The sequence below is a fragment of the Cornus florida genome, unplaced genomic scaffold (genome assembly GCF_030987335.1).
Source record: "Cornus florida cultivar Cherokee Brave unplaced genomic scaffold, ASM3098733v1 CherokeeBrave_3.0.0_Hap2_Chr11, whole genome shotgun sequence".
Classification (NCBI taxonomy): Eukaryota; Viridiplantae; Streptophyta; class Magnoliopsida; order Cornales; family Cornaceae; genus Cornus; species Cornus florida.
In genome coordinates this window covers 83,044,313-83,105,399 of record NW_026775581.1, presented here as the reverse complement: position 1 = coordinate 83,105,399, position 61,087 = coordinate 83,044,313, and the positions used below count along the sequence as shown (strand labels likewise).

The 61,087-nt window shown below is 34.1% G+C and overlaps 5 protein-coding genes across 6 annotated transcripts; all 5 read left to right on the top strand.

Moving 5' to 3' along the window:
• Positions 1-4,986: 4,986 nt before the first annotated feature.
• On the top strand, positions 4,987-10,575 carry LOC132282540 (casein kinase 1-like protein HD16). 2 transcript variants are annotated; one of them, XM_059784261.1, is made up of 16 exons: positions 4,987-5,671; positions 6,529-6,660; positions 7,049-7,122; positions 7,238-7,307; positions 7,409-7,464; positions 7,579-7,650; positions 7,925-8,019; positions 8,130-8,196; positions 8,299-8,428; positions 8,506-8,724; positions 8,875-9,005; positions 9,091-9,265; positions 9,414-9,504; positions 9,588-9,745; positions 9,842-10,030; positions 10,132-10,575. In XM_059784261.1, the coding sequence occupies exons 1-16, from the start codon at positions 5,306-5,308 to the stop codon at positions 10,189-10,191; spliced, it is 2,085 nt and encodes a 694-aa protein (XP_059640244.1). In that variant the 5' UTR covers positions 4,987-5,305; the 3' UTR covers positions 10,192-10,575. The 2 variants fall into 2 exon arrangements, with proteins under 2 accessions (XP_059640244.1, XP_059640243.1); XM_059784260.1 differs by having other exon boundaries at positions 4,988-5,671; positions 8,863-9,005.
• A 631-nt stretch (positions 10,576-11,206) lies between these two features.
• Positions 11,207-16,006, top strand: LOC132285805 (lachrymatory-factor synthase-like). The gene has a single exon (XM_059788031.1). The coding sequence runs from the start codon at positions 15,291-15,293 to the stop codon at positions 15,897-15,899; it is 609 nt and encodes a 202-aa protein (XP_059644014.1). The 5' UTR covers positions 11,207-15,290; the 3' UTR covers positions 15,900-16,006.
• Positions 16,007-18,329: 2,323 nt separating this feature from the next.
• LOC132285012 (lachrymatory-factor synthase-like) lies at positions 18,330-19,020 on the top strand. Its single transcript, XM_059787170.1, has one exon. It carries the CDS (start codon positions 18,396-18,398, stop codon positions 18,894-18,896), a length of 501 nt encoding a protein of 166 aa, XP_059643153.1. The 5' UTR covers positions 18,330-18,395; the 3' UTR covers positions 18,897-19,020.
• Positions 19,021-21,823: 2,803 nt separating this feature from the next.
• On the top strand, positions 21,824-26,996 carry LOC132281426 (uncharacterized). Its single transcript, XM_059783128.1, has 3 exons — positions 21,824-21,997; positions 23,186-23,289; positions 26,873-26,996. Exons 1-3 carry the CDS (start codon positions 21,824-21,826, stop codon positions 26,994-26,996), a joined length of 402 nt encoding a protein of 133 aa, XP_059639111.1.
• A 21,376-nt stretch (positions 26,997-48,372) lies between these two features.
• On the top strand, positions 48,373-49,751 carry LOC132284272 (uncharacterized). The gene has a single exon (XM_059786359.1). The coding sequence runs from the start codon at positions 49,173-49,175 to the stop codon at positions 49,671-49,673; it is 501 nt and encodes a 166-aa protein (XP_059642342.1). The 5' UTR covers positions 48,373-49,172; the 3' UTR covers positions 49,674-49,751.
• Positions 49,752-61,087: the final 11,336 nt, after the last annotated feature.

The window sequence follows — 61,087 nt, the reverse complement described above, 5'->3', positions numbered from 1 at the left end:
TGGACAAGTAAGTTGGAAGCAGATTATATGCATGATAGATTTGATAGCTACTCTAAAGACACTAAGATGGATTATTTTATGATCTCAATAATAAAAGTTGATTGTTTACATTCACTGTTTATCTACAGGATGATCATATTATAAATCACATACCTAGTAACATAATGTTAGAGAATATGGTATGAGTACCAGATGTGCCACATATGAACACACTTATTATAAAGATTAAGAATTATATATGAATTTCCTATTGGTGCGTCGACATCATTTAGTACACAGATTCCTGCATCGGTACATTGATGTAGTGGGAGGATAATCATCCAATCCGTCTGAATCATACTTTTAGGTGAGACTGTTATAAACATCCCTGTTAAACATGAGTTGGACCCAGTAAGCTACATGGAAGCGTGAACTGATATGGATACAGATCATTTTGGCAAGTTGCTATGAAACCATAATTGGAGTCTATGTATTCTAATAAAATTATGGGATCTTATAGAACTTTCTTGTAGAACTTTCCAGAAGATTTCTTAGTGAATGAACCATGTGTGTGTAAGGTAATGTCATTGTTTTTCTACTTCTATATTTTGATGACATCCTACTCATTTATAATGATATGGAGGCTTAGTCATCAATTATTAGATAGTTATTCAATTACTTTGAAATAAAGGATTTTTAAAATGTAAGTTATATTCCTAGGATCAAGCTTTTGCAAGATCAGGTTAAAAGGAAAATAGGCTTATTTTAATAATTCTTCATTGATAAGGTTTTTACCAGGTTTACTATGCAAAACTCAAAGAATGAGTTCTTGCTTTATTGATTTGGATTGCTCTCTCTAGTAAGTAGTTTTCCAAAACTAACAGAGGAGATTGAGTAAATGAGAGTGGAATAATATGCTTCGGCATATGGGATTCTCATATATGCCATGGTCTATACCAAACAGGACATCCGCTACATTATAGGGATAGTCAGTGGATATCAGTCTAATCTTGGACTTGATAACTGGTCTGTTGTAAAAAATATCATAAAGTACCTTAGAAGAACCAATAATCTCATACTCATTTATGGATGTGATGACATGATTATAGTTAGGTATGCTGATTCTGATTTTTAATCAGATGTAGATTCTACGAGGTTCATGACTTGGTGTATGTTCACTCAATGGAAGAGAAATCAGTTGGTAAAGTGTTAAACAGATTTCAACTGCTGACTCAAACCTGAATGTGGAGTACATTGCAGCCTTAAAAGGCAGCAAATGAAGGCTTTTGGTTTGATTTCACTGATTTAGAAGTTGTGGAACATATTAGCCTACCTATCAAACTATATTGCAACAATAGTGACTAATGATCCAAGGCTCTATAGAGGAACATGTTACATTAGAGGAAGTATCATATCCTATATGATATTGTCCGGCAAGAAAATATATTCGTGGCTAGAATATAGCATTAGAACATAACTTTGTTGATCCATTAACAAATGTGTCATCAATCAATAGTTTTGATCGTCACCTAGATGACATTGGAATTAGATGCAATTAGAATTGGCTACGAGGGCAGGTGGGAGCTGTTGGGATTTATATGCCCTAGCATAGCGAATTTCTAATTGGATTAAAGTGACATATATTCCTAAAAAATCTGAAATATTTATGCTTTATACCATTGATGAATTCAATGTGTTATGTTTCGATTCATTATAGAATTGATAGTGTTTACTTGATTACAAGAGATATTTATATATGTATGTGATGACGATCAATACATAAATATAAATAGTAATCATAAATAGTTCATAGTCGATAATTATGAACGGACTCATTATTAATTAAGACTTGAACTGGATCCGCGTTAAGTTGAAATAAATTGCGAGAGCCGCCGTATGCAATTGCTCCCTATCACCGTCATGGCATTTGACTCTTAAGCATGAGAGAAGTATAAACTCTTTTATTAATTAGTAATTACTTTGATTTATTTGGCGGAATCTTCGGAATCCATAAACCGACACTTTGGGTAATTGTGTAATTAATAGTTAGAGGGTTATATTTTTAATATTTGCATCATTGCTACTTGTATTTATTTTGTAATGATTATGGCTGATCACAAAGTAAATTCGAAGGCCTTCGTGTATTTTTAGACAAAATGATTAATTATATATTTATTTATTTAAATTATTATTTTTGCCAAACAAATATTTTATTGTGATTAAGCCGGAAATAATCAAAGGTACCAAAATAAATATATTAATTAAGTAGTTGGATTGATGGCTTTATTTATCCAATAACTAATTATGCATAGAGGCGTCAAAGTGCAACATCGACTTAGAGGTTATTTATTATTTAATTGGAATTCAATTAATTTTTTTTAGTGGAGTAGAAATTAATTTATGAATTTATTGAATTGGGTCCATGGAACGGGCCAATTATTTATTCATTGTAGTTAAGAAAATAATAAGCCCAAAGAATTTTTACTCATAGCTCAACTTGATATTGGAATCCTATTAGATTTGAGATATGTGAATTAGAAATTGAGAATGATTTATTATTTCCTTTCCTTATCTTTATGTGCCTATATATACATGGTCCATGTATATTTTGTGGGTGACTTTTGGAAGAAAAATGAATATATTTTTCTCTCTATAATTTTAGGGTTAGTGTTCTCATCTAATAGAAACTCCCACAAGTCTAGTTTTCCAAGGTCATTCATGGAGGCTTATGGGTGATTCCTAAAGGTAAGATTATTATCAAGAAGATGGAGATTTAAGAAAAAGACATACAACAAATGGATCTACAATAAGTGAGAACATTTACTTTAGAGGAGATATTTAAAGTTTACTCAAACCTTGATGTAAGCATTCAATCTATTAATTGAATAGTACATCATATTTTATTTTTCTATAAAATTTATCTTTATGTGATGAATCAAGATTTATGTATGAAAATCTCTCAAATTTTTTTTTTAAACTTGCACGTTTCCAAACACAGACTTTACTCCATTGATGCCATTTTTATTTGTTTATTTATTTTGCACTATTTTCAGCGCAAGTAATCATCATCATTCTTTGTCTCAATGTCACGGGAACTAATCGGCCACATAAATTATCTTTATCCAATCTTTTATATTATTTGCCATTTTGTCTACTATATTTAATTTATTAAAATTATTTTTAATAATCCAATTCCATGTTAATTTTGTCGGTTCTCTCAATCTCTCAAGGACAATTAGTTTTCGTCATTTGATCAATGTGGGTATGATACATCCAAACCATCAACATCTATTCTCTCCTTCATTTTTCTCATCAATGTGGAGTCACCCTTAAATTATTCTCTTGCATTTTATCTCTTCTTGTCATTCCACCCATTATTTTTTAACATTCTCACTTATGTAAAATTATGTTTTTTATTTTTATTTAGTGATGACCAACATAATAAGTTGCAATGTGTTGTTATATGGTAGTTTTGTTTATTTATTTATTTATTTTTTTCTTTCCTCCCCAAAGAAAAACTGAATCTAATTTTGTAGTTTGTGACCACCTTTTGTTTGATTTTATTATTTAAAAAAAATTTTTCAAGAAAAATCTCCCAAGGTTATAATTAATCTCTTATATTAAAATTTTAATGTAACAATTAATCACTTTTTATATTAGTTTTTTAATGTAACAATCTCTTGTATTATTTTTTCAAAATTTTTTTTTTTAATCACTTTTCAACATCAATAGTTTTGTTTTATTTTAGAGGTTACTTAAAGTGTACATTAATTTAATATGGAACACATGTACTTCATCTTCAAAGTCTTTTTTACATGATACACTCTTTATAATCTAAACCAGTAAAAAATGGTGTTACAAAGTTAGATAGAATACAATGAGAAAAGCTGAATCATTAGAAGATTTTACAACCATTTCTTTCCACAAACCTTTTTTTTTTTACCTTTGAATCAAACTTTACTCCATTGATGCCATTTTTATTTGTTTATTTATTTTGCACTACTTTTAACACAAGTAATCATCATCATTCTTTGTCTCAATGTAAATAAATTATCTTTATCCAATTTTTTATATTATTTGCCATTTTGTCTACTATATTTAATTTATTAAAATTATTTTTAATAATCTCATTCCATGTTAATTTTATCCGTTCTCTCAAACTCTTAAGGACAATTAGTTTTCATCATTTAATCAATGTGAGTTTGGTACCTCCGAACCATCAACATCTATTCTCTCCCTCATTTTTCTCACCAATGTGGAGCCACTCTCAAATTATTCTCGTGAATCTTATCTCTTCGAGTTATTCCACCCATTCCTTTTTAACATTTTCACTTATGTAAAATTCTATTTTTTTTTTAAGTGATGACCAACATAATATGTTGCAATGTGTTGTTAGTTACATGGTAGGTTTTTTTTTGCTTTTTTGCTTTTTTCCTCCCCAAAGAAAAACTGAATCTAATTTTGTAGTTTGTGAACACCTTTTGTTGAAATATTAAAAATTAAAATCCTGTTTGATTTTATTATTTAAAAACAATTTTTCAATAAAAACCACCCAAGGTTAAAATTAATCTCTTATATTAATTTTTTAATGTAACAATTAATCACTTGAAACTTAAAAGTCACTAGAGAACACCTCTTGTATATGTTCATAATTAAGATACTATGCTTTTAATCTAGCATAACTCGCGATTCACGTGTAAGAAATTTATATATATATTTCTTTCTATTTATTACAGTGCTATTTAATTTTCTCAATAACAAAATTATCACATGCATCACAGTATTAGGATTCTGTTGCTCCCTGCTGACTTGTCAACCTCTCATAAGATATCGTACAAGAACAAAAGCATCAATGAGACAACATCAAACCCTAAACCAAACTATTTAACGTAAAAAACAAACCCTAAACAAAAGAACTCCAGTCCATAAAACTCTATACTCGCTTTCACCCAATCAGAGACCACCACGTTTTTACATATACATACAAAGCATGCGAATATATTGAAATAGAAATAGCACAAAAGATATCACCAACAGAGGATACTGAGCATTGCTTCTCTCTCATCTCACACTTTGAACCCATTGTTCTCATTTCCCTCCACAGATCTCTGAAAATCACACAATCGAAACCCTAACTCTCTCTTTCTATCTATCTTTACGCACACAAACACACACAGACACACATTCGATCGGAGATTGTGTCTTCTTATCTATTTTCGATTTTCATTTTTTGCCAATCTCCAGCCTTTATCTGTTGATTCGGTTATTGATTTCTGGAACTATCATTCATGAAGGTTATTATAGGGATTTCGCATACGCTTGATGGATGAGCGATATGCCTCAACTGCGTAGCGGAGTGCGCAGAGGCCGACCGTCGAAGCAACCAGTTCCGATCGAAAAAGTCGCCGCCGACGACAATAATAAGGCGGCGAGAACTGTACGGGCTCGCCGGAGACAAACCAAGAAGAATGTTGTGAAAGTTTCGTGTCATAGAACAACGTTGTTGGAGGGTGAGGAGAAGGAGGAAGCTAGGGTCTTGGGAGTCGGTGGTGGTGGTGGTGCTGAGGTTGCGGCAGCAAAGGAAGAGGTTGGGGAGAAAGAGATGGATGAGTACGATAGCGGTGGCCGGAGTGGTGGCGATAAGGGTTTGCCAGCTGAAGATGAAGGCAGCACAGCTCCACTTCCCGAGAGGGTTAATTTCTCTACCTCTCTCCTTCATTATATATATATGTGTAGCAAGCAAGGTTTTTTTTTATTTTTTTTAGATGATTTTTGTAGTGTTTTAGTGGCTATGCTGGTAAGTCAGAAGATCATTTAACATTATTGGTTATGCCTTTTATCCCTTGGGTTTCAAAGATAAAAGGAGCATTTTGCTTCAAATTACTCAGATTGTTAATTCAGCTTTGGCTTTTTTAATTTTGTGGGGTTTAGACAATTTTAAAAGTTTAAGTTCCATTTATTTGTTTCTGAGTTTTGAAAATTGTTTTTAAGATGTTTGTGGTAGGGCTTGAATTGGACTTTTCCTTTGTGAATTGAAAGAATACACTTTTTGTTGAATTTGGTACTTCTTGTTTGGAGTTTGATGCATTGATTAGGCATTCCTTGTTCTATTTTGTGAAAATGCTTGCTTTGAAAACATTTTATTGCTTTTGAAAGTAAATTTATTTTGGTTGTTTAATATAAGAAATATGCTTCTGAAAATCTAACCATATATTAAGTTAGCTTCAGTGTTATATTAAATTATCTATTTCAGTTAAAGATACTAATTAACATGGTATAACTTGCACTGTCACGGTTTTTGAGGAAAATGGAGATTGTTGATACACAGTGGTTTGATGTAAGACTGGTATCAGTTAGATTATTGCAGTTGCATATACACAATTTTACTGTGCTTTGATAATTAATAATATGCTTTTTTAGATTTACCAAACGATCAGTGCTACTAATAATTTCTTGAAATAAAAGAATGATTGTTAATAAGAATATATCTGGGTTCCTAGAAATGATTTATGGACAATGTCTTTATATTCTCTGGTTTCCTTGTAACAGATTCAGGTTGGTGGTTCCCCAGCATACAAAACAGATAGGAAACTGGGAAAAGGAGGATTCGGACAAGTGTATGTTGGTCGTCGCATTAATCCTCCAGTTCCGCATGAAAGAACTGGCCCAGGAGCAGTAGAGGTAATATTTTTTATGTATACATGGTGTTACTGGTATGGTCAACTATTTTAGTATGTTCAACTATTTGGTTAGATGAAACGGCCGGGGCAATGGCTTAGAATTAATTATCTCAGGTTCAACCCTCTTCATGCGTATCTGCTGCTTGTGCTTTGCTGCTAATTGCTTGGGATCAGATATAACTAAAGAACTAGTTGTGGTCTGTGATAAGAAGGGTAGCGGATAAAGGGGGAAACCCTGGTGTAAAAACACCCAAACATCCTCCCTCCCCCCACCACACACACACACACACACACACACACACACACACCCACCCACACCCACCCACACACAATGGTCGATGCTGCATTTTATTTTGTTAAAGTGTTACCTGATCTGTTGAAATTATTAGGTTGCCTTGAAATTTGAGCATAGAAGCAGCAAAGGATGTAATTATGGACCACCTTATGAGTGGCAAGTTTACAAGTGAGTATTATTTTTGGTTTCTATACTACATGTTTGTTCGAGTATTTAGTTCTGATTGTTGGGCTTTTTCTAAAAGTATGTTCATTCTGATTTGCTTCCTCTGCTGTTTGCCCAGTGCGCTTGGTGGCAGTCACGGTGTGCCGCGAGTACATTATAAGGGCCGGCAAGGCGACTACTACATCATGGTGTGTCATTTGCTTTTTGTGCAGTTTGTTATACAATGACACTGCAGTTCTATCTCTCAACCCATCTGTTATTAGATGTAAAACTTTCATACATTTTGCAGGTTATGGACATGCTTGGACCTAGTTTATGGGACGTATGGAATAACAACTCTCACACGTAAGTTTCTTTTTCAAATTTGGTTCCTAAAGAATATGCATTTAGCAAAGTTTTTCATTTTGTTGATCCAATTTACACATAATCTGAAGCTTACTTCCTATTTGTCAACTTCAGGATGTCCATTGAAATGGTTGCATGCATTGCCATTGAAGCAATCTCCATATTAGAGAAAATGCACTCCAGAGGGTGACCTTTTTTACTTTGAACTTTGTTTAAGATGTTTTGTTTTATTCTTTTCTTTATATATATATCAATGTATATTTATATATGCATGGAGATAGGTTTTCTGTTGGACAGAACAACTTTTAGTTATTCATGGCATAAACGTATACTTGTCAATTTTAGGTCATCTTCTTTACTTGAGCAATAGTAAAGTCAATCTGGAACCACAGATGTTGTAGTGATTTCCTATTTTTGCATAACTGTATGGAGCTTTATAAGATTGCTGCAATTTTGGCAGATATGTGCATGGGGATGTAAAGCCGGAGAACTTTTTGCTTGGCCCACCAGGGACTCCTGAAGAGAAAAAACTATTTCTTGTTGACCTTGGATTAGGTAAATTATATTAAATATTGTTTCTGCTCTGCAGTTCAGATATTTATGCATGATACAATCAGAAGTTTGTGCAATATCTCATTATCTTATTGCTTCTTTTGACATGGCAGCGACCAGGTGGCGAGATAGTTCAACTGGCCTACATGTTGACTATGATCAACGACCAGATGTTTTTAGGTAAACTAATGATGGATAATTAATCGGATCTTCAACTAGTTCTGTTGTACTTTGGGGTTTGTATGAAGATAAGCTGAGTGTGTGATTATTTTGGTACTACAGGGGAACAGTTCGTTATGCAAGTGTGCATGCTCATCTCGGAAGAACTGGGAGCAGAAGAGATGATTTAGAATCTCTTGCTTATACACTCATTTTTCTTCTCCGTGGCCGACTGCCTTGGCAAGGATACCAGGTTGGTAGTTTCCAGACTTGGTATAGGGGTTTGTTTCTATGCTGTTTGAATATTTTTCTGACACTATGATTAATTAGGGAGAGAATAAAGGGTTCCTTGTTTGCAAGAAGAAAATGGCAACTTCTCCAGAATCGCTCTGTTGCTTTTGTCCTGCACCTTTCCGACAGTTTGTAGAGTATGTGGTGAATTTGAAGTTTGATGAGGAACCTAACTATGCTAAATACGTCTCCTTATTTGATGGGATAGTTGGTCCAAATCCAGACATTAGGCCAATTAACACTGATGGTGCACAGAAGGTACTCTATACGATCTTCTGTCTGTATTATGTTTTTATTTTGGAAAGTTCTGTCTATATTATGTTGCTGTCTGGTTGAGATTGAAATTTCTCTGAAATTCGATCTGAGTATTTCTAATATATATCACATATTGTGAAGCTTATATATCAGGTTGGTCATAAGAGAGGACGACTGACGATAGAAGAGGATGATGATGAACAACCAAAGAAGAAAGTCCGAATGGGAATGCCTGCAACACAATGGATTAGTGTTTACAATGCTCGCAGGCCTATGAAGCAAAGGTGTGTACTTTGGACTTACAACATTAAGTTCTCTCGAATTTAACCTACAGGACAGAGGGGTTATGTCTACATTTGGTGTTTGTAGATATCACTATAACGTGGCAGACTTGAGACTTCCTCAACACATTGAGAAAGGAAATGAAGATGGTTTATTTATCAGCAGCGTGGCATCATGTTCGAATTTGTGGGCGTTAATTATGGATGCAGGCACTGGCTTCACTGCTCAAGTCTATGAACTCTCCCCCTTTTTTCTTCACAAGGTTGGTTGTGGTCCTTATTGACCAAGGAATGCACTACATTATGTCAGATTTTATGTTAATACTGCATGTTGACACATTAATGCACTTAAGCATTCTAGCATGTAAATTAAGTGTATGAGCTAATTTTTTCTATTTCTCTTTTTTGAAGGAGTGGATTATGGAGCAATGGGAGAAGAATTATTACATTAGTGCAATAGCAGGGGCTAATAATGGAAGCTCGCTAGTAGTAATGTCTAAGGGTTAGTCTAGATATATGGAAGCTCAATATTTTTATATATGGTTAGTTTAATTCTTCTTAACTTATGTTACTTCAAAAATTTAGGTACCCAATACTTACAGCAGTCCTATAAAGTAAGCGAGTCTTTTCCATTTAAGTGGATCAATAAAAAATGGAGGGAGGGATTCTATGTCACTGCCATGGCCACTGCAGGAAGTAGATGGGCGATTGTCATGTCTCGTGGGGCTGGATTTTCTGATCAGGTTTTGTTGGGATATGGTCCTTTGCTCAATTAGAATGCATGCCATTTATGCTGCCGAGATAACATTGCTGATAGATTTTTCTATGTTTAATGTCAGGTTGTGGAATTAGACTTTCTATATCCTAGTGAAGGCATTCATCGGAGGTGGGATGGCGGTTATCGCATCACATCAACTGCAGCAACTTCGGATCAGGCTGCTCTTGTTCTGAGTGTTCCGAGAAGAAAACCTGCAGATGAAACACAAGAGACACTTCGGACTTCTGCATTTCCTAGCACACATGTCAAGGTTCTTTGTTTACATCTATCATTATGGGTTAGTTTGCTTTTTCCAGGTACTAAAAAACCCAATATTGAAGCTTAAATCTCTTGTTTGCTGGTTTCTTGCAGGAGAAATGGGCAAAAAATCTTTATATTGCATCTGTTTGCTATGGTCGAACTGTTTCATGAGCGCCAAAGTTTTGTTGGGGATGCTTACTGATGTTCTTTAGGCTGCCTGTTTGTGAGCCATGATTTAGTCCGTACCATGTACTCATGTGTTTAGGAAGCAAGTTTTACCTCATTTTTAGAAGGCTAGCCGACTCATCATGTGATTTCCGAGTTGATGTATGATGGTCAATCATCAAAGTTTCACTCGTGCGATCCTATTTCATAGTATTGATTACTGACACCTGTGCATTGTGTTCTAGCTGTGTTAAAATACTATTAAAGCCAATGCCCCTGATCTTTTTCGCTCAATGGGATGGGGATATTTTTACTTACTGTCAAAAGTTTGTATAGTCTTGAATAATAGTTCCTTGGTTGAATGCATATGCACGGGTCATGTTTTGATTATTGATGATAATTCAGGGAACATGCGAGTTAAGATTTTGCAATGCACTATAGATATTTAAAACTTATTCTGGTTTTGTGTCCCTGGTTTTGCATCCTTATGATATTTCGTCCTTTGGTGCTGGTATGCTTAAATTTATTCAGGGTGGGATATCGCTTATTACTCATATCAAAGAATTGGTGTTTAATGGCTCATCATGTTTTCCTTCTTGTTATTGTAATTCTTTTATTTCCTACAAAACCAGGAACGTCAAAAATTTGCGGTCTTGGTTTTTATCTCCTGATTTATATGTTACCTGGGAGATGGTCAAATTTTTTATTTTTATTGGGTGCACATTGCGTGGTTGAGACCATATCAATTTCAAAAAATATATTTTTTCTTGTGAATGAGTCTCTGCATAATTGAACTTCCGATACTTATATATCTTAACTCCAATATACTCTCCATGGAGGTTCTTTTTCCCAATTTTCATTTCATTGAATAGAATTTAGGGACTGAAGAATAGTAGAGAATCATTTTCAAATTCAATTTGAGTTGGTAGTGATCGAGTAAAATGGGTAGGAAAGATTGGTTTTTATTTTGTGTGAGTTGTTGTTGTTGGGGGGGGGGGGGGTGGGCGCGGCAATGTATCAATCCACATGTACTGTTCTATCGACCAAGGAATCAATCCACATGTACTGTTCTATTGAGGTATAAATGTGTTTTAGTTGTTTCAAATCTTCAAGTTAATTTTTCTGAAGTACATAGTTCCAGTTGGTTGCTAGCCACTGGTTGACTATGCGACTGGTGTGTCAGTTTTTATTGTTAACATACAGTTGGAGGTTTGGTATATAGTTTAGTGTCATAGTTGTGATCTTGAGAGCAAAAACCACTTGCTGAGTTCTTCTGGATTTGTGAAACGAAGATTCCCAGTGACTCTCGACTTGGTAAGTTACTTGCAAGTGTCATTGTAGAAGTTCACAGTTCTTTAAATTGCAGTTCTTGATTCATCCTCACCTTCGCATGTAAGTTTTTTTGTGCTGCAGGTTTTCTCTAATTAATCTTTTCAGGGACCCTTTCTGGCTCATTCGCTTGCAGAGTACACAAACTTGGGAATACCGGCAGTGGACGAGGATGGGTTAAGCATCCTTGCGGAGGGAACTTTGGTTTTTAGATGTGTTAAGCATCATTTTGGAGGGATCTTTGGTTTTATGAAGGCAACAGGAAAAAAGATTTTGCTGGGAGATCGATGAATCACGTTAGCATGGATGGAAACGGTAAGTGAAACAAATGCTTGCATTGTTGCTTCTGCCAAAGAGAAGGATTAATTCTGATTTTTTTTCTCTTCCCCTTGTGTTTTATTTGCTATTGATATGATTTGTTTTAGAGTTTCACAAGTTCCCCTGCTCCACCTCTTGCAGCAATTGCTCATTGTCCCCTCCTTCACAGGGCCTGGTCTTTTCCCTTTCTGCTCTTGTCAACACTTTTCCATATGTGCCTCACTTGTTAGTATTTTAATGGCTCTCACCCTTCACTAAATGCTTGCTCATGCACGTAAAGTGAGTTTGGTTTTCAAGAAAATTAGAGTTACTATGGGAAACACTAGGAGAAGACCACGTTGAGTACTTTTTGAGGGCTTGATTCCCTATTGAGGAGCTTGGATTGATGCAAATTACCTTTTAGCTACTACCTATTTAAGCAATGGCTAAGATCTAAACAAATCTATTAAGAAGATTAAGGGTCCAAAATTTCTTTGCCAGGTGACGCATGGGAACTTTTTACAGAGTATGGTGGATATTTAATTCAAAACTTAACACACTTCTGCATCTCCCTGTATACTGCATAGGATACTACTTTTGATGCAACTGACACAAATATGTCATATTTCCCTTCAGCACTTGTATAGCGCCTTTTTGGAACCTTCAATTTGACAGATTATGACATGTCACACTTGTTTTTACAGGCTAAGGAACCCCTTTCATTTGACGTGATAATTTTGCGGCATCTCAAATTTGTGAGTTCCTTATATCATCCGCGTGACTCCTGTCACCTCCTATATTCATATCAATGCTTTATAGCCCTTCCCTGCAATGTGCACCTCTGCCACCTTTTCTTGTCATGATTAGGCCTGCAACTTGGGCGGGCTAACCCAGCCCAGCCCAACCCCAACCCATAAATTTTGAAATTTGGACATACAATTCACAAATCGGGTTCATGTTCGGGTTGGGTTTTGTCAAAACCCAGACACATTCGGGTGGGCTCGGGCTCAACCCGAACCCAACCCAATTTTCCTTTCTCTCTCCTCTCTCTTCTTTCTCTTACTCTCTCTGCTGCCGTCGCCGCCGATCCGGGATTATCTAACTCCAAAAAAGAAACCCTCGGCCATCATTGTGCTCACTGTAACCTGAAGAGAAGCTCTCTCTTCTAAACGAAACCTCTGAAGAAGCCATTTCTATGATGACTCATAACAGGATCTGTGAGGATGTTCTGAACTTCTGGATTCTGCATTGCCTTGGCCTACAAATCGGAACCCACAACCATATCTCAAGTAGGCTTCAATCAAAGAGACGCAACAACCAACAAGAGTTCAAAGTGATCATACTGTCTCTCCTTCAGTTCATCAGCGCTAAAATCCCCACGACTTGCCTTGTTAATTTGATTATATATATATATTTTTAATGATAATATAATCAAATATATATATATATATATAATATAATATATATAAATTTCAGGAAAAAAAAAATTATATAAAAAAAAAAAACTCAACCCATCAACCCGACCCAACCTGTCCGAAAATATTCGGTCCGGGTTATGACCACAACCCAAGTTAACTACAATTCGGGTTGGCCCAACCCAATCCGATTCGGGTTGAGGTTGGGTTGGGCCAACCCAACTTGCAGCCCTAGTCATGATTGCCCTAGTGCTATCTGCATACATGTTGTCTTTGCTTTAGATTCTTCAAGAGGGTTGTCACGTGAGAATGACTACAATAAACTCCTACCTAAACCCTGTGCATCCATGAGCATTATGCCAAAGGCTTTTGCCTTGCCCTTGGAGTTCTATTCAGTGGCACCAACAGTTGGCTGGAACTGCCCATCCTCACCTGACAGTAGACTTCCTTGCATTGCACACCCCGTTTATTGGCACTTGTTTCTTCTCTTTGGACATCCTCAGACTCCTAGCTCCTCGGTGTACCCAAGCATGCTCCCCTTCCAGCATCATTAGGATCATCCTCTTTTATCACTTGACTTGAGGTTGATTTCTTTTGCCAGAAAGATTTTTCATTTGAAAATTTTGTTAGTTCGGGGAAAATACTACCTTTACAAGCTATTGAGCTGTTTTTTTTTTTTTTTTTCCCTTGCTACATGAAGCAGAAATTCAGCGGTTAATTATCTCCTGTCGTGGCCTTTGGAAAAGTTAAAGGTGCATTTGTAGCAAATTATAATACTCTTTAACATAAGATGAACAGGTGCTGGTATATTCTTTACCTTTGGGCAAGGTGGTATATTCTTTTCCCTTGGCAAATTCTTTAAATACTACAACTGATTGGATAAGATCAGACAAGATCCGTCCGAATCCGAGCACTGGTCTAATTGTGTAGTAGCTCTGCTGCTTAAATTTGTTTTTCATTTTCTCCTCCTACTTGTAGAAATCAAAGGTATAAATTATATCTTGAAGTCAACTTACCTCCCATATGATTATATATTGCCTTTCAGAATGACTGTCGAGAGGATTCAAGTTCAAGCATGGTACTGGTCTTTTAGAGGCTTTGTGTTAAAATGGTGGACAAAGGAAATCCCCTAGTAAATTACCAGTGGACCAGATTTCATGAGTTTATAAAGTTGCCCTGATTTCCAAGGATGGAATGCTTGTGTTGTGGTGTCACTCATAGAAATCTTACAGTAGTAGATAGCTGCTTCTTTTCCTAGGCCTCTTTTACACTTTGCTTAAAATGCAAAAAAAGAAAAAGAGAAAAAAAAAAAAAAGAGCACTTCGATCAAGCCATAACTAAAAGTAAGGATTAATAAATGAAATTTATGATTTAATGGTTGACAAGGACGGTTCTCTTGATGTCACTATATATATATATATATATATATATATATATATATATAGTGTGCATAACATAAATTTTTTTGTGAGAATACTTCAGTTATTATGGTCTTATCAAGTTTTATTTTATTTAATAAAACTAGACTTCTTCATCAATGGACTTAAGTTCTATCAGTTCCGTATTAGTATTGAAATTCAAGTGCATATGGTAAAGATAAAACTCGAACCAATAGGACTTTTTTCAATTCGTATGGTAAGATAAATCAACTAAAACCATTAAAAGTTTTTGTGACGTGTGTATGATGAAAAAAATTCATGTGAATTTCATTTTCCCTCGTTCTTCTTTTTATTATTATTATTATTATTATTTTTTTTTTCTGAGTGGATAAATTTTATCCTCTTCCAAAATTACCTCCTCCGTCATTCTATAGAAGACGGTATATAGAAAATGTGATATGGTTAACCTTCTATTTATTAGCTAGTGCTTTTGTTTTAATTAGGTATCGGTAAATGGTAATACATTATTAATGATTAATGATGATATGGATGAGTTGAGCTCATGGTGACAAGGACACGAGTGCACCCTCATGGCTTTAATCTCCTTTTGGATGCATACAAGGTATGGAAGAAAAAGGAAATTATGGTGTCATAAATTTTCAGATTACACTTTATACTTGTTGCCATGTGTAAGAACTTTTGCTTCTTTATAAACGATCCCTCTCTCAATAGTCTTTTGGATTCTCTCTCTCTAATGGAGCAAAAGTCACAACCACCCAAGTGGGAAGGCAGAGTTTCCACAAGGCTAACATATGTTAGTGCAGACCAAATATGGCCTCTTCTCAAAGACTTCTTCAATTTACACAAATGGTTTCCCAGCTTATCCACTTCTTATGGTGTCCATGGCACCAACGGCGAGCCTGGTTGTATCCGGTATTGTGCCGGCTCTTCAATCCCGTCTAGCGGCGGTGAAAAAGATGGTGACAAACCCGTTAGTTGGTGCACGGAGAGATTGATAGCCATTGATCCCATTGACCGGAGTTTGAGTTATGAGATTGTGGAGTGCAATATAGGGTTCAAGTCATACGTTTCTACGGTCAAGATTGGTCCAGGAGGTGGTGATGGTGGAGGGGGATGTGTGATGGAGTGGTGGTTTGAGGTGGATCCGGTGGAAGGGTTGACACTGGAAGATTTGACGAAGAAGTATGAGGTGGGGCTGCAGCGCATGGCTAAGAAAATGGAGGAGGATACCCTTGCAAGTTCAAATGACAAAACAAACAGTTTGGTTGGCTAGTGGAACCGCGGCTGTTGTGTTCGTCATTTTATTTGGAATCTCTGTTGTTTTATTGTTTGCTCATTTACTTTATATTAAAAAAACAAGAGAAAATTTCTCTTGAGTAATCTGTGTGTTGGCCACCCATGCGTATATGTCAAATTTCTTCCCCTTTCATTTTATTTTATTTTTCTCATAAAATTCACACTCATTTGGTCCCATACAAAGTTGAACTCTCAAGTTTAGGGGATATCATTAAACTACGGTACTTCAAAATTCTCTTGTCTAGGCCATAAGTGTAGCTCAGCAGCTCATCTCTAGTTAGGGTTTATTACACTTACTTTCTTTCGTTGTTTTTGGATATAATTACATGCGTAACAAATTGATTCCTATCATTTGTTTCACTTTTGATAAAAAATTGATCTAACATTAATCTGACAAGTTTTTTTTTTAGCTTCATATGCCTTTTAAATTGTTGTGAAGACACTTTTGTCCAATGCTTTGTAAGAAAAGCCAATTATACCCCTAACCAAAGAAGATTAGATTGACAAAAATGTTTTGAGTTGGGAATATAAATATGATTGAAAACCTATGCTAATAGACTAGTATATATAAATATATAATTAACTCTATGTTGCTATGTTCATTTTACGGTCATTAATACATATATAAAAACCTAATTAACTCACAAATTCTTGATAGTTTGATAATTTTCTATTTTGATTTCACAAGAAGGAACTAAATGACGGGCTTCTTGGCAACAAAATGAGTGCTTTTAGTGACAATTTTCGGTTGTTGCAAAAGACCTGTTGAAATATAGATATTTTTATATGATGGTGGAGCAAAATCACATTTTGTTATAGTGGTAAAAATTATTAATTTTTTTAGTTTATATTAGTTAAAATTTAACTTTATTATCAATAATACTATATTGAACAATGTTCAATAATTCTTGTTTAATTTAAAATGTTGTAACTTTTTTTAAATTTAAAAATAAAATAAAAATTTATAGAAATTCTACATGCATATATAATAGGAATAGATAGGTATTCATAATACTCTACTAAATAACCAATAATATTCTGTAATTCCTGTTTGATTTAAAGATGTAACTTTGTTTTAAATTTAAAAATAACCTAAAAAATATTAAAAAGCCATCTGATAAAAAAAAAAAAGGGGTTAGTGTACGCTGCCCTTGTATCCACATGTGCAGAGGCTATTTTTTTTCTAAACCCTTGACTTCCATATTATGAAAAAAAATATCTTTATTAAATGGTTAAAACACTGATCAGTTATATTATGTAGAAATCAATTAATGGATTACATGAATAGAATAATCTTCAAGTTCGCGTTACATTAATTCACAAATTTGACAAAATTCTCGAGCCTCTCTTCAAAATCATGTAATCTAATTGATTTTTGGTAAAAGCCCTTTTAATTCAGTCAAAGTTATGTCCAGATTATTTGACAAATTTGACAAATTTCTCGAGCCTCCCTCAAAATCATGTAATCTAATTGATTTTTGGTAAAGTACTAAAGGCCCTTTTTATTCGATCAAAGTTATGTCCAGATTCATCGTCGTGACTGACATCCATGTGAGACCTTAGGCCCATAAATTCATACTCTTTATTCCACTTAATTTTATGCTTTTTATATCATGGAAGGCCCCAAAGTTGATGCCCACCGTACAATGTAATAAAAAATAAAAAACACACATATATATATATATATATATTTGAATAAAAAACACTTAAAGATCATTGATACTTGCATCTTATTTGTTACCGTGAATTATTTAATTTAATATTTTTAATTGATTATTTATGTACAATACAACAAGTAAGTGAAGGGTCTTATTTTTTTATTTGTAACATAAATGACCAATTAAAAGAAATAGGTCGGACAATTCACTGTAACAAATTGGTATAAGTATAATTTTTTATGGGTAAAATGTTTTAGTGTTAGAGGTGTCCCACATTAAATCTGAATAGAAAATGAAATGAGTATAAATGGATAAGTATTCAATAGCTTAAGTTTTTAAGTCAACACGCAAACGTCTATCGTTATAGTTGACATCAGAATCAGACCGAAATTTTGATATAGTGTCATGCAAAACGTTCAATTCGGAGGAATCCGAGATATCACTCCGGATAAATAATGTGATCTGACTGTAATAGCGAATTCAGATGAGAAAAATATTATTCAATAACTTAAACACTTTTTAGGCAATCTCCCGCACGTTACACCTACCATAATGGAACTTAGAATTGGACCACAAAGTCAACATCACATTTGCCAAGTTCAATTGAAAATTCAAAATTGCACTTTGCTGCACACATGATGACAATATTTTAAGGGGGCAATATTGCCCTTGCACATGGCAATGTCTTAATTACAATTGACAAACTTGGCATCTAATTAATTCCCCTGTATAATAAGGTTATCATGCTGATATTTCATATATACACACAGCATTGTAACATCTTCCACAACTCCCTCTCTCTCTCTCTCTCTCTCATGGCAGAAGAAACACAGCCAAAATGGGAAGGCAAATCCACAGTGAAGCTAAGAGGCCCAACACCAGATGAAGTGTGGCCACTCTTGGAGGACTTTTGCAGCATAAACAAATGGCTTCCTGGTATTGATACATCCTACCAAGTTGAGGGTGTCCACGGACAGCCCGGGCTTATCCGGTACTGTGCATCCACAGTAACATCATCATCCGACGGTGACGAGAAGACTGTCAGCTGGTGCAAAGAGAAGTTACTGTCAATTGATCCGATCAAACGGTGCTTTAGTTACGAGGTCCTGGAAAATAACGTGGGCTTTAACTCATATGTTGCGACGATGGATGTATTACCGATCAACGGTGATGATGAACTCGGGTGCCAAATCGAGTGGTCATACGTGGCTGATCCTTTGGATGGGTGGACACAGGAATTTTTGGATTCTTATATCAAGTCCTCTCTTCATGAGATGGCAGAGAAATTGGAGAAAGCTATCCTGGCCACAGAGTAATGATGACGGACACACTAATGTTGTTCATAGGCTCTCTACTATTATTGACTTTTGTTGTTGCTAAAGTTTATTTATATGATATTAAATCTTGTGGTGTTTATAAATTTTGGACTTTATTTCTAAACGTTTGTGGTTGTGCCATGTGATAATCTTGTGGTCCTCGGGCTTGGATGGGCATGTACCATGGATAAAGTGCCGAAATTAGAATCAATAGCACTATCAAAAATAAAATTTCAAATTTCAAATATAGATTTTTTACGTGTTTGTTATGATATGCAACATCATTACATTGAGAATGTAATCATTGCATCGATAATGTAATAATACAATACATCTATATATAAATAGAGAGGAGAAGGTACAAAATGAGTAGTATTACTGAGTAACTACCATTAAGTTTTTCTTTTTCTTTTATTTACTCCAAAATAATAAAAAAAGAAGATTGTTTGGGTTTAATTTCTTGGGAGGGAATTAAAATTGGCCAACAAGATTGTTAGAGTAACGGACTCGGTTCTTCTTTGATACAAGTTTTTGCACCATACTCTTTATTGAGTATGTATAACATCATTATATGAAGAATGCAATACTGTCGTCCTCCTTTAAGACCGACGGCTCACTGTCGTCTTCCCCCAAGACCGCCGGACAGATTTTCACTCAGTGGATGATCAATCATCATCCTCTGCTAGGGTTTCTCACCGGATCGAGCACCAACAACCTCATTTAACGACTAATTAGCCGTTAATTGCGGTTATTAGTTTAAATCACATGTCTGGGCAAATCCCGTGTTGGGCCACTCCTTGGCCTTGTTTTTCCTTTGTTTGGGTTGTATTAGGCTAAATGACCCACCTTTTGTAATTATCTTTATATTTATACGAGTTGCTTAAAATTTCAAAAAAAAAAGAAAAGAAAAGAAACGAAAAAAAGAATTCAACACAATTACATTGAGAATGCAACTTCAACGTAAATGTATTTTTGACCTAATAATATTGCATACTGATACAATGGTATTAAATATGCACTTGAACCAGTGTGTACCTAAGAGGACACAGTGAAAATGTTTTACATGACAGCTAAAAGCTAATTTACCCTAATAATTAAAATGCAACAAATTAGGCTGCTTTTCCTTTGAGATTTTTCATAATCACTGACCTCCTTATATTTTAAAAAATGATACAAGTCTATTTGATAGACAATTTTGTTGGATAATACTAGCAAAACATGTCATTTTTACATGTTTAACCTCAAATTATTTATTTATTTTATTTTATTTTATATTATTAATTGACAAGTCAACCTTTTGGGGGTAAAAATGGTATGAAAAACTTATATCAGTTTTTTGTAACGTCAACAATTGTATCAGTTGAGTTTAATCAAATATATATGCACCATTTTTGGTGACAGTAAACCATCTTTATTCCCTCCTTAGCTGTTACATAGTTGGTGGGCCTTGGGACGTAATGTGCAAATGTTAAAAAGTTGGGCCTCAATCTTTATTTATTTTTATTATCTGTAGGATTAGTTGGACAATTTATAGTGCTATGATGTTGTTGAAAGAAGGTTTAACACATTGTGATTGTCAGCCCATATGCTTCTTAACTCTTAGGACCGGGTTCCGAATAAACGTTTAATAAAGGGAGAGGTTTGATTGAAAATCGTGAATACTAGAACCAATCCACACATATATGGGTCATGTTAGCGGGGACACTCGGTCTAAGTTACGGGAGCAGGAGCGTGAAAGTAACAAAATTAAGTCAAAAATGGTGAGGATTTGAGCAAGAAAGCGACACCTGTTGAGAAAAATTGTGTGACTTCGCACTTGATCTCAGCCTCTCGGGTGAATGTGAAAGCTCCACGTTGCTTGAGGGAAAAAAATTTGCTATAAATGAACATCATTCAACTCTGTAGACGCGTTATACCCTTTAGCTATGTCCCCATGGATCTCACTTTATCCCATATTTTGAGATTGGGATGACTTCTACTGGTATTACATAATTTTGGTTGTAATGCTGGATGAATATACAATGTCGTCTGTGTCAATTCCTTTTCAAAACTCAACTGTACAAAATCTTTTTCTAACTTGGAGGTAGTTACTTGAATCCAATAAGGAATTAATCTAAATAATCAATATTTGTTGTGAACAGAATAAAAATAAGATTAATGAAATTTGAAGAGAATGATTAGGCATAATTATTATTGGTTAATGCATGCCAAATATAAGAAAGTGAACTCTCCACTTCTTTATTTCATATATTAATGACCAATCAAAATATAAATATAGTGTTTCTAACAATTCAATCTATGTCTAACTCTTTAGAACAAATATCATTACTCCAAATATTGTAATTAGTTTATTTAATTTATATGAGAGGGATGGTGAGTCTCATCACATAATATCACAATGACATCATATAATGTGGCCTACCAACACACTCACATGAATTAAACTCGAGTTTGTATAAAAAATTATTGGTCATATATATATATATATATATATTCTCTCCGTTCTAATATAGTTATTCATTTCGTAAATTGTAACTCACATATTTACAATTACGTGAGTCATAATTTATGAAGTGAACAATTATATTCGGACGGTCCAGAGGTAGCATATAATTATTTATTTTACCTATCAGAAGAAAGACAAAAGGCTAAGAAACAAAGGGAGGATCCCCAACAATGGCAACAGACAACCAAGGGAATTTTTATTTAGCAGCCCAATTGCTACTAGTTCAATTGAAAATTCAAATAATTCAAAATTGCACAGCTCATGACTATATTTTGAGGGGGACAATATTGACCTTGCACATGGTAATGTCTTTAAATTACAATTGATCAACTTAGCATCTAATTTATATCTCCTATATAATAATAAGGTCATTATGAAAATTTTTCATACCATATTGCAACACATTCCCAAAATCTCTCTCATGGCAGAAGAAACACAGCCAAAATGGGAAGGCAAAGCCACAGTGAAGCCAGGGGGGATAACACCAGATGAAGTGTGGCCACTCTTGGAGGACTTTTGCAGCCTAAACAAATGGCTTCCTGGTATTGACACATGCTACCAAGTTGAGGGGTCCAAGGACAGCCGGGCTTGTCCTGTACTGTGCCACCACACCAATGTCATCATCCGGCGACGATGAGAAGGTTATCCATTGGGCAAGAGAGAAGTTACTATTGATTGATTCGATCAAACGGTGCTTCAACTACGAGATCCTGAAAAATAATATGGGTTTTCATTCATATGTTGCGATGATCAATGTATGACCAATCAACAGTGATGATGAATGAGGGTGCTGGATCGAGTGATTGTACACCGTTGATCGTTTGGATGGGTGGACACATGAATTTCTGGATTCTTTTATTAAGTCCTCTCTGCAAGGGATGGCTGAGAGGTTTGGGAAAGCTATTTCACAGAGTGAATATGGACACTTCACTAGTACTGTTGTTCATAGGCTCTCTATTTGAATTTTTTTTTTTGGCTAAAGTTTATATGATAATAAATATTGTGGTGTTTATAGTGTTTGGACTAGTTACTTCTTAATGTTTGTCATAGTGCGATAGATAGCAGAATCTTGTGGTCCTTGGCTTATAAGGGCATGTACTGTGGGTGTAAAAAGGCTGACATTATAACCACAAGTACTCGAAGAAATATAAGTTAAATTTTCAAATATAGGTCTCATTTGGAATGAGTTTTTTATTTTTGGACTGTTATAGTATCGATTTTTGTAACAAAATCATATTTGATGCGGCTTTGTTTTATTCTACACAGTGCTAAAACACTTCGTGAGTAGTAGTCAAAAACCAAAACACCAAAAGATTATTTTTTCTTATTTTGACAATTGTTCATAATCCAAAACCATAACAGTTGCGCAACACGGCCCGACATTTTCACAACAAAATATAGTTTCCAAACGTGCTTTCGATTTTTTTTCAAAACATTCTTATATTAAAAATACTGTTTCTATTTTAACCAAAAAGAAAATGCCTAACACAAAGCGCATGCCAAACAGACTCATAAATTCTTTATCTGGTTTGCCATGACGATGCATTGGTATTTAATGGGTGCTTTGTAGGTAACAATATTATATCAAGAACAATATTTTATTAACATGTAACATTATTATATTGAGAATATCACAACAAGATTATATTGGGAATACAACTTTTTATTTTTTATTTTTTATTTTATATAAATGTGTTATATTTTTGAAATAAAGTTGTTAAAGTGTCACATCATAATGTAATATATTACGGGTGTTGCATCATTATTCGGCTCTTTTTTTTAGGGGCGTGCCAGAGTCTTTGACCCAAGGTGTTGGATAGCCAAACTATCCTTTGTGCTGACCGAATATGAAATCGGCCCTCTAGTGAATCAGGCAACTGCTGGAAGGTAAGTAAGACCCATTCCTTCGTGTTCTTCAACGCCTCAATACAGAGGATTTTCAGCATTATATGTAGAATGGATGAAGGGAGTAAAACAAATTACACAAGCATTCATATATTTCAAGAGACTTAAAAAATAAAAGTAAAAGGGACTGAAGTCAAGCGTGGACTTTTATTTTATAAGTAAAATTCTTCTACAGAGTAGAAAATGTAAATCTAACACTAGGTTACTCTTATGAATAGGTTACTCCTATGAACAGAAGTAAAGTACAAGTAAAAGACGGTATGAAATTACAGAAAATGAAAAACATCGATAAAATGAAGTTGCCGAAGTAGGAAATTGTTCTGGTCGGGCCCTGTTGCATAAGGCTTCATGGTGCTATTTATACATGTCTAGAGCAGCTGTTAGTAAAAGAAGTTTCCTTTTCAAATTCAAATATTATATTTGAATTAAAAAAACTTCTTTTGGAGTAGGAAATTGTTCTGGTCGGGCCCTGTTGCATAAGGCTTCATGGTGCTATTTATACATGTCTAGAGCAGCTGTTAGTAAAAGAAGTTTCCTTTTCAAATTCAAATATTATATTTGAATTAAAAAAACTTCTTTTGTCTCAATCTTATCCACCTTTTGTCTTTTGTCTTAAACTTATCCAATCGTGTTTGTAGAATAAAACTGACATTGGCAATTTATTGACTTTAGATTCCAATTTTATATAGGAGTCTTTTATGATAACAATATTAAATTATTATCACTAAAAGAACACTTCTCTTCTTCCAATCAACTAATGACATGTGACTGAATTAATATCTTTTTTTTCAATCAACCAATACTATGTGTCTAAATTGAAAATTAAATTTAGGGTACAAATAATCATAAAGAGGTTAGTGATGATAATAAACTTCAGAAAATGCTGTCACATTTTAATTAGTAGAGTAAATTATATTTGCTCCGTCCTAAAAAGAGTGATACTTTTTTTTCTTAAATATTGTGGTGTTTATAAATTTTGGACTAGCAAGATGTGACTTTATTTCTAAAATGTTTGTGGTTGTGCCATTTGATTCTAGAATCTTGTGGTCCTAGGGCTTGAACGGGCATGTACAATGGATAAAGTGCTGAAATTACAACCACAAGTACTATCAAAAATAAAATTTTAACTTCTAAACATTAATTCGTTACGCATTTGTCACTATATGCAATACCGTTATATTGAGAATGTAAAATCATTGTATCAAGAATGTAATAATAAAATACATTTATTTATAAAAAGAGGGAAGACAGTACAAAATGAGTAGAAACTACCATTAAGCGTCTCTCCTTTTATTTACTCCAAAAATGAAAAAAAAAAAAAGACTATTCGGGTTTAATTTCTTGGGAGGGAATTAAAATTGGCCAACAAGATTGTTTTAGAGTAGCAGACTCGGCTCTTCTTTGATATAAGTTTTTACACCATACCCTTTGTCGAATATGTATAACATCATTACACGAAGAATGCAACACAATTATATTGAGAATGCAACTTGAACTTAAATGTATTTTTGACCTAATGATATGCATACTTGATATAATGGTATTAAATATGCACTTGAAGCAGTGTGTACTAGAGAGGACACATTGAAATTTTTTTATATGACAGCTAAAAGATAATTTACCCTAAAAATTAAAAAGCAACAAATTAGGCTGCTTTTCCTTTTGAGATTTTTCATAATAGCTGACCTCCTATATTTTCAAAAATGATACAAATCTATTTGATAGACAATTTTGTTGGATAATACTGGGGTGGCAAAATATACCCAAATCCAAATTTTTTTCCAAATTTGTCCAATAATTATTGGGTGTAGAGTGATTAGTTTTGTTGAATATGTTATTAACGGGTAAATTATTAATGGGTAATATATTTAATGAATTGGTATTGGGTTAAAATTGGATACCCACTTAACCCATTACGCATGATATTTTTTAAAATTAAATTACTTTGTTTCATTTTCTCTCTCGTCTCTCTCGTTTTTTCTCTCCACTCTTTATCTCTCTCGTCTCTCTCTTCCCTCGTTTCTTTTTTCTCATTTATCTCGTCTCTCTCTCCTCGTTTATCTCTTTTTTTGGTGTCTCCCTCCTCTCGTTTTCTCCTTTTGTTTCTCTCTCCTCCCTTCTTTTTCCTATCCTTTTGCCTCTCTCACGGTAGCAATTGGGATTTATATATATATATAAACAGTCGATAAAGAATATATGATGTATGTATAGTTGATATATGTGGCCTGGTTTTTGGTTACTTGAGGCCTGTTTTGTTGGGCCTAATATTTTTGTACCTGCGTTTTAACTTTGCAACTCTGTGGTACTGGTTTTGTTGCCCAATTGATCAGGCTTGATTTTATTTTGTTTTGACCCGGGATATGCATGTATAGTTCTCCTATTTCTCTTTATTTTACTCACTTACTTATTGGAAAAAAAAATTGCCCTTTCAAAGAATGTAAAGAAATATATATATATATATATATATATAATATGTATTTTTATTTATAAGAACTGTTTTTGAAATAACAAAATTGTTATTATTAGTTGTTTTTTTAAAAGTACAAGGTTTTGATTTCAGTTTTGCAATTTAATATTTGAGGGGAAAAAAAAATTGAAAAAGGGTTGGAACGTTTTGAACCGCCCATTTGAGCCCTTTTGGGGAGTAAAAATGTTATGAAAAACTTATATAAGTTTTTTTTTAACGTCAAAACTTATATCAGTTGAGTTTAATCAAATATGTATGTACCATTTTTGGTGACAGTAAACCATATTTATTCCCTCCTTAGCTGTTACATAGTTGGTGGGCCTTGGACCAAATGTGCGAATGTTAAAAAGTTGGGCCTCAATCTTTATCTTTTTATTATCTGTAAGATTAGTTGGACAATTTATAGTTCTATGATGTTCTTGAGAGAAGGTTTACAACTTGTGATTGCCAGCCCATATGCTTCCGAATATAATGTCTCTCAGAGGTTTTGATTGAAAATCGTGAATACAGAGAGAGCCAATTCACACATATATGGGTCATGCTAGTAGGGGGTGAATGTGATGCTTCACATTGTAGGGAAACAAATTTGTTAACATTTAATAGGGGTAGCAATATGGGTCAGGAACTATCAACCAGCTCATATTCGTCCGCTTTTTAATATGGGTAAACCATATTTAATTAAGGGTCAAGATGAGTTGGGTAATTTTTAACTATTTAATTTGACGATCAAGATGGGTTGAATATGGTTAACTATATTTAACCCATATTTCACCCATCCCATAATAAACACACAACACACATCATTCTATATTGTACTCAACTCATTTCTCTCTTTAAAATTTTCTCTCTCACAATATTCTCTCTATAAATTTATCTGTCATCAATCCCCTCTTTCTAGAAATTTCTTCTAAAAAAAAATAAATAATTAAAAAATAATTTTAAAAATAAAAAATAAATTAAAAAAATAAAATTAAAAGAACAGTGAATGGCGGGAAGAGTTGAAGGCCGACGCCAAGCCTGCGGCTTCGGATGTGGATAGGAACGACGGCCGACGGTGGGTATTGCCGGTCCTCTGTGATTTGAGTTTGGCCAAGACAGATCCGGTGAAGAAGAGGAGGTGAAGGGAGGAGGAGAAGGTTGGGATTTGCAGGGAGAGTATGGGATTTGGTTGAGGGAAACTAAGGCGGCAGATCAGATCGGTGGTGGCAGAGATCGGCTTTGACACGGAGTCGCGATGGCAGAGATCTTATCTTTGTTGTTTGCTCAACTCAGTAGAGAAGATCGGCAGCGGCGGCTAGAGCAGCGGCGGTGATGGCAGAGATCGGCTTCGGCTAGGCAGATGAGATCGTTGATGACGGCGGCAGAGATCCGTGGTGGCACCGGCGATTTCGGCCTCTGACGGCGGCAGTGCTCGGAAGCTATTGGCTGTGATGGACGTTGTTTGGTGCAGCGGCGGTGACGACTATGAGATGGTGACGGGCAAGGCTGCAGAATTTGACGTGGCAATTCCAAATTAAAAAGAAAATTAAAAATTAAAGTTTAAAAATTAAAAATTAAAAATCCCTTACTACATCTTCCAAATAAAAATCTTCACAAATTTTAAATTTTTGTGTGTGTGTGCGCGTGTGGAAAATTTCTCTCCAAAATCATTATCATCCATTTGATCACATTGAATTTGGTTTTTAAAAATCTAATTATGAGAAGTAAATATTGTAGAGAGCAGAGAAAAGGAGCATCAGACATGCTCCGGTTTCGACTAGTTCTGCAACAACGGCAGAGGCACCATAAATGTTCCCATCAAGTTTAAATAAAAAAAAATTAAAAATATAAAAAATTAAAAATAATAATTAATGAGTTCACGGGTTATAACGGGTTGACCCTATCCGTTTTCAACCCGTCCATTTTTAACCATTTCTTAATGGGTTGAATATGAGTCTTTACCCATGTTAACCCGTCCATTTTCAACCTAATCCAAATCTGACCCAACCCGCCCATTTGCCACCCTTAGGGCCTGTTCGGAGGCCCATATCTGATATGGTTTTGGTATTTTGATTTTGGTTTTGGGCCAATATCATGTTTGGAGCGGGCTGATATGGTATTTAACAGTGCCAAAACATTATCATTTTTGGGCCAAAACCCATATCAACATTTTGGTGATATTAGATTGATATGGCACTATAGCGGTGAATTGATCTTAAACCAAAACCAAACCAACCCTCGTTTTTACTGTAGCGGTGATATCACGTATATAAGGTCGCATATAAGATTTTAGGGCATTTTTTAGCGTCGTTTCTCTCTCTTCGCGTAGCTCCCTGGAAGGCGACTTCAGTGGCGATCCAACCTCTTCCACCACCGATCTGGCAGAGCTCCTCCACCAGGTACCTCATTTTGTGTCTCTGTTTGTATCTATAGATCACATATATCTTCGCTTTTGAGATTTACATTTAGGAGGTCCTCGTGTTCACTTTCTCTCTTTAATATTGTGACAATCAGAATCTATATTGCGTTTCCAAGTTCTGATCTTTATTCCAATCATGTTGTGAGTGTTGTAATTTAGGGCATTTGCGTCCAGATCTCAAGTTTCATGAGGCTGTGACGGAGATCTAGGGTTTGATTTTAGTCCTTTTCTGGGTTGTTTCTTCTATCAACCATGGTTCTGATTTAAGGGTTTATGTGTCATCCATCAATTGTGTGTGTTGCAATGTGGAAGCAATTACAATGTTGACTGAGTTGATTATAGCTATCGATTTTAGCGATATTTCCAATATCTGTTCTTGGTCCAAATTACAATTTCGCAAAGGATCTGTATTATGTATAAATCAACCTAACAGGCTCTTAGATTATAAAAAGCTTGATCCTGCATTAAAAAGCAAAATGTTTGCCCAAAATTGAAATTCAACACCTTTTTGATAAACTATGGAAAATTTAACTACGGACCTGTGAAGAACATAAATGTTGAGTACATATACTAAATAATTCATTTTCTATTTATACTTATAGTAAAAATCTGAAACTTTTTTACAAAATTATTTGTTGTGTATAAAAATGAACAACAATATTTAGGATAATGTGTTGAAAATAGAAGCAGGAAAATAATAGTAATCTTAGTTAATATGAGATTGCAGAAAATATAACAAAACAAAACAAAAAATAAAAATTATATATATATATATAGGGGCTGCCTAAAGAAGGAAGGTTTTGTATTGTTTTGGTTAAAGTTCTGCCATCAAAACAGAAGCAAAAGGATTGTTTTTTAAGCTTATACTGCCACTGAAAACCCTATAATAAAATTGTTTGAATTTGTTGAGAAATTTCATAACTTTACTACTATTATTCTTCATCTCACAACAAAAGCAAAATGTTTGCCCAAAATTGAAATTCAACACCTTTTTGATAAACTATGAAAAATTTAACTATGGACTTGTGAAGAACATAAATGTTGAGTACATAAACTAAATGTTCTGCAAAAAACAATTTTAAAATGTTGAAAATTGTTTTATATCTTAATCTTTGCAGTGCTTCATGTCTACATGTATTATGTGTGGGATATAAATATATACATGAAACATTGTAAAATTGTATGAATATATACATACCAAAATCACAGCTTTGATGTTGTCAGTTGTGAGAGAGAAGTTGAGATCACTGCTCTTCTCAACCTTTAGGAGAACATCAACTACAAAATTGGAAACTTATCCAATTTGAATCACCTAACTTATATAGAAATTGACTGATTTTTAAGAAAATCATGTGGTTGATTTAATTGATTTTGACAAATAGAATTTGAACTGAAGAAAATGAAGAAAATTGTGAGAATTTGAATTGAAGAAAATGAAGAAAATGGAAGGAGACTGATTTTTATCACATTTTTACTTCATTTTTTCTTCTTTTTTGCCCCTTATTGAAGTGTTTTATAGACAGTACCTTCTTTACTTATCATTGACGTGTTGAATTATGAGTCAAAATACAATTCAATGTACTAAACTGTTCAATTACTTAATAATAATCAGATGGACATGAACAATGACAATGTTGAGCAATACCCATCAAGAGACATTCATTCTCTTGATGATGAGAATGGTGAGGATGTTGTAGTTATTGAACAGGACGATGCCGCTGTTTGGTGTGATGCCCATTAAGAGAAATTCATGTTCTTGATGGAGGAAGAGGTTGGAAAAGTAAATCGTACAGGCACGACTTTTAATCCAATTGGGTGGACACATATTGTGGACGCAATGTTATTGGAAACTGGAAAGAAGTACACGAAGGACCAATTTAGACAAAAATTCAATAATATAAGAGCACTGTACAAAGATTGCAAACAAAAATTATCTGAGACTGGTGTAGGGTACAACAGTGAAACTGGGATGATTGATTTGGAAGCTGAAAGATGGGTTTGATTGTGCAAGGTTAGTATTTCAATACGTGTCTATTTATTATACACACAATTAGTAATTAGTGATTTAATATTAAAAGGGTTTGATGAACAATAATTGTAAGCTAATAATGTGTAGGTTCTCAAGTATGGCAAAAAAATAAAAAAACAGGGGTGTAAGAATTATGAGTAGATGGTAAGGATTTTTGGGAATACACATGCTACTGGCAAGCATGTTCATCCTTCTACAAAGCCACCCAGACCTCACCAAGTGCTAACAATGCCTCAAGTGGCAACACATGAAGCTCAAATTCATAACACTGAGGGCAATGTGGGCATGATTGATGTAGAACGACCTAATGTAGAAGGACCTATTGAACTCAGTCCTACTCCCAAACCTGTAACTAAGAAACAGAAGAAAGAAACTTTTTCAGAAACAATGTCTTTAGTGATGGAATGTTTGACTAATATTGGGAACGTGAAAGCTGATAAAATTGCAAAAGCCATAGCAGAATCATCTTCTAGTTGTTAACCATCTCGATTTACCGAAATGCCTGAAGTGACATCTCCTAGTAAAAAAGAAAAAGAAATGGATCCCCAGCTTGAAGAGTGCGTTAAGATCGTCAACACATTAGTGGGGATTGATGATACCCATTATGCTAAGATCATAAGGATGTTTGGTGATGACAAGGTGTGGAGGGACATATTTATTCGCATTCCTGATGAAAGGAAGGTTGGGTGGGTGATGAATCAGCCTCTGTGATTTCTTCGGTATCCTACTTTTATGTGCTTTTGGATGACTGTTTTATAACTGCTTTTATATTACTGTTGGATGACTGTAATGAATTTTTTTTATCTACTGCTTTTACATTATTGTTGGAAGACTGTATTTAATTCCTCTATCTACTGCTTTTAAATTAATGCTGGAAAACTATTTATGTTCTATATTTATTGCTTTTACGTTATTGCTGGATAATTGTATGATTTGGTATGTCTTTTCCATTTTGCTTAATTTTGATTACAATAACTGCTTCTGTTTATTCTTAAATAGGATAGTAGCTATGGATATAAGGACAATATTAACCATTTATGATGATGATGATGAGGAGGAAATTCTTGTATTGATCGCAGCCGTGTATGAGTGCTATCATAAACATTTTGATAAGCAACGTTGTAGGGATTCCATGTTACAAGGGGAAGATTACATATTCGAGCTCTTAAATGGACATGAAGATAGGTGTTATGAAAATTTTCGGATGTACCCCAACACCTTTAGGGCATTGTGTCGTGAGTTGAAATTGTTAGGATTGAAAGATTCAACATTTCTAATGGTAGAAGGTGTTTGGCCCTTGGCCACACCTCATACATATTAAATGAATGTTAGATAATGAATTTTATATATAAAGCACACTCCGGTGCAAAATAACATACTAAAATGCTTGCCTTTTCACATATTCTCATTAAAGATAAAATACAACCATTATGAATAAACATGGACTTCAAATGAAATTTGGCCCTTAGCCTTATATCATATACATAAAATGAGAATCAAAAAGTGTGTTTAGGCACATATTTCAAGTTTAGAATCAAATATACACATTTGACAAATAAGGCTACAGATGGCATTTCAAGCCAACTTTACAAGAATGGAACCTTCAAGTCCACAAATGATCCGAGCATAATGAGAATCTCAACCTTGATTCCTGTACCTGAAATATGCCCCAGTAACTTTGGGGTGAGTAATTATGCTACTCGTAGGAAATGAGCATGCATCGACCTAGCATTTTACAATTTTATCACCTTAAGGTGAAACATGTCAAAGGGACTCATGCCACCTAACGTCTACGTCAAGATGAGACTCAGGGAGCATCCTAAGCTACCCTAGATCATTTCTAGCACAAATCGCATCATCCATGTAATTCAAACAACATAGGAGCATGCTATACAAAACAACATGATATAGATTCTCAAAGTTATCAACTTGAAATCTAATATACAAAAACGACAAAAGGTGGGTTATGCCACCTAACGTCTATGTTCCAAATGAATTTATAGGATCATTCCTAAGTCACATTTGAATAATAAAACACGAATCACAATATCCATGCAATTTAACTAACATAGAAACATGTTATACAAAGCAACAAGATTTAGATTCTCAAAGTTATCAACTTGAAATCTAAAAGTGCGAAATCAGCTAAATATAGCAATTTAGTATAATTAGAATTTCTAATACCACACATCAAGACATAGATTCTCTAGGTTATCAACTAGAAATTTAAAAGTGCGAAATCAAATAGTGGAATACTTGGACATCTAAGCTCGGAATTTTGCCGAGACCTCAACGGCTATTACGGGGCACTAACCCGCTGGTAATACCACCCCTAGTGCGTACTATCTTAACGGGGAGAACTCATACCTCCCGCACTAGAGCCAAACTCTAGCTGTATCGTAGTAATAATGTCCCAAGTGACTCCAAAATAAATAAGTTTACAACTTATATACGAAATATATATAAAGCACGAAACTACATTCCATGCACAAGTAGGTTGTAACCTCACAGCTCATGCTTTAAATCCACAACTACTATAGGATGACAAATGTCGAATCTTTAGAGCGCGATTTGTTACGCGCTATAATAACATCACATGTCGAATCTTCAGTGTGCGATTCGTTACACGCTATAACAATATAATTCAATATTGAAAACATAAACTGAAGAATCTAATACAAGTCCAAAATCATGATTTAAATATACTTCCAATGCCAAATTCCTGATTAAATCAATAATGCAATAGAAACGAAAATTATTCAAGTAAATTAATTAATTTCTTTAAGTTTCAAATCTCAACCAAATGGTCCCTAATTAACACATGTTAAACAACATAACATGGTCATTGCATATACCAATTCAAAAACTAAATTAGGCCATTAAAACAATAAGATGAAATTTAATTAAACCATGATAGTCAAATCCCTTAATTCTAAAGTAACATCAAATGGTCCCAAATTAACATATGCTAGTACACAAGCCATAGTCATCACAAATATCAAATTAAAAACTTAATTAAACCAATGGACCTTTAAAATATATTTTAATTAAAATCTCTAGATTTTCATACTCATCCAAATGCTCTCAAATTAAAGTATGTTAAAGAACATGCCAAGACTTAATTTAATAGCCTATCACAAGTTAATTCCATGCAAGGTACATCCATAATAATTAAACTTTCACAAAAGATAATTATTAAATAAAAAGTGCAATTCTTTATCAAATACTTCCAATTTAATATATGTTAACAAACATACCAAAACCTAATTTACTAGCATGCCACAATTTAATTCTAAGTTGAATATCATCATGAGAATTAAATCGTAAACATATAAATAATTAAATTAAATTCTAGATTATGAACAAAAGCACGCGTACAAGTTGTATAATCATGGGAAACACTCAACACAACACATATAGAATTCTAAAACATCCCCTACCTCAATTTGAGATAAAAATCTCAAAAGCCACTAAAATGAAACGACTCCGAATCCGACAATACTTCGGGGTTTTGTTGGGGACAACGCCGTGAACATTAAACTCCAAAGAGGACCTACCAAAATCCTAACTTGACCTCAAACCCGAACTCAAAATTTGGCCAAAAATGGGTTCTAATAAGGGTGAAAGAAGCGCGTAGTCAAGATAAACACATAACGTTAAGGCACAATGACTTTATAACAAATGGAAGGAGGTTTAAATGAGAGGAGAAGGGTGGCAGCCTCCCTTGGGCTGCCATGGAAGCTTCAGGTCGTGCATGAAGAGAGGAGAAAGTGATTTTCAATTTTATAACCCCCTATTATAGTAAAACCCTAAAAGTGCCCCGAAGGGGCCCCGCTGGGTCCGGAAAAGTGAAATTTGAGCAGACGCGTTCAAACGGCAAAATTCCATTAACGAAAAAGATTCAAAATGAGAAAACATGAACAACAGAAGAAACGACGTTGAAAACTAAATCCCAAGCAGAGAGATATGCCCCGAACAAGTTCGGCGGTAACCGGGGTCAAAAACAATGAAACTGGAGAAAAACAACTAGAACGGAATTCTAAGAGTACACAATTCGATGAACTGTGAAAATGAATCCCGTACGAGGATTCAGGCTCCAGACGAGGTATTTTTGTAATAACTTTCGTTAATTGCACAATGGCCCCTCCAAAAAGTGAAAACTGCACTAATTCCCAAGAATGAAAATATCTTCCAAAAATATTTTTTTAAAAACCCCTGAAATAAAATATCTTCAAAAGATATTTATGAAAAACACTCCAAGAAAAGAAAAAGATTCTGAAAAATTGTGCATCCATACCCCTACGGACACCGGGAGCAACCAGAGTACTTTCTTACAAAAGTAAAGATACGTATTTCGTGGAAACCACTTAGGATGAAGGTACGTGAAGTCGAAAACCAACTCCGAGGACGAAAAGTGAGGTTGTGCCAAAAAGTGACAAACGGGAAAAAAACAAAATAGGGAAAAAGACGAAATAGGGAAAATGACGAAAAGTGAATAGTGTCGAAAAACGAAAAAATGTGGGAATGACTTGGTATTCAAAGGAAGTTGTCTATTCAAGGAAAAGAGTCTCGGAAATAATTCCAGAGCACTCGAGACGACACTAAGTGATGAAAAACTGAACTCAGAAAGGAAAAGAACAATGAAAAAAAAATATCCGTGAAAATTTGAGAAAAGGGAAATGACCGGGTCATTACACAATCCTCATCTAAATTATCTAATAATATATAACGGGAAACTTTTGCTTATTAGAAGATATTTTATTTTTTTAAAACACTCAAATTAAGTGGTTTTGGAGTTTTACAAAACCATAAATAAATAATATAATTGTTTTCAATTTTAGTCATTGGATGACTGAAATAGAAGTTGCGTATATTGCTCTTTGCACACCGGTAAGCAACTGAACGAGACTAGTGTGCAGGGAGCAATATACACGACTTTTATTTCATTCTTTGGATTTCATCCAATGACTAAAATTGAAAACAATTATATTATTTGTTTTTGATTTTTTAAGACTCCAAAACCACTCAATTGGAGTGTTTTAAATAAAATAAAACACCTTATAATAAGAAGGTATTAATAATGAAATAAATAAATAAATACTTCCACTAAAATTGTTTCGAAATTAAAGAGTGAAAGTAGTGGAGTTCTTCTATTATGAAGAGAAAAAAAATCTATTATGAAGAGAAAAAAAAAAAAAAAAAAAAAACTCTTCGTACAAATTTTTTGACAGAAAACTTACATTTTTTTTTTTTTCTAGCTCTTTTCTCTCTATTCATAACTACTAAGTCCATCCATATTGTTTTTTAAATAATAATAATAATAATAATAATAATAATAATAATAATAATGAAATCGCTTCCTTAACAAAATTGAAAGGAGAAATTTTTTTTTTTTTTTTTCCGCTAAGTCTCTATTCACGTTCTACTGGGTAGAGTCCTTCCATGAAAGTTAATTTTTTGGAGAAAGAAGAGTCCTCCTAAAAATAAAAAAAAAAATAAAAAACTGATTACAATTTGTTACTTTACAATTAAGTAACAAAGTTCTGAATTACGGAAAAATACAATAGTGTGTCCATTAAAATTTTGATGAAACGGGAAAAAAATTGCTAAGACTAAAAGAAAAAAAATAAATGTATAATAATGAAACAATCCTCATATAAATTATCTAATAATATACTAACACCGATAAAAATTGGCTTATTAGAAGGTATTTTATTTTATTGAATACACTCAAATGGAGTGGTTTTGAAGTTTTAAAAAACCGAAAATAAATAATATAATTATTTTCAATTTTAGTCATTGGATGAAATTCAACGAATGAAATAAAAGTCGCGTATATTGCTCTCTGCACACCAGGGAACAACTGAACGGGAGGTGAGCAGGGAGCAATATACGCGGCTTCTATTTCAGTCATTGGATTTCATCCAATAATTAAAATCAAAAGCAACTATATTATTTGTTTTTGGTTTTGTAAAACTCCAAAACCACTTAACTGAGGTGTTTTAAATAAAATAAAACTCCTTATAGTAAGGAGGTATTAATAATGAAATAAATAAATAAATATTTTCACTAAAATTGTTTGGATTTTAAAGAGTGAAAAGGGTGGAGTCCTTCTATTACGAGAGAGATAAAAAATAAATAAAAACTCTTGTACAAATTTTTTGACAAAAAACTTATATTTTTTTTCTAGCTATTTTCTCACTATTTTTAATTACTAAGTCCTTCCATATTATTTAAAAAATAATAATAATAGTAATAATAATAATAATAAAAATTGCTTCCTTAACAAAATTGAAAGGAGAATTTTTTTTTTTATTCTTGTTCTACTGGGTGGAGTCCTATGAAAGTTAATTTTTTTGTAGAAAGAAGAGTCCTCCTAAAAATAAAAAAAAAATAAAAAACTGACAACAACTTGTTACTTTACAATTAAGTAACAAAGTTCTGAATTACGGAAAAAGACAATAGTGTGTCCATTAAAATTTTGATGTAATGGAAAAAAATTTGCTAAGATTGAAAGAAAAAAAAATAATTAAGTGTATAATAATGAAACAATCATCATCTAAATTATCTAATAATATACTAACACCGGTAAAATTTGGCTTATTAGAATGTATTTTATTTTATTTAAAACACTCAAATTGAGTGGTTTTGAAGTCTTAAAAAACCAGAAACAAATAATATAATTGTTTTCAATTTTAGTTATCGGATAAAATCCAACGAATGAAATAAAAGTCGCGTATATTGCTCCCTGCACATCATGGAGCAACTGAACGGGATTGTATATAACTATATTGTATAAATAATTGTATATATATATATATATATTATTGTTTTACAATAATAATTATATATATATATATTATATTTTTAGATAATAATTAAATAAATAATACTATTATATATGGTATAGTTATACCTTATGAAGTACGGACACGGATATGGACACGACACGACACGAATGCGGTGACACGGCAAATTTTTAAAAAATCGGAGATACGGCTATAAAATTATATATATATATATATATATTCAAAATCCACAATTCATCATCTAAGTATTTAAGAACCAAGCAAATAATTTATCACCTAAAAGTCATAAGTTCAATAACCAAAATTCTACAATACATGCATCTTTCATCATTTGCCAGTGATCACATAAGATTCATAAGAATAATAACTTAACAATTTACTTATTAAAAAAACAAAAAAAAGAAACTGAACAGTGATTAGTTGAAAACAGTGAGCCCAAAAAAAAAAAAAAGGAACTCTATAATCCTCTTCATTGAGTTGGATCTTCTAGAAACTCATCGTCATTTCCATCTCCCTCGTTGAGTTGGAATATGTTTAACTTATAGTATATCAGCGTATTTAGAATTTTAGAGCCCAAATAAATTTTGTCTATGTATTTATATTTTCAAAATTTTACTTTTTAACTTTTAAAATTAGTAAATTACATTAGATACCTATTTATCTTTAAAAAAAATTACAAAATATGTATTGAATACGTGTTCAAACTTCGAACACGAATTTTAATATCCGAAAAATATCCAACACTAATACGAAACTCCTGATCCCTGTGCTTCATAAGTTATATAATGTATTTTGGACAACAACTAAACCTTGGGGGGTTTATAGTTTTTGGACTAGTCAGACGTGACTTTATTGCAAAATGTTTGGTGGTATCGAGTGCCGTGTGATATTAAATGTTGGTGGTAGTGCCGTGTGATATTAAATGTTGTTGTGTTTATAAATTTTGGACTACCTTGATGTAACTTTAACTTTAATTGTATTATCAATCAATAGTCATGATGAATTTGTGTATCAAATCGAGTGGTCGCACGTGGCTGATCCTTTGGATGGGTAGACGCAAGAATTTTTGGATTCTTATATTAAGTCGTCTCTCCATGGGATGGCAGAGAAATTGGAGAAAGCTATACAGGCCACAAAGTGATGATGATGGACTCACCAATGTTGTTCATAGGCTCTCTATTATTATTTACTTTTGTTGTTTCTAAATTTTACTTATATGATATTAAATCTTGTGGTTGTTCAAAAAAAAAAAAAAAAAAAAAATATAGATCTTTTGGTGTTTATAGTTTTTGGACTAGTCAGACGTGACTACGTATGATATTAAATGTTGTTGTGTTTATAAATTTTGGACTGGACTAGCAAAACGTGGCTTTATTTCTAAATGTTTGTGGTTGTGCCATGTGATACTAGAATCGTTTGGTCCTTGGGCTTGCCATGTACCATCTAAAGTGTTGAAATTAGAACCACAAGCACTATAAAAAAATAAAATTACAAATTACAAATATAGATTCTTTATGTGGTTTGCGACGGTGGTTGTCACGATTCAAAAATTTTAATAAAATTTTTAATTTATTTAAATCAAAATATATCAAAATACACCTAGATCATAAAAAAATATTCTCTTTGTACAAAGTCAATTTCTTCAAATATACATAAAAATTCTCTAAATAAATAAAATAATTCTTGCAATGCCGACTCTTTCACATAAGCCCGAATTTAGCAATTTTCGTTCATCTTCGATACCTAAAACTGGAGGGTGGTAAGACAAAAGTCTCAATAAAAAAAACTATAACAAGAATTTCATAGAGGTTTAACAAAACAATTTTACAAAATATACACATTCATATGAGTATATAAATAAAATAAATATACATTTAATTAAAACATTAAATAAAATTATTTGAAGCAAAATCACCCTATGCCATTCAAAATATGAAGAACTCTACTTTAAAAAGATTTTCCTTATTGAATCACCAAACTCCCCAACTCCTCTACAACTCTCGGACTTCTCTGTTTCTCAAACTCTCGACTCACTCTCTGCCTTTACTTTTCTATTCCTTTTGTATAACCAAAGCCACTAACCTTATACAAAAATATAGGCAAAGCAACCACCGACTCTATACACATGTCAATATTGCTCACCACACCCTCAAAAAGATGTCAGACGCTTTCACATTCCATCCTTATCCTATTTTCATTATCTGACATACACATAAAATAAAAATTACATTCTTATTCTATCGGACCAAACCTTAATGATTTATGAAAAATAAAATAAAATAAAAATCATTTCAAATGAGACCCTCCAAGCACAATTTCAACTCCTTTCTCTCTCTTCTCGGCTGCCTTCTCCTTCAACAACATCAGATGCTATATATATAAAATAACAAAATCAATTCAACTTCTAAAAATAAAAAATCTCCTAGTGGACCCTACCAAAAAATCATTACCATTTCCATCTTTTTCTTTGCTTTCCCATATCGGCTGTCCACTTTTTCTTTCTTTCATTTCCTTATCTTCCACTTCTTTCCATCATCACCCAACAGTACACAAAACATATACACATATGACTAGCAGCAAAAAGCTATAGTCATGACCAAACCAACCCACCTTTCCAATTTCGTCCACCTGCTACTTCATTCATCAGACACATTGTGATAATTCCGATTTTTTTAAAGTTTATTTTAGTGGAGGTGTGATTGTTATTTTAAATATAGTTAATATACATATATATATATATCACAATGGTTTAGCGGTATTTAATTTGTGCTAACATCATTACGTTGAGATGCAAGATCACTTACATTGACAATGTAATAAAATGGTTTACATTGAAAATACAACTTCTCCCCTATAAATATGTTACATGGTGCAAGACCATTACGAAAAACACATTTATGTATAATAAAGAGGGAAGAAATTACAAAATGAGCAGTAACTACTACCTACCATTAAGTTTCTCTCTTTTCTTCTTTTATTTTTTATTTTTTAAAAAAAAAACTCTGTTCGAATTTTAACTACTAGGGCGGAAAGTAAAATCGGCCAGCAAGATTGTTAGAGTAACATACTCGGATCTTTTCAGATACAAGTTTTTATATGATAATTTGTTATGTATGTGTAATATCATTGAGAATGCAACACAATTACATTCTTAATGTAACTTATTTTTGATCTAATATATACAATAGTATTAAATATGCACTTGAAGCAGTGTGTACATGAGAGGATCCTGATCTAGTTGTAATACAATGAAAATGTATACCTTTGACATTTTTCATAATCACTTGCCTCATATTTTCGAAAATGACGCAATCTACGGGATATAATACTAGCAAAACATGTCATTTTATAGTTTTTATCCTAATTTTTTTTTATATATTATTAATTGACAAGTCAACTTTTTGGGGGGTAAAAATGGTACTATTTTTGTCCCATATTAATTGTCCATTTCGAAAACATGAGATAGAGGTAATATAAAAATATATAAAAGAAATATGACTAAAAATGATATCAAATGACTTAAAGATAAAATGTAATAATGAGTCAAAATTTTTTAAGTGGACAACTAATATGGAATTGAGGGAGTATTTTTTTTTTTAGAACACGTGTGCTGGCCACACAACACATACACTATTCAAATTAGGAGTACGGTTCAAAAACGAGACCTCAAGGACTTACCTCTCGAATTGAAGATGCAAGAAATTTTTTTTCTCTAAATTGACAGAGTTTCATTACACTTCAAAATTTTCGATCCCATTTTCCTTCATTTTTCCCCTATTTATAGATTGTTTACAATGTTCTAGAAGATCCCTAACTAACTTCCTCCATTGGGCTCATCATCGAGGCTTTTGTAGATCCATTCATTTTTCAAGCTTTCAGCTTCACTCTTCGGCATTGGGCTTGCCTCACGACAACTTGATTTGGGCCCAGGCCATTTGCTTGGCCCATTCTTCATCATGTGGGTTAGATCTGGCCCATGCCGCATTTGGTATCCTCATCTTGAAAAAGCCAAGTGGCAAGTGGCATTCTAGCCGAGTGCCAGACACTTAAGCAAAGTAAGTGGCAACTGGCACCACGAGCTGAACGCCAAACACTTAAAAAATAATGAAAAAGCCAAGTGGCAAGTGGCATTCTAGCCGAGCGCCAGACACTTAAGCAAAGTAAGTGGCAACTGGCACCACGAGCCGAACGCCAAACACTTGCTAAGAAATAATGAAAAGCCAAGTGACAAGTGACGTTTAAGCCGAACGCCAGGCACTTACTAAAAGTAATGAAAATGATAAATGGTTGGTGTTATTAGCCGAAGGCCACACACTTGTGTTAAACAAAAATTATTATTAAATACTACCAAGTGATGCAGAGATCCAGATCAGATGTAGTCAAAAAGTATCATTTCTTTCATTATAAGTTGAAAGATTACAAAGAGATACATAAGATGGGTACAATCAAGTTCTGTCTGTCTCCTCGTTCACCTGCTCACCCTCGGACCTCCCAGGATGGTTAGCATTCCCCTCCCCATTATTGGTCACGGCATCCCTGTGAGGGGGGGAGTCAAGTTGAATCACCACTTCATTCTGCTGAGTTCCACCTTCAGTGGTAGTCACAAGGGGAACCACAGTAGAGAGAAGAGGTATGTCTAAAGGCTGAGCGGGAGGAGGAACAGGGATAACTCCAAATGAGGCAATCCCATCACATTCTTCAAAAATGTGTTCGCCAGGAGTGGGGTCTGGATCAGCATAGACTCTTGGAGGATCAATTCCCAGCTTCTTGTCAACATTATCCGGGCCTGTGCCTGAGATTGTATGACCCTCAGCTGGAAGGCGATCATTGAAACCTTCTCGATATCCTTCAGCATACATGAGTGCTCCAGTGCGGGAGAAATGACTGTGCAAAGCCATCATCCCTCCATTGACCCTGCCGATGATACCGGGCATGGCATTACACTCATCCAGAGCCCTATTTTCAAAGGTCATACGCTCTGCTTGTTCATCATGAACCAGGTGCTAAATATTATCTCTTTCGGCCTTGAGCGCTTCGCGCTCGGTCTGCCAGACGCTCTTCTCGATCTGAAGGGCGTCTCTTTCGTCTTGAAGGGAGTTTGTTTCCTTTTTCAGACCATCCCTTTCCTTCTCAACCTTGTCCAGCTGCACCATGAGTTCAGCATTTTTGGTGCTGATGATCTTGTTCTCTTTGTGACCCACTTCAACGTCTTTGGCGAACTTTCGTACCTTAGCATTGGCAGCCTCGACATGCTTTTGCATGGACATTATGCCAAAAAAAGTCTGTAAAACAACACATGAGTACTAATTAAGCCGAACGCATGTCTGGAGGAATTATAATGTAAAGACATTTCAAATGCAACAAAGAGAGGGGTAGGGAATTACCTCCATAGCCGCAAGGGGAAAACGGCTGAAGACCTCCTTCTAAGACAGAGATTTGGCAACCTCAATGTCTTTGGGAGACCACATGTTCTTGTAGTAAGCCATGGCTGTTGAACCTTCTCTGAACATGGTTTCTGTGATACCCCCGAATTTCCGGATGCGGGTTGGCTAGGCCCACGCTCGATAACCCGAGGATATCAAATCAATTAGCAATTTAACGAACACAGAATATAATATAGGAAACTGGAATGAATAAAATTTTGCTGAAAAGAACTAAAATGAAAATCCTTTAATGGAAAAAAACCTCCGAATAAACTTTATATGCAAGAACTAGTTTGAATACACCAACTTCTCCTTTACTTCTAATACAAATCGAGAATCCATCTCGTGGACCCCTACTAAAAATAATCCAATACTGAACATGAATAACTGCAAAGAAAACCAATGATCATAATGAGAAGAAAATACTCCTACGTCGTCGGTGGAGTGAATAACTGTATCTACTCAGCACAATCAAGCTCTAAGTCTGGAACTGACGAACACCTGTAAAAATAAGAGTGGGTCAGGCCCACATGCAAGTTCTATCCTAACTGCAATCCAGACAGTGATCTGATACGCAGATACACCCTAGATATCTCAGCAATAGCTATCTAGTCCATACATATATAAATATCCACACTAAGGGACATTCACTGGACTATGTAGAGGGTCTCAACCTGAATAGAAGGCAACATGCAAAAACGCACCCAAAGGTGGGCATGAGTACCTAGACCTAACAGGGTACACCTCAACCTATTATAACCAGTTACGCATCCACTGCATATACGCACCCTAACCAACGAGTCTGAGACTCAAGCTCATCTCGCGGTACCATAATCATATATTTAAAATCCATCCAAACTAGAGTATGTCATTCAATTTCTTTGTTGATCTGACATAAGACGTATAATTAGTTAACCACTCAACTTATTCAGTTGATATGAGTTAACTCCAAACAACAGTAAATCCAAATGGTCACTCAACTTACTCAGTTGATCTGACTTAAACAAAATTAGGATTCAATATTTTACAATCCCTTCCTTTAATCCAAAAGGTTAGGTTTATGCGTTTTGAGCTAAACCATCCTTAGTATGACACCGTCCCATACCGGTGCATACAATCCTCCATATCCATGTAATTGACAGAATATATATTAATCCAGCAATTAAAATCCAAAACCATGTAAAAATTACAGACTATGATAAATAGTACAGCAATTTAATATCCAAAACCAAAAGCCAGGTAATTGCAAATAGTTTATATAATACTTCAGCAATTTCAATTCAAAGCCATCATCCAGTTAATTGTAGAATAATATATACGATTTCACAATTAACATCCAAAACCATGTAAATTACAACATATAAATTAAATTTTAGCAATTCACAGTCCAAACCAATATTCAAATAATTGCAGAACTGTGTTTAACTTTCAGCAATTCAAATCCAAGCTTATAACCATATAGTTGCAGGAACCGATTTAATAATTCAACAAATAGCATCCCGAGCATGCATAGATCATAACTAATAATTAAATGACCTTCTCATGCATTTTAAACAAGTTTTATAATTATGCTAAATCCGATCAAATTGCTAAAATTTAATTAAGCAATTAATCTGTCTTCCATCCGTTATCAGCATAGAAAGTTCATTAATTTTATATTGTTTGTCCCATTGATTTAGAAATCAACTTTAATCAGTTCAAGGTTTTAGTCACACCCAAAATTAAATATTTAACCCCTCTGTGAAGTCCCATTAAATTTCTGAAATTTAAACAAGCCACTCAGTTCCTTTCTTCTGTTAATAGCATGCACAGTTGCATATTTTTACACTGCTTCATCCTTTATCATAGAAACTTAAACCATGCAATAATAAGTTTAATAACACTTAGAATTAACCATTTAAACCCTCTGTAAAACCCCAGAGTCAACAAAACAGTTCCCATGCTCCAACAGTAAATAAACTGTTCGTAAAAAGAAAAAAAATTCAGAGAACACTATTGAAAAGAGCCTTCTCCAAAAAATTGGAGAAGGCTCTAAACCACCTAGAGCCTTCTTTAAAAAACTAGAGAAGGCTCTAAATCACCTAGAGCAGGCTCCACATTTTAGAGCCTTCTCTTTTTCTCTTTGAGCCTTCTCCTTTGCTTCCTATTCCACCTGCATAATTGCATCTCTTATGCACTGAAAGGTTATAAAAATACCTAGATTGTATGTTAATCATCTTAGTCTACTTCCCACATAGTTCCATACTCAAGAATCGTCCACACAGTGCACCCAAAAACCCACAATTGAACCAAACAACGCACAAAACTGCTTCTGTAAACAAATAGGATCACAGAGCCTTCTCCAAAATAGTGGAGAAGGCTCAATCTGCCTAGAGCCGGCTCTCCTACAAGGGGCAGCCGGCTCTCCTTGCCTAGAGCCGGCTCTCTCCATGGGAGAGCCGGCTCTCTCCCTTTTGAGAGCCTCGACTTTGTTCCCTCTTCGTTTCCGACCATCTGCCTCGTCTCCGGCCCTTTCCTACCCCTCTGATCTTCCTTAAAACTTGTCGTCATTGTCTAATATATATACAATGTTAATCCCCAGTCCTTAATTTACCACAGTACAAGTTAATATAGTGATATAAAACAACGACCAATTTAATACTTTGAAATAAACAACGAAGAACAGAGTTGTAAGAATTGTTTTCAGGCAATATGCATATATACAGATGATCTAATTAACATATTTCAAGCATGTAAGATTCAATTAAAATTCAAATACAATCCTAGAGATCATCAAAGGATGCACAGAACACAGGCAAAGGGAGAGAGACAGAATAGAACTTGCCTTTCGGTTTCGGTTTGAAACCTTTCAACATCGTCTTCTTTCTAGGTTTTCCGACGACCTTAGTTGCCGTTGAATCTCCTCTACTACTCTTGGTTTAACCCCACGAGCAACTCAGTCCTTTCTCCTTGGTCCAACCTTTAATCCCTAACGAAAATCCTAACGAAACTCTCTCTCTCTCTTCCACACAATACCCTCTCTGTTTCTCTATGTCTCTATATACGAATAGGGTTTTAAAAAAACCCCTTGCAAAATTATCACAGTATATTTATAGGCAAAATTATCCCAGTATATTATAATTCAATTAATAATAATTACTAATTATTAACCTAATCCATATATACATATATACCCATATATACATGTATATACTTCCATGGGTATATACTGTACCCATTTATACTATCCAAAAGTCCGTGAATCTTAACCAAGCCCAACCTTGTTTTAAAAATAAATAAATAAAACAATGCATTTAATTAAACATTTCAAAGGCCTCTTAAGTATATAATTCAATTAGAACAAAGAATTCAATTAACCAATTAAACATTCCAACACAACAACTAATCATTTAAATCAAATAAAAAAAATAATTAAACACAAAATCAAATAAACACACAAAAATGCCCTAAAAATAATTTAAATTCCAATTTTATCCTTTTGAAAACTAGGGGTATTACAGTTTCGCTCGGCTTCACTACCGATCCATTAACTCGGACTAGTCTGGGGGTCCACGGAGCCTCTCCAGAGAAGGAACCAGTGGCATTGCCGTACCCGGAAGGAGCAGTTGGCCTAACTTGAGGAGAGATAGGCAAACCTGGCCTGGAGGTACGAATCATCCTTGTCAGAGGGACTTCATCAGGGCTGCCTTCGCTTTCAGGATGAGGCCTTTTTCCCCGTTCTTTATCCTAAACGGATGCAATGGGGGCATTGGTACTTCGAGCTTGAGGGACGGAGTTCTGGTTGACAGGTAGAGTGGTGACGATCGGGGGAACAGTCACCACGTCTGGGGTAGTGTTGGATGTGGTTGTAGATGAAAATGTCGAAGCTGGAGAAGAAGAAGCCGCGGGAACAGCATTGACCCTGTGAGGATCCTTCCTCCTACTGAAGGATGGATCCAAAGCTGGCTCATTGTGGTGCCGAGGAGAGATATATCACTTAAATTCTCAGATGTGAGGAGTTCTAAACAGGAAGGGACGTTGTTCAGAACGTAGTCCTTCAGGTAGTTGGTCCTATCTCTGCAAATGTTATAACTAAGTTCGTTATCCTGCGGGATACCTAAAGAATTGCAAAGAAACGAATAGAATCGAGGAATGCAAATTTCACAAGGGCAGTCTGCCTTATGGGTTTTGAATTTCTTATACGAAGACATGGAGCATTCGCCGAAGGCGGTAGGGATAGGATAGTCCTTGGCAGCCGGAGCAAACCAAGTGCCCCGAACGCCAACAATACCCTTTTTCCACCCCTTTTCAGAATTAAACTTATTTGTACAGATGGATTTCTTTTCAAGAGGGTAAAGATGGTAATATGCATCCTCCAGCCTGATTTTGCTAACCTTGTAACAGAGGAGAAGATCAACCAAATCAAGATCTAGGCCTCTGTTACGATTCAGAAGTAACAGAACGGACAGAACCCTAAAAAAATTGGGATTAACTTGAAGAGAAGAAAGTTTCAACCTATTGAACACATAGCAGAAGAAAGGGTGAAGAGGGAATCTAATAATGTTGAGGTGATGAAAGGAAAACAAGACTTCGCCGGGAAGAAGATCGGTACCAATTCTGACATTAACGTCTTTGGGACATTCTCTAAGGTGAATATTGGAAGGGAGATGGAGCTTCATATGCAGAATATCCAAATCTATAGGCATGATGCTGACGATTATGATCCTTGGGGAAAATGTGCAAATATTTTAAGAAGAAGAAACAAAACTAACCTTGAAAAGATGAAGATCAACGAAAGATGTTGCAAAAGAATTGAGAGAGAAGAACCTTTCACTGGATTCACCAGAGAGTATTTGGATTTGACTAGAAAAATCTAAGTTGCCTTGAGAGAACAAACTGAAATCGATTGACAGTGATTTGTTGGGGGTACGATAAGGGAAGATGTGGATATGAAGGAGTGGTTTATAAAGGGGAAGTGGTCCCACTAACCGAGATGTCAAGGAGTTAAGAAGATTCAAATTTCAAAGACATTAATTCCGAGGCCAACTGCTCGATGCCCCACGTGATTGTCTCGAGTCGTCGAATCATCATTAGTCGTCAAGTCATCGTTAGGTCTATTGATAATCACACCCTAATTAATAAGAGAGTGATTATGGGGGCAGATGAGGATACCAAAGGCGGCATGGGCCGAATCTAACCCATATGATGAAGAATGGGCCAGGCAAATGGCCTGGGCCCAAATCAAGCTGTCGTGAGGCAAGCCCAATGCCGAAGAGTGAAGCTGAAGGCCTGAAAGACGAATGGATCTATGGATACAAAAGCCTCGATGATGAGCCCAATGGAGGAAGTTTGTTAGGGATCTTTTAGAACATTGTAAATAATCTATAAATAGGGAAAAAATGAAGGAAAATGGGATCGAAAATTTTGAAGTGTAATGAAACTCTGTCAATTTAGAGAGAAAAAATTTCTTGCATCTTCACGAATCCCTGCCAATCTTTTTAGTCCAACACATGTTTTCAATTTTTAATTAGGGTGAATGTGAGATTTGAACTCGAGATCTTTGATTCTGATACCATGTTAATAATTATTTACTCTAAAAGTTTTTATTTTTATAGGACGTGTATCGGTCTCACAACATACACACCATTCAAGTCAAGAGTGCAGTTCGAAAGCGAGATCTTAAGGACGTACCTCTTGGATCCATGCTAACGCTATACACGCATCATTCAAGTCAAAAGTGCGATTCAAAAGCGAGATCTCAAAAACTTATCTATCGTATTCTTACCAACACTATTATATTTAGGGGTATTCTAAAAACTTAAGCCTTTAAAAATTGTGTAACTTTAATTTGTGAGGAGGGATGCTAGCGACTGATGCTAACAGTCGAGCTACATGTCAGCAGCTTATTGGCTGCTGACTTTTGTTAATTTTTTTATTATTAGAGTTTTGTGCCCGTGCCTTTTAGTTTCCCTTCTATTATTTTTTGGTTGTTCAGTCCGTTCTTTTCTTCTCTCTCTCCCCCTTCTCTCTCTCTATGTCCAAGGTACCGGCGGGCGGTAAGGTCGATGGAGGGGAGCAGATCTGGGTGAGGGAAACACAAAAACACACACAAAAAAACAGAGTGATTTGTGAGTGAGAGATCCGAGAGCCCATACACACTGAATTCTTCTCGATTTTCTCTTTTCCCCCCTGTAACATCCCGTTTCTTCTGTATCCCTTTTTGTAAATCATCTGTCTTTCAAAGTTTATTGATTTTTTGGGTTTGTTTTTTTGGGTGATTTTTTAAATGAACAACAAAAAACAAACTTAGAAACAATTTTAAATTTTCAAGAGAGCCAGGTGTTTTCAGAACAGAGATCCAGTTTTTTTCAGCAAAAAATAAACTTACCCCCTCTCTCTCCACCGTCCGATGAATCCTCCGTCGATCTGCCCGCTGGTAACTTGGGTGAGAGAGAGAGAGAGAGAGAAGGGGGAGAGAAAGAAGAAAAGAAGGGACAGAAGAACCAAAAAAATAATGACAAGGAAACTAAAAGGCACCGGCACAAAACACTAAGAAAAAAAAAATTAACAAAAGTCAGCAGCCAATAAGCTGCTGAAACGTAGCTCGACTGTCAGCAAGACAGTCGCCTAAGGCGACTAACATCCTTCTTAATATATATTCTAATAGAAGCATCTATTTATTTCCCCTATATAATAAGGTTATTGTGCTGAATTTTGATACTCCTGCCATATTGCAACACATTCGCAAAATCCCTCTCTCATGGCAGAAGAAAGGCAGCCAAAATTTGAAGGCAAAGCCACTGTGAAGCTAGGAGGCCCAACAGCAGATGAAGTGTGGTCACTCTTGGAGGACTTTTGCAGCATCAACAAATGGCGTCCTGGTGTTGATACGTGCTACCAAGTTGAGGGGGTCCAAGGACAGCCCGGGCTTATCCGGTACTGTGCCACCACACCAATGTCATCATCCAAGGGTGATGAGAAGGTGATCTATTGGGCAAGAGAGAAGTTATTATCATTTGATCCGATCAAACGGTGCTTCAGTTACGAGATGTTGGAAAATAATGCGGGTTTTAATTCGTATGTTGCGATGATCAAAGTATTACCAGTCAACGACGATGATGAATGCAAGTGCCAGATGGAGTGGTCATACACGGTGGATCATTTGGATGGGTGGACACATGAATTTCTGGATTTTTATGTCAAGTCATCTCTCCAAGGGATGGCAGAGAGATTGGAGAAAGCTATCCAGGCTACAGAGTGAATATGGACTTCACTAGTACTGTTGTTCATTTATTGCTAAAGTTTATATGATAATAAATATTGTGGTGTTTATAGTGTTTGGACTAGTTACTTCCAAATGTTTGTGGTAGTGGCCATATGATCTTGTGGTCCTCGGCTTTTAAGGGCATGTGCTGTGGGTAAAAAACGGCTGAAATTATAACTACGAGTACTATAATAAATAAAAGTTAAATTTTTAAATATATATATTTTTAGGAACTTTGACAATAAAGTGGTCTTAACATAGCTAAACGTAGTTTGCATATTTACAAATACATGAACTAAGTTCTATTTAGCCTTTTATTAAGCCGAATTTATATTCTCACACTTAGGAGTTTAATTTATGCACAATTTACCCAAAGAACAACTTATTCAAGTATTAAAATTTTGTCAAACAACACTTAGGAACTGCTACATAGCGCTAGAATTAGGAGACACAACACGTAGTCTACAAAGAAGAATTAAAGAACTTTGATCTAGAATTATATTAATACAAAATATTTTAGAAGGTAGATGGCAACGATTTTAGTTTATGAACAGACTTGACTTTAATAATTTAGATAATTCCATAAAACGATTAGGAGAAAATTTAGATTATATTAAAGAACAAGTAGTATAGAATTCTAGTCCAAATAATTTAGATAATAAAATAATATTAGTCGCAATTAAAGATATTAATAGTGATATTAAAAATATTGCTGAAAACCAGAAAATAATCATAGACTCTTTAAAATCCCTTAAAACCGATATCAAAAAATTATTACAATAGTTTTATGAGCACCAGTAGTCCTGATTATTTAACCGCGTTAACTGAACTTTACAAAATTAATAAAGAACCCATAGGATTTACAAGCTTTAAAACAGACATACAGTCAACTAATATACATATTAAACAAAATAACTTTTTAATTCAGTTATTACTCCAGTTATCTGATAAAGTTAATAAACTTGAAGAAAAATTAGAAATAATATAAGAAAGTATTCCTAGAAAATCTTCAAAAGAATTATCTGAATTATCAGATAAAATAAAAGAAATAAAATTGTCAGTCAATAACTACTCCTCTCCTACAACAGTCAAACGTGTAAATTTATTACAACTTCAACCTCATAAGCAAATACCACAATGGCCATTATCCTTAGAAAAGTCAAAGAAATAATGAGAGTAGAAGATTTATATGATAATGAACATGATGCTAAAAAATATATAGAACAAGGAATGAAGAAGGTAAAAAATAAAATTAATCTTTATTCTAATAATTTATTAGATTTTCAGAGCAAGATATATAATCATTTTAGCCAAAGAAAAATAAGTGCAGTTAACAATCAAGTTATTTTAGACCTTATAACACCCGAAGCATGCCAAGAACTAAATAATAAAAATGTAGAACTCATGCATTTAGGCGTCATAATGATAGGATTTGTAGGATTAAACAGAGCAGAAACCGGAACTAGAGCACTTGCTTATATTTATGATGACCGATGGAATAACCATCAACAAGCACAATTAGCCAGCATCGAAATAGACTTAGCCGACAATGCCGCAATAGTAGGATGTATTCCCAATTACACGATGACTACTAGAGAATTCAGTAAACATATTAAGATAGCTATATCTACAAAAGGATATAATATGACATGACAATTTGAAAACCTATTAGTTAATACTTTATTTATGGGAAAGGCAGTTAATCAGTATAATTTAAAATTTAAAGCCCAATTTTGTGAAATAGTTAAACCTTTTAGTAGCAAAAATGTCCAGATGATAGAAGCCAGAAAAGTAAGCAGTATTACCCATGAAGGAACAGAATGAAAATTACCTAAACTTACTACTACACCTAAAAAGATTCCCTAAAATAATATGATATGTGTATCAAATAGCGGAGATGCTAGCATACGGTTTAGTAATTATAAACGACAAGACAATTTAGTTGATGATACTCAAGAAGATTTCTTAACTACACTAATAGAAATAATATCTCTTGAAGAAATAAATGTTCTTTATGATAGATTAAAAGATGAAATCCTAGATAAAATAATGTACAATTTTGATAATTTAGAATTAGAAGCATTGCAAGAGAAGTATCCAGAACCTAAATACCAACTTATCAAAAGTATTTATTTAGGATAAGGAAATAATGATGATATTAAGAAAAATATTCTAAGTGTCGGATTTGAATCCTTCTATATAACATTAGAATTAAACACAGTAAAAGAAGAGTTAAATGTAATAGAGCATAGAGAAGGGAAAGCATCAGAAGCATCAGAATATCACTCAATCGACCAAGAAATGAGTGACCAAAAAAGGACTAACACCTCAGGTAGTAATACCTTAAGTGATGACTTTACTACTGGACAAAGATTAAATCCCTCACGAGAAATTTACGTTGAAAATAGAAATATACCAGATATTTATACATTAACACAATATCGTAGACAATATGATAATATACCAACGCAATCATCAGGAATAATATTAGACATAGCAAGGCATGATCCCCAAGACTGGGCAAAAGTAATCAAAAACTGGGAACAAGATTGTATTAGGCAATCTATTTTGACCAATTTTGACAATAGAACTCAAGCCTTAACCTATTGTGAAACCTTATTAAGAGGAACTATTCATGACTGGTGGCAGGCTTATAAAGTAATTTATTCAAATGATTATGCCATCTTATGTGATAATTTTACCATTCAAGGCTTTACAAGCCTCATTAAAAAAGTATTAATTGGTGAAGACAGATTATTAGATGACACTTTAATAAAACAAAACGAAGCTTTACATAATTTAGAGTTACTATAGATCTGTGGTTTTAGATACATAAAAAACTACACCAATAAGTTTTTTGAGTATTTTGTAGCCACTAGTAAAACAGGTGATAAAACATTACTTGATCAACATCTTCAGAAGTTACCCGGAAGCGTATGAACTAAAATATGGGAAAAATGGTTAGAAAACCCTAGAAGCGATACGCTAACCATAGGAGATAGAGTTAATCATGTGTGTAACATGTTAAAAGCAGAATGTTGACAACGTAAAGAATCTAAACAAATCAAAAAATAATTTTATTATACGTGTAGACAAATAGATTTTCCACCCCAGTATGGGTGTATGCCTCAGAAAAATTACAACTATAAGCATAATAAACTTAAAAAATATAATTTGTGTAAAAACAAAACTTACAAGAACTTTCGTAATAAAAAACCTTATGTCAGAACTAACCCTAGGCAATTCAGAAAGCGGCTTTGGTATAAAAAGCAAAAGATAAATAAAGATAAAAAGGACAACAAAGACAAGGATAATAAGGTAAACACTTTACCCACAAAAGAAAGACACTGCAAATGTTTTATTTGTGGAGATCCAGGACACATTAGACCAAATTGCCCTCATCGATACAAACAGAATCCTATTAAAAGGATACAAGAAAAGATCAACATACTTGAAGATATTGAAGAACAAATAGAGGAATTATATGAACTAGAAAGTATTTATGACTCTGACGATGATAATGAAAGTATATATAATATCGAGAGCTTAGATAACAACTTTGATAATGATGAAGACTTTGAACAAGGACTTCATTCAATAGAAGAGTTCGTTCACACTATAAGTAATCCCTCATGTCAGTATAACTTAGTTAGTTTTGAATTTTCTTTTTATAATTGTAAACAGTGCAATATATCTATTAAAAAAGGTCATTATTGTGAAAACCATTGTAAAACTTTATTATGTCATAATTGTTATACAAAATACGAAGATAAGCAGGAAGATATTTTAGTTGAATCTATAAATTCAGTTTATAAACCATCTAGTCTAATTCAATTTCCAGTAACATTAGAATTTAGAGAAAAACTAGTGCAAACCTCAGCTATGCTTGATATCGGAGCGTCTAAAAGTATAATTCAAAAACATTTAGTCCCAGACGATGCCTTAGTAAAGTTAAATTATAATGTTAACATGAGCCAGTATAATAATGAAAAACTTCAAATGACCCATTGTGTTCAAAACATTCCTATATTAATTAATAATGAAAAGTTTGTTTTACCCCAGACTTATATAGTTAATAATATTCCTAGCACCTATGATTTTATCTTAGGATTAAATTTTATAAACTCACTCACCGGAGGATTTATGTATACCCCTACAGATTTGCAATTTTTTAAGAAAGGAACCTTTATTCTCTCTAGAGATCCTTATATTCCTCAAAAGGATAAATGAGCCATTACCTATGTTAATACTTTACCTATGACAGAAGAAACGACAAAAAATTTATTTGATGTATCCGAATTTTTAGAAGACGTTTCTGAAGCCTTAATGTTTCTTAGTCATCTTAATGAACCAAAGATTTTCTTTAATAATAAAGTTATATTAAAAAACCCCAAACTAAACATTGATAATCTTATAAGATTAGCCGAAACCACAGAAATCTTAGGTGAAGACCCTCAGAAACACTGGTATAAAAATAAAATTGAAGCAAAATTAAATATAATAAATCCTTTTATAACTATAAAGACATAAGATAATCCTCATACCTTAGACGATCAAGAGGAATTCCAAAGACAAATTAAGGAACTGTTATTACTAAAGGTAATAAGAAAAAGTAATAGTAGACATAGGAGTCCAGCTTTTATGGTTAGAAATCATGCTGAAATAAAAAAAGAAAAGGCTCGTATGGTTATAAATTATAAACGATTAAATGATAATACCTATGATAATAGTTATAAAATCCCTAATAAAGATGTTTTAATAAATTGAATTCAAGATAGAAAATGGTTTTCTAAATTTGATTGCAAATCAGGATTTTGGCAAATCCGGATGGCCGATGAATCCATTGAATGGACAACGTTCACATGTCTTGAAGGACATTATGAGTGGTTTGTTATGCCTTTTGGATTAAAAAATGCGCCACAAGAATTTCAGCGTAAAATGGATACTATATTCAATAAACACGCAAATTTCTGTTGTGTTTACATCGATGATATCTTAGTCTTTAGTCAAACTAAAGAAGAACATAGAAAACATCTTGAACTTATATTCAACGAGTTTATAACACAAGAACTCATTATAAGTAGTAAAAAGATGATATTAGAAAAACAAGACATTGAATTTTTAGGTTTATATACAAAAGATGGCAAAATAGAATTACAATCCCATATTGTCAAAAAGATTCTAGGCTTTGTTGATAAATTAGAAGAAACCAAGTTGTTACAAGCATTTTTAGGATTATTAAACTATGGTCGTAATTTTATTCCAAAATTAGGACAACTAGTAGGACCTTTATATTCAAAACTAGGAAAACATGGTCAAAAGTATTTCAATACCCAAGATATAGAGTTAGTTAAGAAAATTAAATCTTTAGTCTCTAAGTTAGAACCTTTACAACTCCCACTTGAAAAAAGTTATAAAATTATTCAAACAGATGCATCAGCTCAAGGATGGGCATGATTACTTCTTCAAAGACCAACAAAAGAATCTTCTCGAAATGAAGAACAAATTTATCGCAATGCTAGTGGAACTTTTAATAAAGCACAATCTATTTTACCCTCAACGGGCTTAGAAATTTTAGGGGTAACCAACTCTATTGAAAAATTTCAAATATTCCTTGATAAAGAATTTCTTATAAGAACAGATTGTGATAACATAGTAAAATTTGCAAACAAAGCAAAGCAATAACGGATGTTTGCAAAACGATGGATTTCCTTTATTGACTGTATTACTGGAAGAGGTTTTAATCCCGTATTTGAACATGTCAGAGGAAAAGATAATTATTTATATTCTATCTCGTTTACTAATCGATTGTTAAATTTTGCAGGAATGGAGATCAAGAGCAACAATAGCTATAGCCTTATACCAGGCACTTCTAATCCTCTTTTAATTATCCAAAACCCAACTCAACAGTTCCGCGCTAGACATAATCTTTTTCCTGACCAAAAAATTATTTTAGATAATATTTGGTTTTCTAGACACAACCCCGATAGAACCCTCGTTAGAAATTTAAATACCTCAAGTGAATATTTTGTATCAACTAATACAACATATCAGAATTTATAAAAGAAGCATGAGATTCTTATATCTCATTATAAAAAGTTGAATTTAGCCTATCGAAGATCAACAGAAAACCTCACAGAACTAACCATTTCCGAACAAATAACTAATGAAGATGAAGATCTTCAGAAAGTTTAATTTTTGCAGGTACAAACCAAGGATGCTAAGCTTCTACCCCTCTTTTCTTCAACTAACAAAGAAATCCTAAGACAACAAGTTGAGCTCTTCCCTGATGATCTCAAAGACCTTATCCTTGAAAAGATTAAGTTTGATGGTTTCAAAGAATGGGTTGATATCCAAAACTACCTCAAAAATAACGGTCCACTCAAAGGAACCCGATATAACTATTTTTTCCTACGATTTATACAAACAAGCACCCAGATACCTATGTCCGTTATCTTATTAGATGTAGATCCTATTTTCTTTATTCTTTGTGAAGTAACTAGAAAAACCCTTTTCTTTACAGAAACAACCATCTGTTATCTAAGTAAACTGCTAGAATTATGAATAATCTACAGTGTCACTATACCTAAGGATACGCCTTTAGAATATCTAAATTCTTTGTGTAATTTTTCCAACCGTTTAAACCAAGCCATTGCTTTCGAACAGAAAATAACCTAAAATTTCATGCTAGAAAGTCCAATTCTCATTCAAATTCACAGTACTCCCCTAGAATGGGTAAAAGATGGAGCTATAATTTTGGGACAACATCAAGTTTACATTCATTCTGATCCATCTGAAGTCAAGCTTCTAACACGACATGTTGATTTCGCAAATAACTTTCGTGTTGAAATTGACCCTACTACCTTTAACCATTTGGTGTACTATAAAGCTTATCGACAAATTAACCCGTGCTACAATCCTGGTTTCAGACTCTACGATCATAATATCAATATGGAAATTTTTGTTAAGGCAAGAATTCCTCATGTCATTAAGTCTCCTCCAGAGATTGAGATATGTCCAGAAATTGATGATTTAATAAATGAAGAAAAGATGTTATTAGAACAGCTTGAGCTGGCCTACAGAAATGAAGAAACTAGCTCACCAGACAGCACTGATGAATATCTGGCCCGCATGCACAGAGGAGATATCTCACCAGCTAGCCCAACCGACATAAATTTGTATAATATGCACGAATTTTGAGAAAAAGCAAATTCTCCACAGTCTAACGATAAAGGCAACTTCAGCATCCAAGAAAAAGTAGATCCTCAATAGTGTATAGTTAAAAACAGATCCACCGAAAGCAGATTCGCAACAGCAAAAGTAGATATAATTTTCCAGAAGACGACGTCAACAGTTCAGCAATAATTCATGTTATCTTATCTCTAAAGTATCTTGAATCTCAACTATCCATGCAGCATCTTTAATCTCAACCGCCGATTCATCCCTCTTATCTGCTATAAAAGGAGCCTCTCTGCTTAAGTGAAGAAAATCGAGTTTTAAAGCCATCAATTCTCGAACCATCAAGCATCCCAGCCTTCAGTTTCCAGTGTATTTTCTTTTGTGACTTCCTTCAGTATATTTCTTTTGTAACATATAGTGTGAGAGTGTATCCATGTATAAATAGTGTGTATCCATGTATATATTTTTCATGAAATAAATCATCCAGTTTGCTCCTGTTCAACAACTTTTTTCTCCTTATTTAGTATTTTCAGTACTTTCGGGCAAAAGACTTCTGTCGACAAATAGATCAAATATATAAATTTTATTTAGCCAGACCGTGTAGATCCTAGAATTTTCTTGAATCCAACCAGTACAAGCCACCTTAGTTTTAATTTAATAATTTCTTCTGTGAATTAACTCGAACTATTGGCTTGTTGGCCCGTTCTTTGCCGGTGTTCAGGCGTTTCTACAAGGCGTTATCAGGGCGTTATCAGGTTCGGTAGTCATTTCTGTGATTCAATTGTTATTTTACTTCTATGTTATCTTGCTTGCTTCTATCGGTCGGATGCAACTCAATTTTGGTATCAGAGCCTATACTGTTTCGTTTAATTTAATTTATATATGCGATCTTTTGTCTAAAGAAGTCTATAAGTCTTTATTAAGTTACTGTATAATTTTAATTTACTGTAAAAAATTAAAAAAAAAAAATCAAAAAAAAAGAAAGACAAAATATTAAATATTTTGTTCAAAGACCTTGCTGTAATTTTATTTCATGATCTAAGGCTTTTTGTTATATTAAAATATTAATTTGGGTCATTTTAGTAATATAAGTTCTTTTGTGGTATAAAGTATAAAGTGGGATCCATTTTAGAGAAATATTCTCTAGGTCAATCCTTTTAGTGAAAATCAAGACTTTGTTTCCATTTTAGAGTGACATTTGGGCCTTAAGCCCATGTATTAGTAATAATCCCATTTTTTTATTTGGTTTGCCATGATGGTCTCTAATGGTATTTAATCACAACGTTTTATCAAGAATGCAGTACCATTATATCAACCAGAATATAATAATAATATGATTACAGTAATTACACTGGGAATACAACTTTTTCTATATAAAGTGTTACATTTTCAAAATAAAATTGTTTGAAGTGTCACTTCTTAAAGTAATATATTAAGTGTTGCATTTTGAAGTGTATATAAATTATTCTAATAATTAACAAGTGACAAATTATTTTTGTAATGACACTACTGCCTCGTTAGACAGACAATTCATGACATATTAATTAGATCACATTTATAACTTATTTAGGAAGCTTCATTTTTTAAGCCTATAAATACCATGTATATGTGGACAACCAAAATGGTGTACTGAGAATCATTAAGCTTATATATATTACTTTTGAGCTCTATTTCTCGCACTATATAGATATACATATATGTGTGTGTGTGTGTGCACTATTATACTGCCTATAACATATAATTTATTATACATTATCAACACGAGCTCCATCCATCTCAGATTTGAAGAAAAAACTTTCTCTCCCTCTTTTTATCCCAACTATATATTTATTTTGTGATATTAGTGTTGATAGATTGTTGGGTTAGTTTGGTTTATTAAAGAAAATAGTATTGCTGATTTCAAAGGGTAAGAAAATTGTAATTATAGATTATTGTTCATAAAATAAATTTGTTCACTTAAATAATATACGTGCTTATACTATGGTCGGTTCTACCACCTTTATTATTTATTGATCCACTAATATACGTGTTTTATGGCTGGTTTTACTGCCTTTATTATTTAATAATTTATTCCCAATGACTGGTTTTACCACCTTTATTATTTAAATAATTCATATTATGTTATTATTTCATTTCATGCCATTTATTTATATACTATGCTAAATTATATTTTTATATTGTTGTCACATCTAGTTATTCTGAAAATGTCAAATCTGATAAAGCTAGAATTCGTGGCCTTGGATATTTCTGGCAAAAATTATTTATCATGGATTCTGGATGCTCAGATCCATTTGGATGCCATGGGCCTTGGAGACACAATTAAAGAAAACAATGATGCATCATTGCAAGATAAAGCAAATGCCATGATTTTCCTCCGGCGCCATATTAGTGAGGAACTGAAAACTGAATACCTCACTGAAAGAGATCCACTTTGTTTGTGAAACAATTTGAAAGAAAGATATGATCATCAAAAAACAGTCATCCTCCCAAAGGCCAGGGCTGATTGGCTGCAACTGAGGTTGCAAAATTTTAAAATTGTGACTGAATATAACTCTACTCTATTCAAAATCAACTCTACATTTAAATTGTGTGGTGATACTATTATTGATGAATTTTTACTAGAAAAAGCATTCACCACATTTCACGCCTCGAATGTACTCTTACAACAACAATATCGAGAGCGTAGATTTAAAAAATATTCAGAGCTGATATCATGTTTGCTTGTGTCAGAGCAAAATAATGAACTTTTATTGAGAAACCACCAGTCCCGTCCAACTGGATTGACACTGATCCCTGAAACATATGTTGCCTCATCTCGTGGTCGTGGACGCCGACGTGGACGTGGTCGTGGTGGTAGAAATGAACATGGTCGTGGCAAAAATAACTACCACAATGATAAATATGGTCGTGGTAGAAATCATTCTTATTATCTTGAAGGATATCAATCCTCACATTTTCGCAATCAGAGATCCACACCATATCCTCAAAGAAGAGATCATCATGAAATAAAACAGGGAAAAGGGAAGGATGTGGCTCAACCTTCCAAGGCACACGATAATACTTTTTATCGGTGTGGCATGACAGGACATTTGAGATACCCCTCGGATCCGAGACACGGGTTGATCAGGCCCAGGCCCAAACCCGAGGGAATATCAAACAATTAATATTTTATAATGAACACGGAATATAAAATAAATTAAGAAATGAAATTAAAGCTGGAAGGAACTAAAAATAAAATCCGCAAAATATTATAATTATTAAAATCCATCAAACCCAAACTCCAAAACTCCATCAGTTTACAACTTGGGAATCCATCTCTAGTGGACCCCTATTAAACATCCAAACGGAAGATAGAACAACTGTAATAAACGTCCAGAAATAAAACTATAGAGAGAGCCCTACATCGTCGGAAGAGTGAATAGAGACCTCTGCTCAGCACGAACACGTCTAAGCTTGGAACTGTCGTGTACCTGAAAAATAGAAGTGGGTCAGGCCCACGCGCAAGTTCTATACTACTACAATCCAAACAGAGGTCCGATACGCATGTACATCCTAAACAATTCAACAATAGCTAATAGTCCATAAATATATATATATAGTCACACTAAAGGACTTTCACTGGACTACAGGCCGGTCTCAACCTGAATAGAGGTAACATGCTAAAACGCACACGAAGTGGGTATATGTACCTATACCTAAACAGGGTACACCTCCAACCATCATAGCCAGCTACACATCCTGATGCATATACGCTCCTTAGCCATCGGTCCTGAGGCTCAAGCTCATACCGAGGCACCATAACAGTACATATATAAATTCCATCCAAAATCCCTGGTATTGCCGCTCAACAAGTAGTTGCCATGACAATACAAATCCATGGGACTTAACTTTTAGTTAATCCCATCCTTATTCCAAGTAGGTGGGTAATGGTATTGTTTTAAAAACCAAACCCATCCTTAGTATGCCACCGTCCCATACCGGTGCCTACTTTCCATTCCTCCAGTAGTCAATAATACCAATAAATCAAGTATATATCAACTAAATTCCAACATCCAACATTCAATGTTAGCAGTGATAAAATAAACATTGATAGACAGGGTCACAACAACAACATATACATGCCCAATTTAAGTTGTTCCCTTTAATCTGATATAAAGACAGAATTAATTAAAACTTCCATTTAACACCTTACAAATGACATACAGATATGTAGGGTATGTATCACAAAATCC

Bases quoted from the DNA above. Each gene is read 5' to 3' on its own strand.
- LOC132282540 (XM_059784260.1), top strand. From the start codon at position 5,306: ATGAGCGATATGCCTCAACTGCGTAGCGGAGTGCGCAGAGGCCGACCG. The intron at 9,006-9,090 runs GTGTGTACTTTG...TGGTGTTTGTAG, and splicing joins CGCAGGCCTATGAAGCAAAG to ATATCACTATAACGTGGCAG. The intron at 10,031-10,131 runs GTTCTTTGTTTA...GGTTTCTTGCAG, and splicing joins TTCCTAGCACACATGTCAAG to GAGAAATGGGCAAAAAATCT.
- LOC132285805 (XM_059788031.1), top strand. From the start codon at position 15,291: ATGTGTAAGAACTTTTGCTTCTTTATAAACGATCCCTCTCTCAATAGT.
- LOC132285012 (XM_059787170.1), top strand. From the start codon at position 18,396: ATGGCAGAAGAAACACAGCCAAAATGGGAAGGCAAATCCACAGTGAAG.
- LOC132281426 (XM_059783128.1), top strand. From the start codon at position 21,824: ATGGCAGAAGAAACACAGCCAAAATGGGAAGGCAAAGCCACAGTGAAG. The intron at 21,998-23,185 runs GTACTGTGCCAC...TCTTTTTTTTAG, and splicing joins AGGACAGCCGGGCTTGTCCT to GGGCGTGCCAGAGTCTTTGA. The intron at 23,290-26,872 runs GTAAGTAAGACC...TGGCCAAGACAG, and splicing joins AATCAGGCAACTGCTGGAAG to ATCCGGTGAAGAAGAGGAGG.
- LOC132284272 (XM_059786359.1), top strand. From the start codon at position 49,173: ATGGCAGAAGAAAGGCAGCCAAAATTTGAAGGCAAAGCCACTGTGAAG.